This window comes from Aphelocoma coerulescens, chromosome 10, assembly GCF_041296385.1.
Source record: "Aphelocoma coerulescens isolate FSJ_1873_10779 chromosome 10, UR_Acoe_1.0, whole genome shotgun sequence".
NCBI classification, from domain to species: domain Eukaryota; kingdom Metazoa; phylum Chordata; class Aves; order Passeriformes; family Corvidae; genus Aphelocoma; species Aphelocoma coerulescens.
This window is the reverse complement of record NC_091024.1, coordinates 14,034,934-14,100,472: the sequence shown is the minus strand read 5'-3', so window position 1 is coordinate 14,100,472 and position 65,539 is coordinate 14,034,934. Positions and strand designations below refer to the sequence as shown.

At 40.3% G+C, this 65,539-nt stretch overlaps 1 protein-coding gene across 3 annotated transcripts; it reads left to right on the top strand.

The window, feature by feature from the left end:
* The first annotated feature begins 6,250 nt into the window (after nucleotides 1–6,250).
* On the top strand, nucleotides 6,251–62,817 carry ALDH1A2 (aldehyde dehydrogenase 1 family member A2). Of its 3 annotated transcripts, XM_069026219.1 has the most exons (14): nucleotides 6,344–6,411; nucleotides 8,679–8,990; nucleotides 31,714–31,818; nucleotides 32,051–32,191; nucleotides 33,781–33,910; nucleotides 38,928–38,989; nucleotides 41,680–41,808; nucleotides 41,939–42,052; nucleotides 50,963–51,065; nucleotides 53,530–53,714; nucleotides 54,434–54,598; nucleotides 55,018–55,175; nucleotides 55,967–56,041; nucleotides 60,560–62,817. In XM_069026219.1, the coding sequence occupies exons 2-14, from the start codon at nucleotides 8,874–8,876 to the stop codon at nucleotides 60,630–60,632; spliced, it is 1,557 nt and encodes a 518-aa protein (XP_068882320.1). In that variant the 5' UTR covers nucleotides 6,344–6,411; nucleotides 8,679–8,873; the 3' UTR covers nucleotides 60,633–62,817. The 3 variants fall into 3 exon arrangements, with proteins under 3 accessions (XP_068882322.1, XP_068882320.1, XP_068882321.1); XM_069026221.1 differs by lacking the exon at nucleotides 8,679–8,990 and having other exon boundaries at nucleotides 6,251–6,411; XM_069026220.1 differs by lacking the exon at nucleotides 8,679–8,990 and having other exon boundaries at nucleotides 6,370–6,411; nucleotides 31,239–31,818.
* Nucleotides 62,818–65,539: the final 2,722 nt, after the last annotated feature.

Genomic DNA, 65,539 nt, shown 5'->3' with positions numbered 1-65,539 from the left:
TTTTCTACAGCTCCCTCACCTGGGCTCTGCTCCCAGAGTCAGAATGATAAGGATATTGTCAGTGCCATCCATAAATATTGATAACTGTGTCATCTGAGGGAAGAAAATGAAGGCATCTTCCAAAAATTGAAGTTATATAAGTAAGTAAGCAGCACACATATTAAATGTAGAACCACAAGAAAGTTCAGCAAAAAAGATTTTAAGGTTTTGCAAAGAATGTGAAAGTTATAGTATAAATGTTTTCAGATTCCATTATCAGAGGAGTCCTCCAAGAGAGTAAGTGAAGCTATGGAGGATGGAAGCACAGAATAAGCATTCAAGGTGGCTGTCCACAGCTAAAAGAATTATTTGCCTTGCTGAAGACCCAGATATCTTGGTGGGCTGAGTGTGAGCAACTGTTCTAAAATAAATTGTCATCAGGAAACACTTCAGGAGAAATTGATAAATTAACCAGTAACTAATTGCTGGAGCTGTGCAGTATTTCCACCAAGGGATTAAAATGCTCAGCTTCTCAAGTGTCAGTGGGATGGTTTTTTGCTGATCCTGTTCCTAATGTCAGCAAAACAGAACATAGGAAATGTACCAGTGATCTGCTGGTGCTTCAAGAGAGTCCTTCAAAGGTGATCACGGGAACTACAAAACTGTCCATGTGACTTCTGTGCCAGGAAAATTAGATGAACTGCTGTAAAAAGTAAAATCAATAGACACAGAGATAAAGCTGATGCTCTGGAGAAGCATCAAATGGATTCTGTTAAGGGAGGTTATGCCTCACAAATCTATTGGCATCCTTTAAAGACATCAAAAATCCCATTCATACTACTTTCGTGCCTGAATGTGGGGTCAGTGTAACCTTAGATTGCAAGACTAAGACTCTTGGGACCCTCACTCCAAGGTAGTCTGGACTGAAGTATTTCTTCTCTTCACCTGGATTCAAGCAGAGCAGGAATTCACATGATGTATATAACCTAACCATTTTTATAGTAATCTTCACTCCTATAGAAATAGCAAAGTCGAGAATAATGCACATAGCTCCCAGAGTTTAAATCCCATGGGTAACAGTATATAGTGTACTGAATTTTTAATAGCACATTATTCAGAGTATCACATAAATTGTTATTACTGATGTAATAAAACCTAAACCAACACAGCTGGAGAGACCAAGCCTGTAAATACACCATATATTTTTTGTATTGTAATAATATGGGCCAAATTATTTTAAAGTCTGCTGATTTTAGTTGAATTAGACAAACTCTGAATGTGTACCTCTACTCTAATTCAGGTCCCCAGTCAAATGCCTTTCCCTAATTTATATCTCAATTTTCATACAGAAACTGCTGCATGGTACATAAAGAGCATTCTCTGTTTTACAGATTGGTTCTCCTGCTGGGGAAGTCAAAGAAAAAATTCAGGTGAGGAAGGACTGAACACACTGTAATTCAGCATTTAAAGTTTTTAGTACATAAACCCTCTATTTCTCTAGTTCTTGTATTTTCTGATCACCCCTCTCTCTCTGCTGTAGTCCCTGGTGAAAAAGTGTTCAGGTGAGAAATATTTGCAGTGTGAAGCTCTGGTTTAGCTAAGCCCACCTTGGAGGAGGGGCAGGGCACACAAGGCACCCCTTGCGAATTTGTTCTTTCTTCTCTGTGATCTCAGTGTCCAGGCAAAACATTTCTGTCTGTATCATGCATATGACATCAAACCCACATCATATATGTGTACCTCAAGCTTTTTGCTCATAATCCTTAAGGCCTGACATATATTATGTCTGCTGTTGCTGACACTGATTTCAGGGACAACTAAACTGGACTTTCTCTAAAGCAGGACCCAGGATTTTGCTTTGTTCTTGACTGGCTGGGCACACCATTAGGCTTCAGTGCATAACTGATGTTGCTACACAAACACATTATATATAGTTGTTTGATAGTAAATTTTAAAGCTTGTTGTATGTGTAACCCAGGCCCTGCCTGAGAGTTTCTGAGCCAGTTGAATCTCTCGACAGCCGTGCTGGCACAGAGGGGCACAGATAACATTCCAGTGCAGAGGGCCCCGTGACAGGGCTGGCAGTGCTGGCAGCACGTGGAAGTGTCAGGGCAATGCTGGACAGATGGTTGCCTGCACCACAGTTATCAGCTGCACTGGGCTGTGCTGCCCTCTCAGTGTGCTGGGAGTGGCCCTAGAGGAGCTTATCGGGTAGGTCATGGTATGGGCAAGTCTCACTTTCTGAATGCATCCAGCAAAAGACTGTTTTGGTATAAGAATTTTGCTTTTAAGGCACAGATCAATTTAGTACAGACAAGTGCTTTGTTTTAGCCAATTCCCTGCTCTTTCTTTCTGCATATTCCCGTTTCTCAAATAGCTTTGCTATTAAAAACAAAGGACATCTTGGTAAATATATTAATGCAGCATGAAGAAGACTCGAAGTATATCCAGGGGACTTTGCAGCGATCTAAACCCTGTGTTTTCTTAACCCAAACTGGATACATTATCAAAACCTTTCATCGTTCTACAGGGCACAGGTTCCCTGTAGCAACCCGGAGACTTATTAAGGCTACTTGTAGGGTTGTGAAGAGGAAGACATCTGAGCCTACCTAACTGATAAAAGGAATGTAACATGAAAGCCAAAGATAATGACAGATTTGACTCTACTGACACACAAAAGCAAAGTTATGTGTTTGGCAAATAGATGGAGCTAACTAGGACAGTTGATTCATGGTTCTAAAACCTAATTTCCATTGGGGAAGTGAGCGTTTCCTGTATCTGACTCACCAACCCACCTACTTTCACCTGTCTCCCACTCTACTTGGCCCTCCAGAGGTGCCATGCAGCCACAATCTGATCCTCTGTTGGAAAAGAATATTCTGTAAGAGCTGCTGTTCCTGGTGCTTTGTCCCCTCTCTCCCACAGCAGGTGCATTTGGTTGCTTCAACACCATGTTCCACTCATCCCTCAGCCTTTAGTAGGTGAGTTGTCAGTCTGCCTGGTTTTCATTCTTTTAATTCCCTTTCACTCAGAATTATTCACATTTGATTGTTCTAATCCTCTGTCTTTCCAGAAACAAGTTTTGTTTCTGGGATTCCTTTACGTGTTAAATATTTAGAACATACATGATAAATTTGTCTCAGGCTCCTGTATAAGAATATTAGATTGCTAGGCCAAATTTCTTTGAAACTCCACAATCAAGACTTTTTAAGAAAAAAAAAAAAGTGTTCTAATGTACACTGCTGACCCTTTATAAGGGTGTATTTGGGAGCAGACCCAGCAGCAATCTTTTGTTACTTCTGCACAGTATCTATGTTCATTAAGGTAATGAAGCTATTAATTGAATATGTAAGTTCAGGTAATTAAATACAAGACTTATTTCTTTAGTTTAAAGGGTAATAATAAAAAATTTAAACTTGCAAACTAGATCACACATTTAGTGATGATGAATGTGAGCTGGAAAGTGCAATATTCCAATATGAATTAGTTAATTGCATCCATTCATTAGGTGATATACATCAGCAGAAGGTCAATCCATTTGAGGCTTGATGTGTTTTACAAATAATAAATTCCAACAGGTAAACTGAAGAGAAATTCAAAACAGAAAGTTTTTTTATATATTTAAATTCAGAATAAAATCCCTACACCCAAGAGCACATTCCCAGAGTTACCAGCACACGCATTCCCGAGGTCATTCCATCCAGTGAGGGACAGGTGACATTTCAGCTGCTGGCTTAAACTAGAATGCTAATTTTTGAAACTGACCCAGTCATTAAGTGAGTGAAACAGGGAGCTTTTTCAAGCATTTTCTGCTTTATCACTCTCAGTGAATTATTTGAAGCCTGCTTAAATCCTTTCAATTTGCATTTCTGTTTTGGAATAAATTTAATAAATTTACCAACAACTGGTAAATTTACCAACTGTATCCAGATCCCTGTTGCTTGAACAAATTATTCTGCCCTTCAGGCCTCTTCCTTTTGCAAATTTTGTAAATTTAACAACTGTTAATTTGCCAGCAATAAACAGTTCTACTGGATATAAAATAGCCAATATCTCAGGTAAGAAAGCTGATCTGTTTGCTTATTTTGCTAAAAATTATCCATTTGACTGATTTTTAGTAAAAAAACCTGTTAAATTAAGTTTTCTCCATTAGGCATTTGTGAATATTCAGTAATAAAATGTTTGTTCGTGATATCAGCACTTTTTTTGATGTTAAAGGTAATGTAGAAATAAGGAAAGTAAAAGTAGATTTTATTCTGTTCATTTAGAACTTAAGATATATCCAGACTCAAACAATTATTAATAAGATTTATAATTTTAAAACAATTGAGTCACTGAGATATATGAAAAAATTCTGAAATAATATCTTAGAGGATCCTCACAGTATCATGGGTGTTGCTTCACAGATCGTATTGCTTAGGTGTATAATAACACCTTTTTACTTTATATGTATAAAATAGCTTTGTCTGAAGCAAGGACTGCTACCATCCTGCACACAGCTCAAGGGTCATAATTCTTAAAGAGATTTCAAACAGTGAGCCTCTTTCAATGGTCAGGCATAGAGACATTTAGAGAATTGATTCAATTAACCTAGAGGAAAAAAGTGCTATAATGTGTGATTTATGTTTGCAGATAAATTAAAATACAAGTATCTCCTGAAGAGCATTTGCTGCCCTCATGGTCAATAATGAAAATAGCAGGCAATTAAAATAGAACACCTGAGGTTGAAGCTTTAATGTATGTATCAGAAAATGAAGTTCAGATTTCCTAAGTGGAAGTCTGAGTTGAAAAATAACTTAGGGGAAGTTTTTATTCAATCTCTATTTTTCTTCCAGAAGTAATTTATAAAGCACACAAGAAATAGGAAGAGACATTTACTGAAGCAGGAGGCAAAGGGTACAGAGGAGTGGGATCTCTCAATCAATACTGAATTTGTATGAGGAACCAGGAATATCCTTGCTAAATGGTAATGGAACAGCTGAGAGAAAATGTTATATATAAAAGAGCTTATGGGTCACATTGAAATAATTTTGGGGTAGATTTTGCAGTTGATCTTGAAAGGAATCATTGGAAGTGTCTGATAGAGTGACTCAGTTCCTTCCTGTGTGTGATAGTGCTTTCTGGAGCTCACTCAGGAGCATAAGAAATATTCGTGGATCAGAAGTAGTGAGAATGAAGAGCTCTTGCTTGGAGTGTTGTTGGAGTTGCTGCATCCACTGCCCATTTCAGTGGTGTATCCATATGTGCTTTGGCACAGCTAATCTGCCCAAAAGAGCCTTTGAGATACAAAGAGTTTCACCTCATCCTCTAGTTTTATGACTTCCTTTAGACAAAAGGTGCACAGTAGTGTAGAGCAGAAAAATATTAGTAATTCGACTGAGAAATCCAGGAATGCCTTAATTACATCTGTATTGCCTTCAACATTGCAACTTTGTCTTTTGCTCCCTGTCTGGCTACCACCCTGTTCCCATCAGATGGTGTTTGTACAAGCCAGGTCTATATCCTTATCTAGAAATAATACCAGCTGCTGGGGGTGGGTGGAGAAATTGAGGCATCTAAATGTAACAAAGGTAGATCTTCAAATTATACATTCAGATTGCTCTAAATATAAAAGGAAAACCCTCCAGGAATGATTTTGATGTTGGCTGTATACTAGCCTAAATTCTAAAACTGAAGCAAGAAACAGAGTCACTTGATTGTTCTTCATTTTATTGACAACCATTTAATCACAAAGTGTGAAGACTTTGTCATTGCAATCTGAAACAACATATTTGCTGTCTAAGTACAAGTTTAATTAAAACCCATTCATGTGAGAGAAAATAAGCCAGTCTGACTTAACTGACAGTTGAAAACTGTCAGCAACAAAACTCCAAACAAACCAGAAGCTAAAGCACTGCAATAAGTGGTTTTTCTGCTGCATGGAGGTGTTTAGGGACCATTGGACTGAACCCCAAGTATTGTCTCTGTTCTTTATTTTCTTTCTTCAACTCACTTTTTCTTTCACAAATTAATTAGTTTCCTTCTGTATTCATTGTTTTTACCGAGTTATTGTCCTAATGTCCAAGGCAATCCCTTCCACAGTAAATTACATATTAAACATTCACTTGCAAGATTTGAAGCCATGACTCAATTTGCTGTCATAAAGTAGCCAGTGTGGTGCTGAACCCTGCATCAGCTCCCCAGGCTGGGTCCATCAGTGTCCCCAAAATCTCTAAGACTTCGTTCCCCCCTCTTGCTTGGCAGAGCTGCTCTTGTCCTTGGTGAGAGCCCCCTTTGGCCTGGGCACCAAGGGCTGAAGCATCGGTGTCTCCCCAGCTGGTGGAAGGGGAACTCCAGCTGGTCCCTCACTGTCCGGAAGAGCAACAGGACGTGTGTGCCAAGTCTTCTGAGCAGCTCTCCAAGGGTGGCTGCACACCAGGAGCCTGCAGACTGGTAAGTGCAGTGCCATTCTCCATCTGGGAATGCCAACAAGCCATTGGTCTAAAGGTCTCCAAGGGCTTTTGCAAACTGAATTGCTTTTAGATGTAAGAGGAACGTGGTTTGTACAAGTAGTTGATGAAGGTCACTTAAGCAGGTCCAGATTATGTGGGTTGGAGCTGCATCTCCACATGCACTGGAATCCCTTCTTGCCAAAATCTCTTGAATTTTATTGATTTAATAATGAAACTGTCATACAATTTCCTCATTCCTGAAACTTGTTTAAATGCATTTTTTTTTCCAAAGGAGCACATCCCCACTCTGATTTATTTTAAAATGGCTTTTAGAAGGTGTCATCCTTGTGATGAAGTGTTAGTTCTGTGTTGCCAGTGTGCCATTAAAAATTGAATTTCTGACGTTTAAATGTCTCACTCATCCCAAGTGTCACAGTTTGACAGCTCTGCATGTCACATTACAGCAGAGTATTATGAATCCATTTCCTCTGTCAGGTCAAAAAAAAAAAAAAAAAGACTAAAAATGAGAGAAAGCAAAATCTGCAGTCTCCTTCATTAGTTAGATGGAAATTTACAGAAATATGCATATTAACCCTGAAATGACTTAACTGACACTTTGTACCTTGTCTTGTCTGTCTGTGCAGAAGCAGCCGTTGTCCCATGCTCCTGTACAAACACTAAGAGAACGCTGGGACAATCTTTTCAATTGTCTGCAAACTTGACAAACATGGAGTGAGGAATACAAAGGGAATCAACAAACAAATACTGTAACGAAATCAAAACATGGCCAGATCCCATTGTTTATTCTTGACTATGTCAATGAAAAGGTCATGTGGTATATTTCTTGTTGCTTTGTTTTGCCAACTTTAGACAGCTGTAGCTTTGGTGTCCTTTCTTTGTTCATCTATCTGGTATGTGATAACTTCAAAACATGACATCTGATCGGGTTCAAAACATTGGGAGTGTTTGCATCTGTAAGCAGAACTTCGCTATTTTGCCTAAATAATGAAAACGGCCTAGGCTTTCTATGTTTTCTGCCTAGAAGAAAACATAGGTTTTGACCAGGGAGAGTGTAGGGCTTTGACAATAAATTTCTGACGCCTGCCAGCTCGTGGATCTGGCTCCATTTGGCCACTGCCTTCCCAGTGACCGGCATTGCCCAGCCTCTTCCATTGCATGACGCGGCCTCCCGGGAAGAGAGCCCCCAAAAAATAATAGCTGGCATCAGGTGGCTGTTGCTTGAAAAATTTATTCTGCCCTGTAAGTCTCTTCCGTTTGCAGAGAACTTTCAGGAAAAGCGCGAGCGGGGCCCGCCCCGGCCGCGGCGCTGCTCCCCGGGCCCTCGGCGGGGCAGAGCGCGCGCAGGGCGGCGGGCGCGGCCGGCAGGGGGCAGCAGGCGGCCGGCGATGGCGCTGTGGCGGCGGCAGGTGGGGCCCGCGCGGGGCCGCTCGGCACCGGGGCACCGCGGGTCGGCAGCGCCGGGGGTCGGGGCGCGGCCGCTCCGGCGGCACCGCCGCCAAAGGAAAAGCGGGGCGGCCCGGGCAGCAGCGGCCGCGCTGCGGCCGCGGCTGGCGGGGACGCTCGGGGAGCGCCCGGGGGCGGGAGCGGGGCACGTCGAGCGCGCGGCCGCCGGGTGAGCAGCCCGGGACAGCAGCGGGCGGCGGTGGCCGGCCGGGAAGCGGGCACGGATACGGACACGCTGCCGCTCAGGCTGCTCCCTGTCCGTGTCCTCTCCGCGCCTCGACCCGGGACCCGCGAGGGGCCGCCCGCCCTGCCCCGTCGGCCCCGCGCCCGGGCGCAGCCGCCCGCCCGGGGCCGCGCTGCCAGGCAGCGCCGCTGGCGGAGCACCGTGACCCGGTCACCGCGGCCCGACACGGCTTCCCCAGGGCAGCCCGGTCTCTCCCCTTACGCCGCTACCCCCGCCGCGGCCGGGGCTCCCCAGCCTGTGTCGAGCTGGGGCTGCTTGTGCTCCCCGCGGGATGCCCCGGGCGGGGCCGGAGCCGGGACTGGCCTCTCCCGGCCGCGGCGCCTCCCCGCCGGCCCCCGCCTGGCACCGGGGAGCCGAGGGGGAACACGACGGTCCCGGTGACCTCGCTCCCCGCGGCCGTTCTCCGGTGCCGCTCCTCGGGCGGCAGGCAGCGACCCGCGCCCGGGAGCTCCGTGCTCCCGCGGGGTGCCGGGAATCCCCGGGACGGGATGGGGCGCGGGGCCGGGGGGACCTGAGGAGGCTGCGCCGCAGTGAGCGGGGCTGCGCCGCTCTCGCCCTAGGTAGGATGGACCTGCCCCCCTGCCTCTGCCCCCATGTCCAATAAGAAGAGACCCGGCTTGACACCTGCCTATATACAGAGGAGGAGAGCAACATCTTCAGCGCTGGGCTTTGGAGGGGGGGGACCAACCCAAAACACAACACAGCATCAGGGCAGAGTGGGGGGCTCGGTGGTATTATAAAACCCCCCCAAGACTATGACTTCCAGTAAAATTGAGATGCCAGGGGAGGTGAAGGCAGATCCTGCAGCTCTGATGGCATCTCTGCATCTGCTGCCTTCTCCCACTCTCAACCTTGAAATCAAATACACCAAGGTAAGTTGTGTTCATTTGTTCTGGCAGAGAAATTCATGGTTTTCTCTCCAAAGGAGAGATTTTGCTTAAAATCAGTTTCATTTTGCCCTACCCATCCTGAGTGTACAGATAAAGAAAAAAAAAGCAAAACTGCTAAAAGACTGCCTTGAATCTGTAATAAAAGAAACCGATTTTTAGCCCTGTAATCATCTGAAAAAACACGGGATAATAGAAAAGCAAATTCGATCTGCTGGGACTGGCTTTGCCACTTCTCTTTAAATGTACTGTTTTCTATTGAGCTGTTGGGGTTTATTTTCAGTGCAAAATCAGTAGTTCTCGAATATGTTTTAGTTGCTTTTTATGTACTTCAGAGAACATTACTGTACATACCTGTGTATCTCAATCAGAAAATAAAAATGTTTTCTTTCTTGAATTACCCTGTATGCCCAAGGGACTCTTTTACAATTCCTGGAGGACTCTTAATACTATCAGGTTGTTACAGCACTGGAACAGGTCTTTACTAACTTCCATGATTCTTGAATATACCCTTGAACAATATTGCGTGAGGACATATTTTCCCTACTGATCTTTAAGACTAATTTTCATAAAGAGAGGGTTAAGAACAAACCCACTGGGTCAATGTAGAAAAAGCTGCTGGTTTTCTGGGGTGTCTTATGAGACTATATTGCTTTTGTCGATTAAAATGGGCATTAAGAACAATCATTTGTTTGTAAATGCATTTTGCATTTTTAAATTCGTTTATATATTTTTAATCTTTGTATCTTCAGTATCTTTAAAGAATGTTTTAATTTCTGTTGGAGAGGTTTCAAATCTGTTGCATAAACAGATTACAGTGTGTCAGACTTTGTTTCTAATTACTAAGTAACTTAATAGGAAAATAAGCACATCAGCACTGGAAAAAGGTGATAACATTTTTATCTACTGGAAATACAACTTCAGGAGCTTTAATGCTGATAGGAGATTCATTTTGGCTGATGTATTGGAATTTTTTCTCCATATCATCACTTTAAAAGCTTTTCATCTTTTCTATTTTTTTTTAGTGGGTGCCAAAACTAATTTGTCTTCTAATTTGTTACAGCAATTCCTTGTTCTAGAAGAATGTTTCAGAGGAAAGTCAACTATTTTAAATTTCATTACATTTTAATGCAAACTGCAATATGCAAATTTTAAAATGCATATGATTTCTTGCTCATAATTTCTTTTTAAGTAGTTGAAATAAGTAAGGAATGCAGTTATTGGATGCTGTGTACACCTCAGGAGCAATCATAGTGTGCAAATTGTATTTGGCATGAATTTTGTTCATTGCTGGTTTCAGTGTGAACTGTGCTTCAGGAGTGTTTGGTGGGAAATACTTTAGAGTAGTACCACAGCCAATTTGCATCATAAATGTACTTGCATTTGTCTGTTCTAAAACTGGAGAATTGGTTCTAAAAATCTTTGAGAAATACAGCAGTCATCAGCAATCATAGCTTTTTTTCTATGAGAATGTATAGTCACCTTTAATAAATCAATACATAGTGCCATCATCTCAGATCTAAGTTACACATTTTATACTAATGGAACAATTAAAAGAAAGTTATTTCACTTAAATATTAAGCCAAAAACAACGGCAATATGTTTCTTCTAAGCTTGAGTTTGAGATATCAGGTAACTCCTGGTTGCTTTTGAGAAAATTTTGGTTTAGGACAGGTACCAAATGTTTCACTTGGCATATTCCCTGTCTCTGTTTGTCTGTCTGTCTCGCTCTTTCCTCCTTTTTCTCTTTCTCTGCAGGAAATTCAAGTGATTTATAGATAATGGGAGTCTTCAGCTTGGAGTTTTGTCTTGGGCAGGACTTTTATCCAGGATCCACTTTCCCACCTATTACAAAGAAAAACAATCAAAAATGAAATAATGGATTGTAACTTGATTCTTTCTTTTGGGGGAGTGGTCACTTCATGTCTTAAATGACAAACAACTTCCATAAACAATAAATAACATTAGACTCAAGCACTTTGGCAAGGAAAAAAAAGAAAACAACAACCCCAGACCCTGTAAAATCAGACATCTGTAAGCATTCCTAGCAGTCTCCCTCCTGCTTGTTAGCTGGGAATTTTAAATACACAACCAGGACACAGAATTCTTGAACTCTTTATTACAGCTGTCTATGAATGTAAAAACTTAAACATTTGGGAGTTAATTCTTTATGAAAATAGAGATATCTATGAACACTTAAACTTTGTGAAAAAATTTTAAATATATTTTGCCGATTAAATTCTATTTCTGTAATTCTAAAGTTGGTAAATAGACAGGCTCTTTAGAACATCTTAAAATTCCAGGATTCTCTAAGTGACTTTTGTTAAAGATTTGAAACATGTACCGGAAAAAAGAAAATTAATCATTTAATAACTGCATTACCCTTGGGGTTGATGTGAAAGCTCCTTCCACCTACATAGGTAAAACAAATATCACCTGTGTAATTCTCATTTATTTGACTATTTAGCAGAATTATTGAAACTTGTGAAATATTACTCTGGTAAGTTTATTGAAATGAGCAGAAAACTGTATGTGAAGTCCTTCTGATCTGTCCACCTGACAGAAAGCCCAGAGGCAATGTAGGTTTGGATAGGTCAGAAAAAATATGATTTAGTGATGGAAATTACTCGATGCCACAGTTTTATGTAAGATGTGCAGCAGTAGCTATTGGGACTTCAGTATTGGAAATCAGCCTATGCTGCTTTAAAAAAACAGTCATTAGAAATATTTTTCCCACTTTTTAATACCTTGGCACGGTCTGTGAAAAAGAAAGCATTGTAGATGTGTGTAAGAAGAACTGGTGAGCAGGATGTGAACCAGACATGCAGGTGAGTGTTCAAGCACACATGGTTAAGTTTTTTTGTGTGGCTGGCAAGTTCTAGAACTGCTACATTCAGGGTTATCTCTCTTTTCACTGTGATGTCTCCTTAACCCTTTACTTTTTAACATTAACATTTGGGGAAGGATTGCATCTGCAGAATAGGACATCTTGGAATATTGCACGGAATTAGGTTGCTCCACAGCCCTGTGGCACAGCAAGCCCTCTTCAGGCTTGTCAGGAGCGTGCTGGCAGCTCTGCTCCATATGTAAGGGGGCACGTAGGTAGGAAGGGGATCCAGCCCTCCCCCTGGGAAGAAGTCACGCTTCTACAAAAGTCAACTTTGTGCCAGAAACTCTCCCAGAATGGGCTGTTCCAGAAATATCAGATGTGTGAGAGAAGCAGTAGCATGATGTCTGCTAAGGACATGTCATTAGCATGTTTAGTATAGAGAGCACAGCCCAGAGAACCTGACATCTTTTGAGGGTGGTCAGAGGGTTCGCACTGTTACACTGATGCCTCTGTTTTTAGGTTTTACGAAATTCCGTTTTCCCTTCTGAGACTGTTTCCCAAGTATCTGACAGTAGATACGGAATCAGCCCAGTGGATTAAGCCCTTTGCAGCATTTCCCTCCTGCTGTCTCCATTTGAGGGGCTAAAGGTGTTTCTGCAGGATGTGGCTGTCCTTCCTTTGTTATGGCATAATCACATCTGCTTTACAAAGTATTTTCTTTGTGGTTTTAGTAAGTCATGTTGACTTTTTAAAGGACAGCTTGATACAGAACGAGGACCCCAGGACTCTGTCCTGTCACAGCTCTGTCACTATGTCAGGTAGCTGAGTGAATAAACATTCTCAGTTTGCATCATGTTGGGCACACTAGTCCAGATGGATGTTTTAGGTTTTGTTTGTTGCTTGCCAACTGGTTTAAGTCTGAGCAAGAGCTGAACAACTTTAGCATAAGGAAAAGCTGAAGAATTGTGGTTTTGAGAGCTTTTTATAAAGAGGTGCCCTAAAGGGATGAAGTTACAGCGCAGTGGCAGTGGGGAGGTACATGAAACATTTCTGTATTAACAGCCTATGATTTAGCTGACAACCATATCTTCTTTGTGCTGTGTAAAAGGGTTTGCCTCTACCCTTACACCACAGGCTAAAATCTGTCCAGTTTCTATACACAGGCCAGGTAAACTACCCAGCACTGCAACAGAAAGTTATATAGAGGAGTTTGTGTGAAGTGTAGGCAAACTGCTTCTGGGTAGAAGCTAACAAATACATCTCAGATTGTCATATGATAAGCATCTGGGTTTGAAGTACTTTATTGGTAGGTTTCAGTATTTTCATTCCCATTGCACTTCCTTGGCATTACCTTTTTCATTAAAATTTCCAGCACGTGTTTTCCAGATAAAATTCTTGACTGACATTACGATAGGAGGCAGGAAATCTATTTTATTTAGATGAATATGCAGAATCTTTGTTATTTTTTGAACAGAAGACAAGCATTGGCAAAACTCAGGTAAGAGATGAATACATGTACTTTCCCATCTGTCTTTCCCTGAATTAGCTACTTTAGTGCCTTTTGAATTCATATCCACTGAGTGATGCTTGAAAAAACCAGCTTGGCTTTTGGGTCACGTAGGTGAGCACAGTCCTCTTGCAAAAGATGGGGCACAGAAAATTAGAGATGTTTGCATGAAGAGTAGACAAATAGAACAGTACTTTACTTCTACTTTGTGGAACACTTCAGCATCTGATGCTGACACTAGGGATTCCACTCTGTATCATCACATTTGATGTTTTAGTGTACATATTGTATGCAGATTTACTGTTGTTTAAATCTGCAGTTTGAATTCTCTTCTAGTGTATTCATTGTGTTTAGTATTACAATCCATCAATTCAGATGGTGATTGCAAAATATTTATGCACTCCTTTCCAATTAGCAGCCTGAATATGGGATTATTCTTTCCTCCCAAACTTTTATGGTCTTCTGTACAAACCCAATTTACCCAAGTTTTGCATGAGGGAACAAGAAACAAGCATAGCCGTATGTGTATCCAGCCCCTGCCTTTCCTTATTCCAGTACAGCCACTACAGCCATGAGCCTTAAAAACCCAGAAAGCACTGGGCTGAACTAGCCCCAGCTAGAAAACTACAGCAGACTACTGTGTTACTGAGGGGTAACTATGGTAGCAGTGACCTCTCACTGTGCTGAATCTGCAGGGAGAGGCTGGATCTTTAGGGGAAAATGCACCCTGGTTTAATACATCAAGCTTTATAATAATATATTGCAGGCTCTGTCCAGTTGGTAGGGTAAGATGATGCACTGAAAGACTTTCTCATTGCTTTTCTCATTGCAAAAAATGTTTAACATTTAAAGTCTTCAAATGCAAAAGATCCATGTATTTATTTGCATACCAAAACCAGAAGGCTTGTAATTATCAGAGCACTTGCCTGAGTTGAAAGGCAGACAAATTCATACCCCTGCTCTGAAGCCAACAGAGCAGAAACTTTAATATGGATCCCTAATTTCTGATGGGGAATATGTCCAAATTTTGCCAACTTTGGCTGTCTTTGGAAAGAATTTCATGTTATCTGCTGTTGGATAATTCACTTCTAAGTATTTATGAGGTCTCAGAGACATCAGCTTGATAGCCCAGTAGGCTGGACAGTTATGAAGGAAAAGTAGGATTCAGGTCTTTGCTCCAAAAATAATCATGCTGTTGGACAGAGCAGAGAATAACACATGCTCTCACACTCTCACTCTTTCATTCTGACAAAAAAAAAGACAACCCCTCATTAATTCTCCGTTTTATTTTGCCCTTCAGCAACATTTCCCACAGAAGTTCACCAATTCCAGTGCATTTCCATATTACATTTCTATCTTGTGCATTTTCTGATAAATCCCACAGTCCAAAAATTCTTGATGCAGTTTGTCTATCTCCCTGTCCATGCAAAATTGTTCTTGGCAGATCTTAATGGGCTCTGCCAGTTTGAAGTTATTCACTACCATAAACTGCCTGGGAGGACCACCCCATGGAACCACTGGATCCAGTTGTCCTCCTTTCTTTACAGTGCACATGAGCAGTTCCTTTCAGTGAGCTGTTCATGGACATTGCAAATCAGTGGGAACAGATCAGCATCCAGAAGTTGTCTGAACCCTTCCTTCCAAGAGGCTTGGCTTTGTATTTCCTGCCTTTGGCAAATTTCGTCTCCTTTGAGTTGCCCAAATGTCATTTCACTTCAGCCCCCATCATATTTTCTACAATACTCTGATTAGCCTGAACATTTTTATCTACAAACTCTGTACCTTACTATTAATGATCTGCAAAGACAGGTGAGCCAAGATGTCGATTGCCAGTCACAGTAATGAAGGGGCACCTTGCTATTAACCTCTTTCCAGGGAGAATTATCCGTTTATTTCCAGTCTTTTTATCTTATCTCTTAACCACTTTTTAATCCATGGCAGGACTTTATCTTTCACCATATGGTTACTAACTTTCCTTAATAGCCTCTTGCTAAGGACTTTATCATCAAAAGCCTTTTTAAAGTCTAAATAAATTATATCCACTGATTCATCTCGGCTCCTCATTTGACTAACTATCTTCCAAGAAATCTCACACATTTACAGAGATAAATGACAAAAGATGAGTTCAGTGGTCCGTATCATAAATTCTTTGTCAGGTCTTGCATATAGTCATATTTCTTCTTTTACAGTTTTGTAGCTATCTTTTGTAAGGCTGGACTGTAACATTCATTATTTTTTGAAAATTCTTTAATTCTCCCCAATTCTAAAAAACCCCACAGCTTTTTATCTGTTTGGGGTTTTTTAGGAGTAGAACTCATTCCCTGAAACAAGTAACCAATACATGAAATCTAGTTCAGCTGAAAAAAATGACAGACAAAAAACAAATTTAAACAAAGACAAGATCATTAGGAAGCTATGTGTAAATGTAATATAAGAATAGATGTGTAGAGGTTTAAAAAATCTTCAGAAAGTTGCAGTTCTATGCAGTTCTCTAGTGAGGAATCCTCAGACAAGGGCTGGCATCCCTACTTAAAGCACAGTAAGTGCATGAATAACTGTGTGAAGATTTACTACTAAGTATTATGCAGAGAACGATAAAGTCTAAAAATTTATTTCCATCCAAGGGCTCAATCATTCATTACTGTTGTGTTTACTCAAATGAATTCCTGTTCAAACTGCGTATTCCTATCTGGTTTTCTCCAAAACACAAGTTCCCTATTTCAGAATTTTTCCAAAAACATATTTCTATTCATCAGTCTTTTCTGTAAATAGTCATCTACCTTTGTGACATGAATGCAACACATCAATGCTAAGTCACATGGTGAACTAAGTTTTAGGAGCACTTCATTACTAAAAGTGTGATATGTGAAGCCACATCAAAGTGTTGCTGCAATAGCATTGCTGCAATAGTCTTCCAAATGACAGAAGAAAAAAAGGACCTAATCCTTGATTACTTGGAGTCAGTGCCTTTCACAGAGAGCCTAGTGAACTATAGTTTTATCTATGACTTGAAACATAATGCATTCCAGCTTTGTTGGACTGAAGTGGGAAAATACTGCAGAGAACCATCCACATCACATTCTGTGACCCAAGTGAAAATGTTTAAGGTCAGCTCAATCTCAATTTGCCTCAGCTGGAGGCTAAAACACAAGGACCACACTGACTACTAGGGTATATAGACCTTAATCTGTGAGGGATTCATAGGTAATGAAGACTTTGAATTGAACTCAAAATCTAGGGGGATGCTATGGGACAGCTGTGAGGGGCCTACAGCAGGCGGTGTGGTTACAGAAAGGGTATGTTTGCTAATTTCCATGTGGATTTATACTATGCCCTAATTTAAAATAAGTGAGTTACAAAAAAATCCATTTGGAAAGTCATGAAGATACCAGAAGTGTTGCATGGTAAAACAGGCTGCAGCCCCTTTGCTGAACTTGGAAAGAGGATGCCAGGGGGTCACTGTCCTCTTACCATGCTCTGGTCCTGTGGCAGTGATTACATTAAATCTCTCAGGTTTTACTCAGAAACTATCAGAAAGTGCCTTTCCATATAGAAATTCCAAACACGTGTATTTATACAGGTAAGGTCTTGCCTCTAAAGTGAGACTGATTTATTTCCAAAGCAGAGCTCTTTATAGTTTTGGGTAAATATAGGTATTTTTAGACTGTCTTATAAAGGCTGATTTTATAGTCTTGTGAATAGGTCAGCATGCTTTAAATTTGGCCCCAAGTGATTAGAGCTGGTTAGAACCTCGAGTGTACATTTCATCTGAAATAGATCTCTCCAACTGGAAGATTCTTCCAGGTCTGTGCTATGGCATTGTTTTCTCATGTTTCAGTGGGAAAAACCACCACTTAATACATCATCATCATCCTCCTCATCACCCCACCATCACCCTGGTACACTCTTAGTGGCTTTTAAGCAATTCCTGATGCCTTAGCTTTTGAAAACTGGAAGAACCGAGATGCATTAGCATTCAGGATTTCTCTTTATTTCAGGAACTTTATTTCAACTCCTTGTAGCACAACTGGGAATGAAGCACTGGGCCTATCCTGGGCACAGCCCTTAAATGATTTTTGGTATACTACTGCTGTAAGATTTTTAGTAAACATGATTCCCCAGAACAATTATTTTATCTGTCCTTTTCTAGTGTTCCAACTAGTGGCTCTGCTTTTCTAATTTTTGACCAGAAATATAATCTACTTTGGGATAGCCAAATAAGGATCTCCCCAAAATGAGTAGCCACCTCTGGAACTATTTTCAGTGTCCCTTCCATAGCCAGGTTGTTTTCAGAATCCAGTGACTCTCCCACAGCCCATATCTGCTTATTTACTTAATTTAAGCTTCTCTTGGCTGTTTTATTTGTGTTACCTTTTTGGTAATTGTCTTCAAAATATTTAGTATATTTAGTATAAATTTTTATTTTTTGTGTTTTCCAGCCTTCTTTTCCTCTCATATCTTCTTTCTTTGCCACCCCATTTATTTTCTCGCTTGTGCTTCCCGTTTTTAGCCTTGGGAATGCAAATCATCTTTGACTCTTTCACATTCTTAAGCCTCCATGCTGATTCTATGGATTTTAATTTCCGAGCTTCAAGCAGGGAGTTTCTAAGTTACTTCCTCTTTAAAAAAAATCTGCTTCTTGAAGTTTAGTATCCCAGAGAGTAGGGCTTCTTCATGTGTTTCTCTCCTGCAATGAAGCTGGAACTATTTACATGGTAACCATTTCTCAGGGGTTCAGACACAATTTTTAGTCCTTGACAGGACTATGTCAAATGCTGTTTACATTAGGATACAGAAAAGTCTGTTCTCTACACACTATTTCAGTGCAGCTCTCACTGAACTAATACGGAATTATTTTGGCACCAGCCTTACTGCCTTCATACTCTTTTTCCTCTCTGATACCACTTCAGTGTCACTTCAGTTGCTCTTATTTAGAAGTTGGTACCTCACTCCTGGTATTATCCTTCATGATCTACACTGCTTCTGTATCTGTGGGTCTGCATTTTGTGTTATTCTTCTCCTCCAAGCAGTGCCCACGCAACACGTTGCACACAGAGCTGCTCCCCACTCTGCAGCCCGACTTGTCCTCCCTACACAGCTTACACATAAAAAGTGTGGTATGCCTCTGATAATTCTCATCCCCTTATGCTCAAAAAATGCTCGTTTTTTTCCTCTCCATGATACAGTCCAGATCACCCATTTTCACACTCAGCTTTCTTAGGCTAGTTTATAGGCACTTGTGCTTTTCTTTCCCAACTATAAGATGACCTAGATGAAAATTGTGATCTAGTTAGTTGAAAAACCCTGTAGTCTTTTCAGCTCAATTGCAAAAGCACTTCCCATGACACTGCACCTCACTTTTATTTACCACTCTGCTAGTGTAAAATGTCCTTAAAATAAAATTTAATTTTAAACTGGGTTTAATACTTCTTTATATTGTCAAATTGATTTTAGAATTTATGTAACTGACAGGTGGATACATAGATTTCTTTTTATTTTAAGGAACACTTCATTTTGTTGTCTGAAACATATTTGGAGTATATTTTAAACATTCTTTGCACCCAGACATAAAAGCAGTGTCCCGATTCCACTGGATATTTTCAAAGCTTACCATAACATATGCATGTTACATTTGCTTATGTTTCTTTTCAGCTGTAACAGAAATAGTTTAAGTTTATTCTTGAGTTGTTCAAAACTAGTAAGAAATTACCACCTTCCTTCCAAATCAAAGGACTTACTTTATTTTTTCCAGTTGCTTCAGTTGTGACATGCTGTTGCAGCAGTCCTGTGTGGAATGGCCTGCATGGACCTTGAGAAACAAGCACAGTTGTTTTTCAGGACATATTGCTAAGCCTTTACCCCCTTTTCCATCAGTGCTTGATGTTTTGTTGGTCTTCCTCTTTTTGTCCTTATCACACTTTCTTTACCACAGCTACTTAACGGCCTCTTCCCTTTTGTGATGTTTACTGGATGCTGTTTTCCTGAAAGGTGTGAATCAAGCTCTGCTTTTTCACAATCCATTTGAAATTGTGATATAAGAGTAACACTAAATGTGCTATAGCTATGCTGATGAGGGCCTAGGAGTCTTGGTGGTCCAACCCTTTGTAGTGATTTTTAAATCCATTTGTTACATTACTAAAGATGTTTTTAGCTGGCATCACTCAACTGCAAGTGTTAATATTCTGCTCCATCACATCTTTCAGAAGGCATTAATTGATTCAGCCTCACTGTAAAACTGTGACAAGGTTCCTTCACAGATGGGGGAGTGTAACCATGACTAACTCAGACAGTAGGTCAGTGTCAGAGGCAGGATCTCTTGCTAAACCAGCCAGACTACAAGGAGATCAAGCCTCTATTTTTGTACATGGTATTCTGGGAAATGGCAATACAGATGAATTTCAGAGCCGATGTTTACCTGTGGATGCATGTCTGCATTTCTGTATGTTATTAATTGTATGCTTCTCTGTGTGCTCACCTATACATGCACACGTGGTACAGATGAAAAGACCCCTTTCTTTGTGCTCTTTGCTCTCTTTCTGTGTCACTTTATCAGAAGTTCTCTCTGTTGTTGTTCCTCTGAGCATTGTAAGGGAAGCAGTGCCCTCCTTACTGCAAGATCTGCATAATGAGTTCAGACGAAGCTGGAGCTGGTGATGTTGCTCCCTTCTGTACTTCTCTTTAGGAGGAGGAATATTCCATAAGTGCAAAGCGGTGACAGTACTAGAACTCCAGTTCTGGGATTGCTTCTATTCACATCTCAAAGGTTTTGTTTTAGTAAGGCACTCCAGCATGGAGGGAGAAGGAAGGCCCTTCTATTTAGATGCCAAGCAGAAGCCCAGTGCAGAACATGCTCACTGACTGGTGCAGCACAGCTCTTCCTCCCTGCAGCCAAGACAATTGCTTTTAATGTTTGGATTCTGCATGAAACGCAAATGTGTTCATGCTCTTGCTCTCTGTCTCAGTTCATTTCTTTCCTTGAGGAAGCAACAGGACAAATCCTTTGATAACTTATTTCCTGGTTAGAAGCCTTTACCTGCTTTCCCGGAGTGGTTCCTATGACTGGGAACCTTTGTAGTCAGCTCCTCCAGCTGTTTGCCTAAATGGTCTTTGGGGAGACTAAAAGCAGTGAACCAGCAATAGCAACATTTGACTTCAGCCAGGTCCCATGGGAATTTAGTTATTACTCACTGGATTGGATTGGCAACATACCTTATACCAGGTACCTGCCAAAGGTTGCATTGCCATGAACCTTCACAAACAGCTGTCACTGGTGTGCTCCTTGCAGGAAGGGGGTGACACGTTTGCTGTAATTAATACTGGCCTCCATACCTTTACATACCAATAGTACTTGCAATGTCTGGGTGAAAAATTTCTCAGATTAAAGTCTTGATAGTGATTTTAGCCATTTAGCGATCATGTGTCATTGTGTTCACTACAGGCATAAATCCTGTCATGTAAACAGCAGGGAAACATATTCTGGCATCATTACAAGGCACTCCAGCAGAGAAAAATGGAGTTTGGTTAGAAAGGGGAAAAGAAACATGAATTTTAAAGGAAATGAGGAGAGGGGGATCTTGGGACTGTATGTATGAATATTCAAGTTTTTTAAGGAAGGCTCTTTATTGACAAGACTTACAGCACACTTTGCTCATTTAAGGAAAGCTCAGTATAGCCAGGTTTTGGGTTTGCCCTAGTCCATGTTTTTAATACTGCGTGTTTGGCAAAAGTTTAGGGTCATGTTTTTCATTTACATACTCAAAGTTACTAGTCTGTTTCTATTTGAAGGTAAATAGAAGAGCTCATTTTTCATGCAGGCCTTCATCTCTATACAGAATAGCTTGCCGGTCATATATATAAAAATGTTAAATTCTATCAATCATTGGCATAATTTTGGTATATCCTCAAGTGTTCTATTTGACTGAGACTGTAATCAGCTCTTGCAAGAACACTCCACATCCAATTTTAGCCTTAGCATCACAGTGTACTTTGAGGTGTAAATCTGTCAGGTATGCAAGCACAGCAGGATACTTTGACAGTTTAAACCCAGTTCTCCCATATCAACCTTATGAATAATAAAAAGCAGAATGGCCTATTCCAGTTTTGTATATGTAAAGGCAATGACTTAATCAACAGAAAGAACGGGAGGATAAATCAGAGCTGAACTCAGAGGAAAGGGAGTCTCACAGTTTCTTCTCTCCAGAAGAATATTCTAAACTAAATAAATCAGTATTTTTCCAAGACTTTTTATTGAAAATAATTTCCAGCCTGAGAGATTTCATTGCAGCATTGAATGAGAGATGTTGGGTTCCTTTGCATGTTCTTGAAGAGCAAAAAAGAATTTATAAATCAGACTTCTGGGAATTGTTATCTCACAGCTTCTTCTAACAAACACAACAATTTGTTTTAAAGGCTTTCACCAAAGATGTCATAAGTGGTAATCCCTATGTTGTAAGTGGGTACTTAATGTGATTTAACTTAATGCTGATGATGCAAAGCTATTCTCCCCCAAAGCCCATTAAGAACATCCAATTTTCTGGTAGACTAACACTCCTGCTTACTATCGTAGAGATAAGTGACTGTTTAACCAGGACAATAAGGAATACTTTCAAACCAAGGCTGCAAAACTGAGTGGCCACAAAACTTTCTTTGTGAAAGTTCAGATTTTGAATGTAAATGTTTATGAAATCGTTAGCCGTGGTCTAGTAAGAAAAAGGCCAGTGCAAGCCATTTGTGTAAATTAAGTAAAGAAACTGATAAATAATGAGTTTTATTTCATGTCTCTCTAAAGTGCAGATAATTCTAACAGTTTATCCAAGACAAAGCTTCTCACACCACATGCTTTTTGTGGATTCTGTACATGCAGAATGGCACAAAAGGAAATGTCTCTGGAATCATTAACAAACCATGCTAACAGTAATATTTGAAAAGCTTCAGGATGCAAAGTAGAAGTGAAGGCAAACTTTTCAGAAGCTTAAGGCTGCTCACTTGGGTCTAATATAGACTTAGCACTTTGCAGGTCAGTGGCTCTGCTATTTGTCTCTGACCTAACAGATCTGGAGTTCTTCACATCAAAACCAAGTCTTGCTGAGCTGAGATCAAACGTGTTAAGGTAAGGATCTTGCCAGTGATTTATCGTGCCAGGGAGGGTGATCAGGCCATAAGGGGCCACTGCAAATGAAGCTGACATTCCAGCAATTTCTCATGTGTAGTTATAAGGTAATTTTCTCAGGCAGAGCTTTTAAGTCAAAATAAATTTGCTCATTGTATTTTTCTATGTTGACTATAATGTCTGAAATCCTAGGAGGAATATTTATTTATGCAGCACAGCTAATTTCTAAGTAAGAACTTGCTCTTGGTGACGAACATTTAAAATGGCAGTTACCTACAAGGGAGATTAAGTCCTTCCAAGTGGCAGAGCATGTTTCCCATGTACAGATAAAAAGCTCACACTGTTTTCTGTCACACATAAGGAGCACACAGGACTTGCAATGCACAAACAATGCAAAAAACAGCAGAACTACACAGAGTAATATGAGTCTTGTTTGTACAAACCCCTCCTCATTCCCACCATTTCAAATGAGTGCTTGTGGAAGGGTTTCCAGGATCAAGTTCTTAATAGCCACAACTTCATTAAAGCCCAGTGACAGCCCAATAATTGATTCTGTAAACAAATACTCCCTCCTCTCCACTCTTGATGTAGTGGATTTTTAAAAATATTTAATTATTTCATTTTTTAAGGTGCAATAAGTGACATCAAGGATCATACTCCATAAAAACCACTGCCATCCTTGCCCAACTCATCCACTGATGGCTTGTCTTTGTTACTAGTGAAAATGGAGAGAATACTTAATTTTTTAGTCATCCTGGTTTCACAAGCAATGTTTTCTGATGCAGTTAAAGAAAGAGAATGAATGTTCTTCTCCAGCAATTAAACAGTCCCGCTGATGAAAGGATAAGTAAAGCTTTGGAGCTTAGTTTCTTAGGAATACATGAAATATTACCTGAGCTATGTATTACCTGCTCCTGTATTGTTCTACTAACAGCAGATAAATTCTTCATTAACTGAAAAAAGTAAAAATTACTTTGAGGAAAGCCTTTATGTGCTGCAAGCAAAGTTTCTTCCCACATGTTTAATAAGGCAGCCAAAAGGAGTAAAATGTTTGTGGTGGGCATAGTTCAACAGACAATACAATCTGAAGTTTCTTCTCCTTAGATTAATTTTCTTGAACAACCAGGCGCAAAATAATCCCTTTAATGAGAGTGAATTGAAATAACGGATGCTGTATCAGCATGTGGCACAGTGAGAAACTAAAATAGGAAAGGGTATCATCACAGTTTGGCAGCCAGGGTTTTGTGCAGGAAATACTTGGGGGGAGGAGGAAAGTAAGCACGCTACTGCATGTTGTTAAGACTTATTTAATCTTCTTAACTAATTACTCACACTTCCTAATTCAAAATCATACAAACAAAAATGTTTAGATAAGCTGGGAGTTTTTTCAAATGTGTGCCCCCTACAGCTTAGAAAACAAACATGACAGGTTTCCCCTGTCTGATGTGCTGCCATTTGCAGAAGAACAGTCCCAACTCCCAGAAAGACAGAAGACTAATTAAGACAGGAAGACAGGCAGGTCAAACATTTGGTGTGAGGGATGTGGGACATAGGGGAGAAAAAATCATGTTACATTCCACTTTCACAGCAGACTGACGGGAGGCTTCAAGCCCTTCCTCCGATTCCATTTGCTGCTCAGAGACCCTGGATTCCTCTGGTTTCTCCTCCCATCACACCCCTTTCCTAGCATACCATTCCCTAAACCTATTCTATCTGTGAGCTGGCTCAGTGGGGGACTTGCCCTAGCTGCCTTTAAGTACCTGAACAAAACATCAGGTGAGCAGAACAGGGCAGCAGCCCCTGCAGACAGGTCCTGCTTTGCCCTCTTCTCCCACCTCTCTGGGACTGAAAAGGGGCCGAGCTCCTGCCACCATTAGGGCTCAATCATGGGAATCCTCCTCCAGGTCATGTCGGCCACACTGAAGCCTGACTTCATTTACACAGGCTGACATGTCGCTGAACCTTGATGTATTCACCTCTTTTAAATACCTGGCTTCTGATCCAAAGTCCACTTGTACGAAGGACTGGCTTTGATTTTGGTAGAGTTGACTCAGGCCTTGCTATTTGGGATTTACACCCAGAGAAGGTAAACACCCTGGTCTGCTCATCAGACACCTGCCTTTGGCACAGGACTGGGCTTGCACAAGCATAATTGTACCAGAGCTGGCCACACTGCTGCACTGACAGCAAAACCAGAGCAGCCCCACTCACTTCTTGGGCATTTTATTTCTGATCCCACTTTTTTGATCCTCTGTATGTTGTAGTATGTTTGTAAAGGTTTAAAATTCTCCAACCCTCTCAGTACACTCACAAGTTTGGGCTCTTGAGTGAAATTTCAAGTTTGAATTTATGAAGGAAAGCCCCATTTATGGTACACCACATCCAAAAGCCATGACATTATCTTTCAGGCTCTGAGGTCCAAATGAGATTTTAAAAAAGAACAAGCACCCCACAACAGACAGAGCTTTAAAACAGAGCTCTTTTTCCTTTCCAATTTTTTTTTTTTTAATGGTGTGGGGGGTGTGAGTAAGGAGAGAGAAGGACAACCCAGCAGCCAAAGAGGAAAAAGAAAAATCAACATATTCTGGTTTTGTTTGGCTTTTCAGATCTTACAGGCTCTAGAGCATGTGTCAAGTTTCCAGTGAAACAGCTTTGTTTCCCGGTACAAACATCCCTCTGGAGGCTGTTGCCACTGATTCCTTTTCCTCAGCTGGGGCCTGATTCAGCTCCCACTGAAACCAGCTGGATTTCTCCTTTTGTTGTACTCTGGACCTCTTGTAGCTGAAAACCAGCTATGCCCACAGGAGCTTGCTTGCCAGAATTAAATTTGGTGCAAAGTTGTTCCTGTACAGTTCACTGTTACTCGCATACAATTACAGTTCCTCCACAGCTGAAAGGCATCTCAGTAAAGAACCAAAATCTGGGCAATTTCTGAGGATGATTCTGCTCTGGGGTCATTAACGACATGAGAACCACCTGTGCTTGGGTGCTGGTCCAGCCAGGCTGCCTTGGCTCGTGCAGGGGTATCCACTGAAAGCACTGCAACCACTGGCACTGCCCATTCATGGCTCAGAAGCAGGATTCTGCACTGATAGTGCTTGGGGAGGTTGGCCTTGAAGCCCATTACTCACCTTTTGTGAACTGCCAGCAAGAAGCAGTGACTCTTGCTGGTCACCTGAACAATCCTCTTAAAAATAAAATAAAATGGCACCGCTGATCTATCACCAGTCATTCAGCCATCAGACTGCTGGCATTGGCTTTTGCTTTCCCTAGTGCCTTCTTCTAAACCAGGTTTTCACTGATTCCATAGCCAGCTGTTGCCTTCCAGTCACTCCCAGGAGTGCCTCACAACACACTCTAGAATGTGAGAGATCTGCTGTATCAAGACAGCCATAAAAGTAAAGGAAAACAAGGCTTGTGAAAATAAACAAGCTGCACCTCTGATTGGCAATCCCACCTAGTTCATTCCCTTACAATCGTACTAATCATTAGGACTCTTGAAATGTTTCCCAAGGAGAGGAAATGAAGTTTCTGAGATGGGAAAGGATATGAAATTTCCTGACCAGACTGAGGCACAGGTGCCCGGTATCTGGGATGTTATGCAGTATTTACCAAGGGAAACGCTGCTGCTGGATTTTTTGCATGCCTCTAAAATTGTTGTCCATCCCCCCTTGAAAAAGAAGTGCCATTATGCATTTCATAGTGCCTCCAGCTCTGAGAAGATGCTGAGGGCCAAGCAGCTGTGATTCTCTTATAAAGTACTTTGGCATCTGATGCCCCCTCCCCCATCCCTGCAGATTTAGTGTCAAAAGCTCTCTAAGGAAAAAGCCACATATGAAAAAAACATCTTTGATGGAATGAACTATAACCAGCTACTAAATCAATTGAGTTAGGAAATTCCCATTCCTTCCTCCATTCATCCAGAACCAAATCTCCTGTGGGAAGCCATTATTATTTGGATGTTAAAATCCTCTTCCTGTACCAAAAAACATTTCTGGGGCTGCAACAGCACAAAAACCTTGTTTATTAAATCCATGGGAAAATAATTCCACCTCCAAAGAGCTGAATGCTAGGCCACTGTCTGTCCACTGCCTGAAGTTCTTAGTGAAACAGCTGGGGAGCCTGAAGGAAATGTCTGATGACATCATCACTAAGCAATATCAAATTAAGAATGTAGATCATCATTTCACTCACACATCATTTGAGAACATTTTCAAGAAAGGAAATGAAAAGTTACATTGTTGCCACCTGTGTTGATTACTCTTATGAATTAAGAGAGCCCAAATTACTTTTTTTTCCCTATATGTTTTAAAGAAAGACAATATAAAAAAAGAGGCAGTGAGCATGCAGGAATCCCCAGTGAATGTAAAAATCAGTTCCATTTCCCAAATCCAGGGCTAGCCCCTGGCTTAACAGCAGAGGGAATTGTGCCATGAAACCAAAATTCCTTCAACTAAGAGCTGCAAAAGAGGTATTAGTTCTGTGCTGTATTTTAATTAATTTTATTTATACACACACTCATAAAGACAGTTGTTTAGTACTTCCTTGGTGGTACATAGTAACAAAACCACAAAACACATTTTCTCCCTGGTCTAAATTTTGCTACTACTGCACTGAAGATAAGAATGTCCAGCCTGGCTTTGTACACATCCCTTCTTCTTTGAATACTTATCACTCCAATTACCTGCATGGTTTGAAATGAACATTAAGTTGCTAATTATTACTAAGCCAGCTGGGACAGATGGCTATTGAAACAAGAGATTGTAGTTGTTTATTTGCAAAGCTAAATTTGCTTTGTGTTATGCTAAAAACATTTACTCTTGGCTTGATTTCAAAACTGATGAGCATCCAAAATGCTCAGTGTGTAATGCTTGTGAAATGCAGGTTTTGTGCAAAATGCAGTGTATGATTTTCTTCCAACTACATGTCAGCAGTCTCAAAGTAACTTGGAATTTTTACATTGTAACTTTGGTTTAATTTTCTTTTGTATACTTGTTGGTGTGATGTGGTATCTTCAAGGCTCTGAACAGTCACTTGACCTGTAGGATGAGTCAGATTGCTTTCTTGATCACCGCTGTGGAACTCTGTCAACAGAGGCCATATATAATTAACCACAGGCAGGATTTGAACCTAGTGAAGACATGGTGGGACCATTATCTTGCAAAGTTCTAGCAAAAGATCTATGAGATCACGTGTATGTGAACAAGAGGTTATTGTCAGTACCAGAAAGGCTGTTCTTTTTAGGAAAATCCATGCCCTTTCCATCTTTCCTTTGGAAAGGAAAAGAAATTGGCCAGAGACCTATGTGATGAGATCTCATGAGAATGATGCCACTCCCAGGGGCATCATGTTCACAGGGGCAACTAGGAGCTTCCCCCAGGCCTGTCACATTGCACTGTTTGGAACGGCCCCTCCCATCCCCCCCAGCTTCACATACCCCAGCACCTGCACTTCCAGCTCCCCAGCACCCCCAGCTCTCCTTCTGCCCTGCTCTGCTGGCCCCTTTGGCGTCACTGGGGAACAAACTTACTTGGTTTCCTCCTTAGCCCACTGCACACCAACTGCAGCCAGACTCTTCACCTACAGCAGGCGTTGTGTGCTTTGCCTTTGGGTTTGTTCTTGGCTAAACAGCTGATCTGACAGGGACACCTCAGTACAGCAGCAAAGTTTGCCTTTTATCTTCTTGCTCTGACGTGACTGCCATTACTGGCTCTGCTGAGAGTAAATGGCAAACAAAATGTTTGTGTATTCCACGATTTTTCAAGTGCTCCCTTCTTCCCTTTGCCTTTTGGCACAATGCTATTGATAGCACCCAACAGGCCAGATTATTTAACTACCACAATACCACATAGCAAATGCATGACACACTATAGACTTTTTCTTCTCCCTGCTGCATATCACAAAGGTAACACTAGGACTCAAACAAAAATAAATTACCTCAGTAACTCCTGGAAAACTCAAGTGGTTAATCAGTTACCTTTTATTTACATATATATGCTTAATGCTGAATTAAGTTGTAAAAACCAAAGGCTGATTTATAGCCCCAGTCAGCCTTAATTAACATTGATTCCAGGGGAATAGTAAATGTGAATAGCCTTCACAATTGAGGTTGAACAATGAACTCACTGGGTGTTGTCCAATTTGTAGCATGATTTACATGGAAGCAAGCCCTTCTTTTTCTAGGGTTACCCCTTTTTTATCTGGTGTTTAGGATGGGTTATATATAATCCATAGATAGGAACATTTGCTGTCAAATATGCTCCCTGATTTAGAGTTAGCCTTTACCATGGTCACTATAAATAAGGGAGAAAAAAACCCAATTTGAGGCTTTGCAGGGATTCCTTGTTCTTGCAATGTGTCATCGCTTCTCCATTTCATGGCATTTTTACGAAGTGGCCATAATGAAAGTCAGATTAAATGTACAGGATATATACGTTTAATCAACAGCCATTGGAGTCAGTAGTGCTGGAAGAGTTATAAAAGCCCCTGTGAATGCAAATTTATTGCAAAAGAATCTGCGTCTCGGTGGTAGGAATATCTGCTGAATGGTACTACCTGACACAGAACACCTAAAACTTTCAAAAGTGAATTATTTAAGTGTAAGGCTTTGCTAGTAAAGCCGCCAGCTGCTGGATTTCAAGACTTGAAACTGTTCCAAAACATGGGACTAGGTACTTTATTTGTGCACTAGAGTAAATACTCTGATTTTACTGCCAATTTAAATGTGCTCAGTTTACAGTAATGAGCTTGTATAGGCAATACCTTGTTTATAGAAAGTGGAACAGGAAGAAACTAACATTAACCATTAACAGTAGCAATTTCTCTTGCTTTCAGCTCTAACTTTATGCCAAATAGATCCTTTCCATGTCCTATCTGAAATATTTACTATTACTGTTCTTTTTCTAAATCTGTGGGATAAATGGAGCATTCAATAAAATCATACAGCTTTTCCTTCCAGTCAGCTTGAATTGCAGCACTCTTTTGTAATTCCAAGGCTCTATTTCTCATTCCCATGGTGAAATTCATTTCAAGAACAAATATATGTCCTATGTACTAGCAAACCTGATGATAGGTGTTAATCCCAGCAGAATGGAGTTAACATTTTTTAATCTATTTAAAAAAGAACAGACCACTTCTCCAAGGGAAGTGTACTGAATTGTGGCTGCCACGATTTCTCAGGTTCTTGTACTCAACCAAACTGCTTTATTCTTTCAATGCAGCTCACACAAGAAGCCCATGTGTTTATGTACATCCTGTCACCTTAAACAAACATGCTTACATCTTCTCTGGCCATCTGCTCCTGAAGCTGGAAGTTTTTCTCCCTTCCCCTCCCTCCTCAGCACCCTCGACACACACACGCTGGGTGCAGAGTTAACTCTGAGAAAACTCAGTGGAAAGCACCAGATAAATTCCTTCTTCCACATAGGCCACAGACCTCAGTGTTTCTTTGCTTCACTTACAGTCTAAAAGTGACAATGATACACCAGAGGATTTTGGCTTACGGTATTAGTCACTAGAGATCATACTGGTGATTCTTTCACTCTCTCATTTTGGGTTAGCTTCAGAGTATCCTAACTGGGACCAGTACTTGGGTTTGCCAAACAGTGTAATCACTGATCAGGAAGGCACCAGCACGGTCTGAGGAGCTCACAGTCCAAGGACACAAACAGGTTCAGGATAAATTAGAGCATGCAAAGAAAGCAATGGTAGTGGTGTGGTAGGTCCTGGGTTCAGCAACCTCTGAAAACCTAAACAAAAGGGGCAAGGGGGAGTTAAATAAAGGACAGAATCTGGAATGGATGGAGGGGCACACAGCAAAGAGGCTGAAGTTTGAGGCATAGGGAAGATGAGGAAACACAACAGAAATGCATCCATCATAGCAAAAGCACATGTAATTGTTGGTTTCCATGTACGGTTATTCTACCGCCAGGGCATTTTCCAGGCAGGCACAGGTTCCTCCCACACACAGCTGCAGTGAGCTGGACACGAGTGAGCTCTGAAGCAGGAGCTGTGTCACTGCAGTTACAGTGGCACCGAGCCTGAGCTAATAAGCCCTGCTGAGAGGAACACAGCTACAGGACTTCCATTTGGCTTGGAGAATAGGTTGAGCAAGCTCATGTCTGGTAACTGAAAACTCTACAGATGTATTTTTGCCTTCATGTGTATAAAGATGGGCCAGTTTCTCTCACCTGTGTATCTCTGACTGGAACTGAGACTCCTCAAGCTTTCAAAGGGTCCCTGTCTCTATAAACACAGCCCTGTAATCAAAAAAAACCCCAGGTGGTGAACATTCCTTCTCTCTATGCATGAACTCCTGCCTTCAGTGAAGTCAGGGGTAAAATTCCTTTGTATTTCAATGAGGCCAGGACATCCTCTTACACATTTAAAGTTGTATTTCATGGAATCCAATGAAAGTACATTGATATCTGGACTCCAAGGAACCCAAATGGTGCCTGGAATTTTTGAAAACTTTCATTCTTAGAAAGATTTAAAAGACAGGAAGAGTCTGAGTACCTGGAAAACTTTTCGCTCAAGTCATTTTCATGTAGTGACTTCTTTAATATTTGCTAATAAATAATTACATCCTGTTCTTGAAAGTCATTCAGCAGAAAATAACTGACACGTATGCAGCTACCAGTAAAAATCTACTTTAAATAAACTCATTTGTCATTACCTTTCTCAAGACAGCTCTTGTCAGCACCATTACCATTTAAATTTGTTTTGCCCCTGACAATTAAAATGATATCAACACTGAGAGAATTTAACAATTTCCATTGTTCCTAGCAGATAAGCAAGTTAGTTTTGTGCTGCAAGTCATCACTGTAGCCATAATTAACTGTGTATTGAAGAACTGTGATGTTTGAGATTATTCAGCCTTGACTGGGATGTATCAGTGACTACATGTTTACTTACTGAACTGAATGATTACTCCAAATCCTTGTCTTGTCTCCAGCAGTTTCAAGGCTTTTTCTCTGATACAGGTATTTCTTATTTTAGTTTATTTGTTACAGTTTTTGAACCAAATCTGAACATCAACCAATGTTTAGACTTTGATGTTGCTTCTATAATGACACTACTATAGAACACAGAAAGACATCTCGAGCTGACCTCAGCCTGAACTCCTGAAAACTGTGATTTTCACATGAAAAAATAAGTTTCAGTTCTTTTGTATTAGAATCTGCAGCTTTTCTCAGGAGTTTGTTGTTACATACATTACTGTTTGTTCATGCAGGAGACCTGATGACTTTTCTTCCTTTTCTAGATTTTCATCAATAATGAGTGGCAGAATTCTGAAAGTGGAAGGATATTCCCAGTATATAATCCAGCAACAGGAGAACAGATCTGTGAGATTCAAGAAGCTGACAAGGTAACGTATCCTATGAATGGCTATATGTTTAATGTATAAATTAAATGTATAACAGGTAATAGAAATGTATAAATAGATCAAAGCAACTAGTCCAGAACAGCACTGTTGGACAGTTCTTTCATTAATCATCGTTTCAAAACCCATCACGTGACTAAGTTTGTATAACAGCCCATTCCATAAACCTGGTTGTGTTATTTACCCGTGTCTTCAATTTGTTTCTTCCTTTTCACAGGTTGATACGGACAAAGCAGTGAGGGCAGCTCGGCTGGCTTTTTCCCTTGGTTCCGTTTGGAGGAGAATGGATGCATCGGAAAGAGGCCATCTTTTGGATAAGTTAGCAGACTTGGTCGAAAGGGACAGGGCAATTCTTGCTGTAAGTGGCACATAAAAATCAATAGTTAAATCAGTTGTCAGTTTTTACATTCTGAGAGCTCATGAATGGGTTGATACGAATTGTATGTGAAATGGCTTCCTGGCTGAAATGGGTCTGTCCACTTACAACGTGATGCAAAACCCATAAAAATCAACAAGAGCCTTCCAATGGGCTCAGATCAGCTTTCAATTGGACATCACACAAAAGCAGATGTGTGCACTCGTGTGTGCCTGGCATGCACACCTGCAACTCTTCTAGAATAAGAAATGGCAGGTTGGAATGATTTGTGCAGATGGGAAGGGAAGGGCAGGTGAGATGCTTAGGGACACTCAGCTGGTGACACAAATTCCGAGTGTGGCACCGTTTCACTCTCGGATGAAGCCATCGCAATGGTGGCATTGTTAATGTTGTTTTCCGCATGTCAAGTGCTTTGAACTAAGCCTGTGAACATCTTAATTCCAGCTTTGTCAACACTTAAATCATCTTATCACCGGCGGATACTGTAAAATCGCCATGGGGAGAAGGAAGTGCACAGCAAATCAAGTTTACTCTGCCTGTCATTTAATTTTTATTTCTAGAGCTGAGTTCTTTACTGAGTTGCACTGCAGGCAGTGACATTAATTGCTCTTGGGGATATAAGTCAGTGCAGAATTAGGCCTCAATTCTTTTCTATAGAAACTCATTTGATGGTTGGTGTGTTACACACAAGCATCCTTTGCCCATTCTTAATGATTTCTATTAGACAGCTATTGAGAATGAGTTAAGCTACTCAACATCTTAGGATATTTTATTGGATTTTTTTGCTAAATGATCTTAGGAACCCCTAAGAGGATAGCTTATAAGACAATTTTAAAAATAGGAATATTAACTAAAAAGTAAAGACATTAGCTTGTTAATTTATGAGCTTCCCTAGAGGAAAGTTTGTTTATTTAATGGCAATAAATAAACTGGCTGTACAGTATAGATATCTCAGACCTCAGCAGGAGTCTTGGCAACCATATAGAGAAATTTTTATATTCACATCAATTATATAAAGAGGGATGTGTCCATTCTTCTCTTTATGGATTCAGATCATTAATACAAGGTTACAAGGAGCCCCTTCTCAGCTGTTATCATTAACATAACAGAACCCAGTTTGACAGGCATTTTTATCTTGGCTCCTGATTAAAGCAATTCAGCATTTATAGATCTGGACCAAACACAGTGGCTATTAGGTTCAAAGTACACAAAGGCACATGTACATGCATGTGGATACACACACAAACCCACAAGACAGACAGACAGACAAACACACACAAACACACACATATGTTCTTAAAATCACAGCCATTCCAGAATACTCCAGAAGAAACCAGTTCATTTTTTTTTAAGGAAAATACTTTTTGTTCACATTTGCAAAAAGGAAATAATAAAGGGGATCAGATAATTGTTCTGAACCTTCTGGGTTAAAACTACACCCAGGTGCAACTGATTGGTCTTCGTTAAAATCTTTGACATGATTCAAGAGCTGTTAAAATGGTGAATACTTAAGTATGATAGTTCAAAAATGTTACTATACTTACATCTCTCAACTTTTTCTTGTCCTGCAGACTATGGAATCACTGAACAGTGGCAAACCATTCCTCCAAGCTTTCTATGTAGATCTCCAGGGAGTCATAAAAACCCTGAGGTATTATGCCGGTTGGGCAGACAAAATCCACGGAATGACCATTCCTGTAGGTAAGGGGAATTAAAGCACAGCTATGCACCTAAACCTTCTCATGGCCAGACTAAGGCTTAGTAGCTTACAGCTTCGTGGAAGGCAGAGGAGAAGCCTGGCTTGCTCTTACAGTGTGTATTGTGTTGCTGAAGCAGATGTTTGAAATTCAGCACTGGGGGCCCTGCTCTTGTTCTGCCCCATATGCACATGTGAGGAGGGCTTGGTTTCATGTGTCCATCTGAGAAGGAGATAACTCAATACCTACACTTAAATACTGATACATGTATAAAAATGCACAACATATAAGCCTGAAAAACACGTTGAAACTCATGAAAATAGTGTTGGGTGCCTGTTTAAGAAACAGTACCATTATGTATAGATCTTGTTTGTATATATCTTCTCATTGCTTATGCAAATAATTTTACTTGTGACTGACACTGGATCTAACTTAATTTATACTTTGAGAGTGCTCTTAATGTTACTGTAGAGAACTACATACATATGAGATATATTTTGCTATAGATGCTTCTTCAAATTATTCAGTGGGATGAATTTTATATTGTATATATGAGATAAACCTTCATACATGCTAGGAAGTTATTATGTTCTTACTCTTTTGCTAAAGAAATACAAAAAAATCCTTACCATTATTTTTATTTAAGAAGTCTCTTCCTCCTTCCCCTCCCTCCCAGCTGTTTAACAAATATAGGCTGCATTTTCTGATGAGAATATATTCATTTACAGTCTGGACTAGATGTACCAAATGCTATGATTACACAACATGGCAAAATAGCAGAAAATGACTTTATGTAGGTGCAGTCATTAAGATAAATGTACAGATCTTTCACCTGCATAAAATAAATCTCTGGAAAAGCTTTAAGGAAAACGAACATTCATTATGTGGATTCCTTTTGGCTTCATGGTGCACATGTCCCTTGCACATGCATGTTTATTCCACTTTACCCAGTAAGGCCAGAAGGGCACACTCAGGGGTAAATGCCCTTTGCTGTAGCCCAGTTATATCCCTGGTGTTTCGCTGTGTGGCACAGTATCTGCAGTGCACTCACTTGCCTCTCTACAGCAAAGCACGAAACTATCCAAGTGAGGCAAGCAGATAAATTGAAAATGTGCCTCCAAAATTTTCAGAAGGGAAACATCTTATTACAGTGTTACTCATCTTGGTGTTTCATCTTACTAAAATTGCAGGGTGCACTGACTGGTGTTTATCTTGCACCAAAGAAATGACAATAATAATATTTCAGGTGTAGACATTCCTGCAAGGACTCAAAGTTTTCCACAGTCATTTAGGTTGAGATTGATAAATCCCAGTTTTGCTGCTTGTACTTCACGTTTAATCATACAAAAGTGCAGACCACACCATAAATTCATGTATTCAGCAAATTTCCTGTTCCCTAATCTCTTTCTCTCTGGTCAGTGAATGCCTCCTTCTCACTCTTTAGCCCCACAGGTACACAGAAATTAGGTCAGCCACCAAAAGGCATTACCAGATTAAGGAGAATAAATATTCTCTGTTTATTCTTGGTTTCAAGTACCTTATGGGATAAAACCTGATTTTTTTTCAGTGAGGTGGGCTATGCTGGGCAAAAGGAAGGCACATTTTCAGTATGCCTTCCTCAATGCAAACTTTGTGCTAACACAGTTTTCAGTAGTGTAGAATCCTAAATCCATTCACATATCTTCAGGGTATCAACTAGTTCTTCATTTAACACTTGTCTTTATTCCTCTACTTTCACACCATAAATTTGTCATTCTCATGAGGCTATTTTAGGGCAAAGCCGGTGTTAAACAAGGGTGCTCTTTACATTCACTTACCATCAGCTCACCAAAGGTAAACAAACAACACAACAAAACCAAAAAACCCCCACTATTAAATCTTCTCTTTCTATTCAGTATGCTAATAAATCTGAAAACTCCCAATCTTTTGTTGTTGTTGTTGTTTTTGAAGTTTTCTTTTATAACTAAAATAAAAATAGGCAATTGATAGACAAGTAGAACAGTGCATTTTACAGTCACATTCCTTTTTGTCCCAGAGCTACAAAACCTTCAGACTGCCCTTTGGTTGCTCCCATGCGTAAAGCCTTGATGATTTAAATTAAAACAGAATGAGGCTAGACCAGAAACTGTTAAACTAATAAACTGAATGCAAGCAGAGATGTATCTTTAAAGCAATATATGGTATGATATATTTTAAAGAACCAACTCAGCTCTCCTCACCCCCTTGTTTGCTGTGTCCTGCTATATGAGGCATAGAACTCTATTATGGTTGTTATGCAAATAAAATATCCAGGATGGAGACTCCTGATGGAAATCTGAGCAAACACATCTGTGGAAGATATTGCTGTCCCAAAGTGAGATCCCTGGATAAATGGGACTTGCTTTCTGATTAAAAAATGAAAGTCTTTGGGCCAGGTGCTAAGCAGCTGCAAATTGATCTTGCTCTATATTAATATCAGTGAGGACTCAGAATGACAGTTTACTTCAGCTGAGTATATTAAAAATATCCCTTTAAGACAAAATTTTAGATTGGCTGTGAGATCAGTGTCAGATCCCTCTCAGGCAATGTTCTTCTGGCAGCCAGCTAGTAAAGGATAAGAGTAACAATCATCAGCCACAGCATCTTAGAATAAGTGTCATTAGCATTGCTTAAAACTCTCAAACATTTTAAAAGTGTCCTGTATAATTTCTAAGCACAAGGGAGCTTTCTATGCTCACTGTTTAGAATAACGGAATTAAGCTCACTTAATTGTTGAGCTATTTTGCCATGGTAACAGCTTGTTCTACATTATGGACAAGGTGGCTCTTAGATCCATCTTTGGCCCGTCCAGAGACATCCAAGGCTTCTGAATAACTTCAAGTCACATATGTTCCCAAAGATATTGTTAGAAAGCAACCTCAAAAATCCCATCTTGACAGAAAGTCTGTGGATGATGAACTTTGGAAGTAGGTGTCAAAAGGGGCAGCTGTCTTAGAGTCTAGTGGGAGACAGCAGGGAGAGCAGCTCTGCATGGGAGGCACCGCTCTGCGGAAAGAACGTTCTGCCTACACTGGGCAGAATTAACCACCATTTGTCTGCCTTGGCAAGAGGTGCAGGTTATCTATAACTGTGTGATGAAGCACGCAGACATGTGGCAGTGATTATGCAGTGACGATCTAAAGTCAGACAGTGCTAATGTAACTGTGTTACTGTTATGTTGCCACCATCCTTCTGGCTGAGAACACACCTCTCACAGTACTACCAAGTACAAGCTGGTATTTTTAGCCGACTCCTCTGTGTTCCTCTTGAGCACTTAGTTTTGCTTGTATGTACTTCTCTGTATTTTGACTTCTACTTCGCTTCTGTCTGATCTGATGAATCTTCCTATAGTCTGTGAACCACTGCTATAATCTGTGAAAGATAACCTGGAAAACCAAACCGATCATCTCAGTCTGTGACACAAATATTCTCATCTCCATTGCGGAGTTGTTAAACATCTGGAGATCAAAACGTTACAACGATGTTTTGTCAATGCAGTGCAAACAAACTGATAAACTATTTTCTTCTGACTTTTCCTGATGTGAATCTTTTTTCTCTTTCCCTTCCTCCTTTATTTTCTCTGCTCTGTCCCTTGGCTTGGTTGCAGACTATTGTTACCTTTCTCATAATTATTCTGTATCTGGCCCCCAGCTGACATATTATCTACTCTAGCTCGGGTTTCTACTAAGCAAATCCTGTAAAGTAGATGGATAGAAACAAGCAGACCTGAAAATAAGTTATTTCTAATCAAATTCAAGTTGAAGTCTTTTCTTAAACCCAAGAAATTTTAAGGATTAACCTGTTTATTGTTACCAGATATATCTTAGAGGACATTGCAGCAGGTTCCCAAAACACACTCTCTATTGTGAAGTTAGGCCCTTCCCCAATATTGCACAAGGGTAGCTGCAGCTCTGGACTGAACGGGGGAGAGGCCAGGGCTGCCACTTCCCAGCCCAGCCTGGGAGGGAAAGCACATACCCTGTGTCAGACAGAACAATGGGAGCAAAAGCCCTGTAATCTCTCCTCCTCCTCTTACTCCCTTCCGCTGTCTGACCTTTTCTTATCCTGGTAAATCATCTCCTGCCATTAAGCCTAGGTAACCTTCTCATCATTCTCACATACTTAGCTGAAATTATTTTCCCAAGTTAAGAGATTTGAGTTTTTCTAGATGACCAAGCACTACAGGCCAAGGGGCACATTCAGCTCATGCCTTTAGCATAGCCTTTCCCTCAGCTGCAGCCTCACTGAAAACCATCTGAGCTAAATTCATTGAGGTACAAAGGGGCAGTAAATCTATTTTGCACAGATGCAGGCCAAACACGCTAACAAAGCTACTGGTTAGACAGTACCTTAACAGATCCTTTAACTGGTCCCCACACACCAGGTCCCTTTCTGGCTCTTTGTAAACTGGGAAGAAACCTGCATGTGTAACCTCAGCATGTGCACCCAGACCACAGAAGTAAATGATGCTCAGTGACACAAGTCACAAACTTTCCCTCTTCATTCCACATCTACAGGTTGTGGTACATCATTCCGTCACTTCACACTGCCTGTGTCCTCAATGGCAGATGAGTCAGCTGAATATTACTCTATAACCCCACAGCGGGTTGTAGATACACCTTTATATTGCTGTGTTCCACTCACGCATTTCAGGAAATTGCCTTTGTGACTTTTTCTTCACTTCTCTCACCCTTAAATCAGCTGAGGCTTCCATGCTACTGCAATTTTTTGTGCAGTACAGCTCTTTCCCAAGGAACAAAGCAGGTTACTTTCTGACGGGAAGTCTGCTTCCTTTGTTCTACAGAAAGAACAATTAGGTTGCTCCTGAACCTAGGTTTCCCATGCTGGCTCACAAAAAAACACTTCCATGACTTCTTTATTTCTTTTACTGCCATCAAAGGCTGATCCTTAGAGGTTTTTTCTCCCCTTTATTTCAATTTTTTTTTTTTTTTGTTCTGCCAAGTCAAACTGCACTTGAGAGTAACCATGCTCATCTGTTTCAGATGGAGATTATTTTACGTTTACAAGACATGAACCCATTGGAGTGTGTGGACAGATCATCCCTGTGAGTATCTCTACTAGTGCTTTCTATTTATTTTCATTTGAACCAGCTCTCTTTAAAGACACATAAAACATGGTCTTCAGCTATGTGTGTTTTCCATTACGAAAAAAGCTGAGCTCATATTGTTGACATATCTTTAACAGCCTCCCTGCAAATGCTTATTTGAACATGCTAATAGGGTTTAGGCTCTGTTATTAGGAGTTAAATTCTCAAGTCATAGAATTCACATGATTAAAACAAGCAAAGCAAAACACAGTGTTAATATGCTGTCAGTGGTTATGGATGTTCACACAACTTATGGAAAATTGATGCTTTGCTGTGGTAGTCTCTTTATTTATTTAGTTTTTACTGTGATTTAACAGGCTCCTCAGTTCCTGGGAGATTGTGATGTATTTTAATTCCATTCTTTCCTGCTATTTCTTTTACAAGGCTGGAGGAGTAAAGGAAACTCCAGGAGACATATCATTGCAATTAACATTGTGTAGCTAATAGAAGACATGAAATATTTGTTTTATTTGTTGTGAGAGAGAAACACATCACTTCATCAAATCCAATACTCCCCCCTACACCCCAACAGACACCCTCATAATATAATCTTGCTGAACATTGCATGGGAATTGCACTGAGAGGGTAACTTTTTCAGAAGAGCCAGTTAACCAGCTTTGGCAGAAATTTCAGTGGGAGGCTTACATATAGCTATTAAAATATTGCATGGAAGCTTTTTTGTTTGACAAAACACTGGGGGACTGATCAGGCCATTCTCAGAAATTTTTGTTGATGTTGATTTTTTATTTTGTTCATGTTACCACAAAGCCACTAAACAGAAACACGGAGCAATTCCATTACAAGAGGAGCAGCCAGAAAAGATTACTTTAACAATGTTAAGCCCTTTTTCCCTATTTAGATTTGTTGTTACTTCATGTCTTTGTTAAGGGGTGGCTTTTGTGTTTGGCACTCGGCAGAAACCCACAGAAACATGCAATGACTCAGAGAGTCTGTGGCTACAGCCGTCCTGCAAACACCTACACACTCTCCTAACTTGGTCCTTATGAATGAAAGATTCCACAGCTCTGTCCCCATTTCTCAGCCAGGCACATGGATAAGCATTTACTAAATAACAACCCCAACACCTAACTCCAGTGTTGCTGGACATCTCTTATGCTTGTTTCATTGAGCTTAACTGACAGATCTGCTGAAGAAACTTGGCCACAGGCCAAAAGCAGGATTTATTTAGTTTAGATGTGTAAAACTTTGTTCAGGGTACCCAGCCATCTACGATATATGTTCGTTCTTCCCTCACTTTTGTCCTCCAAAGCCTGAAGATGGCTGTCATATCCATCTATTCTAACACCACTGCTGATCTGTTCTGTATTTCCTCCATGCTACCAGTCCCAGCGGACAGCCCAGGCCACTGCATGTGCTTGGCCATTGCATGAGCAAATATGTTACTCAAAAATAAAATTAAACAGCAAGTCTAACACTGAACTCCTCATCCTCTTTCACATCCCAGCTTCCATCAAAACGTGCTCTTTGGCAGTGCTGTAGCATAAACAGGGCTATATAGTGCCCTATAAAAGTGCTGTGAGCTCTCCTTGCAGTGCCATTAGAAGTGCAGGCTGTTAGCACACTGCTGGCCCTACAGCTCCCCTCCCAGGTTTATGTACTGGAGATGGAATTAAAACATCACTTTGTCTCCGGAGTTTATAAACAACAGAGGGAGTAAAAAATTGGGTGTTCAGTGAAGGAAAGACAGTTGTGTATTTTTTCAAGCTAGCCAGGGGCTAAAGAGATGTCTGTGAGAGTGGCAGCTGATATGCATCAGGCAGCAACACGTTCTGGCCAGTGGCTGACTCTGTGACTGATACTTTCTATTCTCCTTCTAAAAGAGACTGTTGTATGCATTTGTGAGAATGATTGTGCAAACACAGTTATTTTATTGCTGTGACATTTTCACTAAAATCAGCAGGACTATCCACTTAACCTGCTAGGACCAGGCCTTTGTGCAAAAGGCTCATTACTTTTATCTTTATCCACAGCATGTTTGTGCATCAAACTAATATAATTCACTACAGCATCTGCTGCAGTTAAAGTTGTAATGAATAACGATACAAAATTTTGTATCAGCAAAGAATTTCTCAACTTGTTTTTTACTGTTCTTTTAATATCTTCCATATAAATTTCTCAGTAGGAACTCTTTGAAAAAATGAAATGCTTTGACCATTGACATTTATGGACTTTTTATTGTAATTCCTTCAATTAAGGATTGTATCATTTTGAGTATAAATTTTATATCTTAAGATGTATTCAGGAATATGAAATTTACATCCAAAAACAAACAAACATCCAAATGTATCAGAAGCAAGAACTATTTTCATGGGGGAATTAAAAGTGACAATAGCAAAACAGTAAATTAAATTTTAAAATTGTGACTTAAAAAATCAACAGATAACATAATATTTTCTTAATGGAGATTGCAGGTGGAGGTTGTATTTCTTTGAACAAGAGAGAAAGAACTAAAAAGTCACTGTTGCTGCTTTCTTAATGGCAGTAATTTTAAAAAATCCATGCTTTGTGCTGGGAAAGATTTATGCTGAGGATCAGCCTGAGAAATAAGTGAGGTATCAGCTTGACATCTTGAAAACAAAACACCACGGCAATATTTTTCCATCTATCAACTTTTTTTTTCCCTACAGTGGAACTTCCCCCTGCTGATGTTTGCATGGAAGATTGCTCCAGCTCTGTGCTGTGGCAATACAGTAGTTATTAAACCAGCAGAACAAACACCACTCAGTGCTCTCTATATGGGCGCCCTCATCAAGGAGGTAAGAATAATTGAGGGCAGTGATGTCTGTCTATCCTTGGAGGGAAGGAAGTACCAGCACATGCCTGGTTTAACATGCTCTATCGGTTTTCATAAGTCATGTTTACCTTTATTCATTCCTATTTTGACAGGCTGGCTTTCCACCAGGAGTTGTCAATATTTTGCCAGGATTTGGTCCAATTGTTGGTGCAGCCATAGCCTCTCATGTTGGCATTGATAAAATTGCTTTCACTGGATCCACTGAGGTAAGAGGATTAACACATTACTGTAAAATGTGCATAAATGCTTCAGCCCTTATGCTACATTTCTTACTGTCACTGAGTAAAAGAGCTCCATCTAAATAACAGTGGTCTGTCCTTCCCAGCTAAACTTATGTACCACAGGACTTCCCAAGCACAAATGGCTCCTTTCCTCCAGCCCCTGCTGTGCTCGGCACCTCAGCACAGGAGATATGCCTGGAAAAATATTGCTGGGATTTCCTGTGGGCTTATGAGGATGTGAATCACATGCAAGTAGGCAGAACATCCCGTGTATATCATAGCACACATAAGTGCTGCTTTAACATCCATAATTTGTGTATCCTGCTGTACTTGGGGAAAAGGGAGAGGAAGGGAGCAAATTGTGCAAATATAACTTCAACTTTGATGCTGCATTCAAGTATATTGAGGATGAGGAGGAGGCCTAAAAAGGAAAGAAAGCAGGGAGAAAAGGAGATTGTCCAAGGTGTCTGTTCCCAAAACGATGGAAAGAAGCTGGCCAGAGGATGAAAGGAGTCAGTTGTCTCCTGGATGCCAAAATGTCTTGCTATGAGACTATGCTGCAGATGTTAGACAGGAGGCTCACTCTGAAGATGAAGGCTGCAGTCTACAGCAAGACTAACCCCCAAAACTCTCATCACATCTTGCTCTCAAATATGTGCCAAGCTGGCTGTTATCAGGGTTGGGGTGGGGATGACAGAGGTACTCCAGACTGAAGTCACAGGAGAAGGGGCCTTATCTCATCGTCTGAAGGCAGACAGAAAGGAATCTCTGTGGGAGTTTCAGGGCTGGTTATATTTAGAGAGTGCTAAACCCAGCCCTTTTCAATTCAAAATCTGACAAACTATTGTATGGAGGGAGCTAAACCCCAGGGATCCAGTCTCTCTTTGATATGTTTGACTCCCACTCGTGGCAGTGGAAGGCTTTATGCAGGGATACTGCTCTTCACAGTGAGGCAATTTGCTTTTTAACTTGTGTTGATAAATTCACTGACCATGCAGCCCTGCTAGATACATGTGGGTATCTCCCTGGTGGGCTCAAGGATTGCGAGACCAGCTCAATATTTCAAATGAATCATTCCGGTGGAATTATTCTGTAATTGAGTTTGCAAGTCACACACAAGCCTAAATTACCAGTAAAATGTAGCTGCAGTCGTATGCCTAATTTGCACACACAGTTGTTTTGCAATTACTATCTGCCTGTACATGATTTTTTAATGACAACTTCAGATTCTAATATACACAGGTTACATTCTAAGTCAATGGCTACATCAGATTTCAGATTATTCTATGGAATTACTCTAGTCATTACATCTCCTGTATCCAATTAAGATTAGCATCCTGGAATATTGAAAATTTTAATATGAGCTGATTACCCCCCATAAATTAAGTTGAAACAATTGTTTTCATAAAGATATGTGGTCTCTGTTTAAGATAAATATTCTATTATACAGGATGTTGCACTGTTTGGAAGAGGAAAAATACAGATGGGTTAGGTTTCAAAGTTGTCTCTTGTAGCCAAAATAAATTTTTATTGTAGTTCCAGACAGCTTTAGTTTTAATAGGCGTTTAAACTCAAAAGCTGTGGGTTTTATACTAACTCAGTGCCTACCTTTAAAAGCCTTACTAATAGGAAGTGAAAAGCATTACAGAGATGAAAAAGCAATTCTCTAAGAACCTAAAGCAAGAACAGATGGATCGTTTTAATGCAGAGTTAGTGTAAACTATTCCATATTGTTTCTGATTTCCTGTAACACTGAATTTTTGTAACAGCAAGTCAACATTGTAACATTTTAAACACTACGTTCTGATATGGGCCGGACTATAGTCTCTGATTTCTCCAAAACAGATTTCAATTTCTAGTGGAATAATAATGGAAATATTTTGTCTCTCTGGTACTTGTCTGAAGCATGTCAACTGTACACTCCAGTGATGAGGATTTCTGATAGCCATTAGGTGTATAAACATCATGTATTAACTCCATTCCTCCATTCCATCCATGTGCTAGTTAAGGCAGTTCATGATGGGCAAGTTAATGATAAAACCTGTCAGTACAAATGCAAAGAGCTTCAAACTGAGATTCTGAAGCACAGGTTTTTCTCAAGTTTTCACCATGAGGTTCTTTTATATAAGTTCTTTACCTTTGAAGTATACTTATAGCTACTGAAAACTCCCCATTTGCCTGTAAAAATCACAAAACTGGGCTATTATTATCTTTTTCCTGCAGGATTCTTGAAAGGCAGAAAACAGGCTGCTCCTCCTACCAAAAAAAAAAAAAAAATTGAATGCTAATGTTTTCCAAAATTTGTAGAACCCAATCCATAGAAATATGAGCCAAAAGGCCATGTTCATGACCTCACCTCAAAAAAGCCTGACACAGCCACACCACAGAGCCCTCCAGCCTCGCACCTTATCTTGCAACACGACCAGTAACAGATGCTCACCGAAGAAGAGAGCATGTGTAGAGTGATCCTTTCCTTGCTGCAGCCTCACAGCTTCTGACAATCAACTCACAGACTTCTTGAGCCCAGAGGTGCATGTGGACACTTGTATTCCATGTGCCAATGGCCTTGTCACCCGTGCATTAGTCCAGTACCTCTTGACACTTATGACTGGGACACATCAAGCCTGTGCCCATGCAGTGACAACACAGAAATTATTTCCATCTTCTGCTTCTGATTTCTAGTTTAGAGCTATCCAGTGTGCACTCTCTTCTCTGGTTTTTAGATTCTCAGGTGCTCTGAATTTTTTTTAAATACTGATCTTTACTTTTCACACACTGCCCCACAAAATAATATGTTAAAAATCCTGAAGAGCTCTTTTTCTGTAGTACCATTACTGTTTGATTTCACTTCTCTCCCTCTTTCCTGCTGCCCCTCCTTTTATGGGTTAGCTACACACATTAAAAAAAATAGTCTGCCAACTCTTTCATCCCTCAACCTACCTGCTTCTTATGAAACACTCTCATGTGGATCATCTCCCTCTCCCAATCCCCAAGGACACAGATCTCAAAACTCTTCCCTCCATAGCTCACTAGGAAGGGGAAGGGTTCTGCAAACACCTGGCAGGCTATGGATTTCACTCTGACAACTGTCACACTGAAAGAAATAAAATCATACTGAGTGTGAAAGCCCACCTAAAAACACCGTGTCTCCTTTGATTCCAGTAGCTTTCCTGGCTTCTCTGCTTGCTTCGGTTCACTCTTCAGCAGCCTGTTTGGTATAGGCATTTGAACCAAAATGTTTATTTTTACTGTGTTGGTTTTAGTGAACCAGGGCTAATCCATGATCCTCCTTAATTACAGCAATCTCCTCTCAGGCTTCACTGACACATTTTTTCCTCATCTTCCACAATCAGAGGAAATTTAAACTGCCATAACCAAACTTTTTTCCAGCCAATATGACCATGTTAACAGTTGCTCCTATCCTTTTCCTACCTTCCCTTGAAAGCCCATAATCGATTTACATATCTCATTACATCTTACTGAATTTCTTCTTGATCCAAGCTTCAGGGTGAAACTCACTGGGACCATGGGAGAGGTACTGTAAAGCTCAGCTGTGTCCCACTATCCCTGTTGTTTACTGTACATGCCTTTTCCTTTTGCACTGCCCCTCTCTGCCTCAGCTTCTTCACTGAGTTCCTTTAAAAAAATTACTAGCAACAATTTAATTAAAATTAGTATTTTCCAATTTCTGAGTTTAAGAACAGATCCAAACTCAGGATGTCTGGCATTCCCATGTGTCTGCTGTTAGGCTGCAAAGCTCAGAAGTACAGGAGACGTTCTACAAGTCTCCTCCCCAGTGAAATAACACTGGGCTTTATGTAATTCCAAGACAAATGCTGATGAGGGGACAATTTTTGCACATATCAGAAATGCAGAGAGTTTCTTCATATTACCTTCTTATTTGCTAAAAGAACTTTTGCTATGCAAAAAAGGTGACAGGCCTTCAAATATCAGAGAAAAGTAGCCATCAGAAGCAGGTTTACTCTTCATTTGCCTTTATTTCCATTCAAATCTGTGAGCTCAGTTAAGGCTTTGCAAATACAGCCATTCTACCACTGTGAGCTGTCTGCCCAAGCCAATACCCGTGTGCTCCATCTGAACTGGAACTGTGTGTGAGGATGGTGTATCTCTAAGTTCCTGGTGCACAGGGAACAGCTGAGGGCAGTATGCTCTGGGTTTAAAATTAGAGATGATTATGGAGAGTAAGAAGTTATAAATTTTTTAAAATGCAGATTTAAAGCCCTGCCTGGGATAAAAATTGTATTTTAATTGTTGCAAAAGTTTAATGAGTTCTAATAACTTCTGTTTAAAACCAATTGTGTAACCTCCAAATCAGAGCGGTTTACAGCTCCCTACAGTTAAATGCTCTCAAGATGGGAATTATAGATAGCACACAAAACATCTGAAGTTCTGGCCAACAAGAAATATATCCTAAGTGGCTGGTTTCCACTTTGTTCAAACTATGAGCCATTAAAATGCAGACAGATTTAAGATAGGATTCAGGTCTGTGTTCAGGCAGTTTAGTAGAGTAACCCAAATAAATATCCAACAAATTGTTTTGGATGCCTGTGTAAACAAAATGTCTATAAACAACTGCAATAAACCCCAGCAAAAGAGTCTGCATTTTGCTTGGCAGAATGTTTTCTTTATGCACTTAGATTAACAAACCATGATCTCATCATTAGTCAACAAGATACTAGAGAGACCATCAAAGCAAACTACAGGAGAGTTGAGATTGATTCATGCCAAACAAATGTTTGTAGCTAACAGCTGTATTACCACTGATTCTAATTTACTCAGCAGGATTCTCCTTTCATTTCCGAAGTGAGATGACTGTCCCAATGCATGATGTAGACAGAATGTCTTCCTACTGCACAGGCACTGAGCTGTGTGAGCTCTCCTGGATCACACAATCACTTGCTGGTTTTAGGCTTCACGAAGAATTGCAATCTGGCATTTTCTACTTTAGCAATAAGAATCCTAAAGGTGATTTTACCTGTTCTGAGAAGTCTGTGAGCTAATGGTGCTACACACATGCCCTCTCTTAAGGATTTAGGGAGGCTACATTAGCATTCATTCCTGCTCTGTGGAATCTTTTGGATCGTATCTTGGACGGCTTCTGCCTCCTGAATGAGAAAAAGTTGTTTCTCTTTTCCTTCTTTTGTGTTTTTGGTAGCATTTAGAAAGCTGTCCTTGGGCAACTGTTCTGCCTCTTTGCTTATGGAAGATGCATGTCTAAAGGAATCACCTTCTTAAACCCAATACAAATAGGATGGTGTATCAGTCCTATCAACGTTAACAAGAGTTTAGCCACAGACTTCCATGGGGCCAGGATCTAACAAATGACCCATTTATAGCTTAGGATTCTCTCCAGGAATTTGTGTTGGGATTGCCTTTTCACTTGTGCTGCACTATTCAGTATGCTCTTTGCAGGGCTGCTCCTCACACAGGGCATTGCACAGTCGAATACAGCTGCTCTTCTTTGTGCCAGTATTTAAAATTCACTTGTCCTTGCAAGAGACACACTCTGAACACACCATGAGATTCTAAAATGCTTCTCAGAAAGATTTTGCATATAATCTGGAATTCTTAAAAAATAAGGCAGACTGAGCAAACAGCAGCATGGGTTTGAGGGTTTTGCCAAAACACTGACATCCAGTACCACAATAGCTGGAGAGAGAAAACTGTACTTCCAGAAAACACTGAACATTTCTGTTTGGCCACACCATCTCCCCAAAACTTAATCAATCTCTTGTAACTTTAACCACTTACTCTTCTTCAGATATTGTCTCAATATCCCAAGAAAGGTATACAGGGTATTATTTTAAATGCCTAACTAACTGATGATGCGTTATTTCTCCTCTGTCAAATTTTGCACTGTTCATGGAATCTCTTAATCTATACATCTCCCTGTGCAGTTCTTCCCTTCACTGTCTTGTCTGTGGCAGTGTCAAGAAAATCACCTGCTGTTCAGCTAGACTGCAGTTCCCCTGCATTCAGGTGTTCTCTGATGACTTACTGTTTATCTGTGAACAAAGGAAGGTTCAGAGCAAAGGAGAACCCAGACATTCCGAATGACAGAGCTGAAGAGCAAGTACCACAAACCTTGGAGGTTTGCTTTTGACTCATGAGACTTTCAGTGCTTTAACAGTAACAGGCAAACCCACCTGTATGCTTTAGAAATACAGGTTTCTGTCTGAAAACAGAAAATTAAGAGAACATGAAAGGCAACAAACTTTTTAAAATTTCTGCGTGAGGTATTTAAAATGTGACTGCTTAAGCCTCTTCTTGAAAGAAACATTAAACTTCCATACAGAGAATGCATAAATAAACAAAAATTAAATGTTTTAGATCATGATACATTCTCACTGCCCAATGCCACACCATTCACAGTCCAGAAACAGACTCTTCCAGGACTATCCTTCAAATAGCTTTGTTATACAGGGGTGCCTCAAAATCCTTTTTTAATCTTTGTTGTTATTGGTCTGCATAACAAATTGTTTTCTTTGAGATGGACCAAATTACATCTGCCTCACCCTCCATGCAGCTTACAAGGTTATGGTGCTTCACAAGCTATCCAGGGATACTCCTGATATCAATCTTGAAGCCTATTCAAAACAAGGATGGGGAGTCAGGGGTTTCTCTGCCAACATTCTTGCTGAATAATCACACAGCTCCATTATCTGTGGGGGAGTCCTCTTTTCCAGCGTTCCCTCTCCAGGCTGTGCTGCCTATTGGGAGCTCAGGGATAGAGCTGAGAGACACCGCGGGAAGCGTGTCCTGAAAGCCCATGCAGATTGCAACACTATCACTTATCCTTTTCATGCTGTCTTTCTCCATAAAGAGAGGGTCAGTCACAAAAGGCCGCCTTTGTCACTAAATAACCGCGGTGCTGGTACCTTCCCTAAGACTTTTCTCAACTTGTAAGCGCACAGGGCACAATGGGAGCACAGGGAACAAAAATGCTGAGCAGCATGAGCCCCACCATCCTGATGTCTACACTGATCTCTTAACAGGAAAGACACAGTGAAGCTTTCTATTAAGTTTTTACTTGGACACTTGACAACAACGTTCCTGTATTAAAAATACTTCAGACTATGCTTTTCCAAATTAACAGCACTGTCTCAAAGCCCTTTGTACTTTAATATTTGCCAGATATACTATACTTGGACTTGCATACTTGTCAATCACTTGTTTGCATGGAATCCTTTCAAAATCTTTACTTACACATACAAAAGTGTTTTGACATTAAAGTACAATGGAAGGAAGAGAGATGAGCTCTGGCCTCCTTGATCTGTCCTGCTCTTTGTGAATTTTTGAGGGGAAATAGCTGGTTGTTGTTCTTTGAAAGAGGGAGGTTCAAGGCAGTGAGGGTGTGAATGGCATTGGCTGGCACTGCCTATAAACACAGCACTCTGGTTTCCAGTGTATATTTTCAGCACAGTTTGAGAGGCTGGAATTTCCAGATGACGTGCTCGATGTATGTGGTGGGGGTGGAAGGCAGAAAGGATCTTTTTTTTTCAGGTTCACTTCTGGCTGTCAGTCAAACATAGCAATAAAATCAGCTCCAATTAAGGGGATATGCAAGGAATTTCATGATAATGTCAACACTCCATTCCATCAATACAGGGGTAAAGAAAAAAAGCTTTTTCTTTTTTTTTTAAAGAAAAAACCTCAGTCACACTCAACTGTGGTATCACCAGATAAACAGTTAATCACAAAGGTACATGAAGTGGTTCACAATTCCTTCATTATCCTGTGGGGGTTTTCCTTTGTTTTTTTTTCTTTGGGGGCCCTGGTTTCTGTTTCATTTGCTTTCTGATTACTCCAGTGCTGACTTAACTTTCTCTAGCAGACTGCCTTCAATTCTCTAAGAGGTTCAGCTTCTCATCCATTAACCCCTTGCTGCAGGGAATCTCACTCACATAACCTTAGAAATAGAAAACAGACAGAGAGACCAGAGTACTACATGGAGAAAAAAGCTCAGCTCTGGACTCACTCCCATCTCACTTCACCTCTAACTTTCTGTGTGACATTAAAACATGTCCCAGTTAAAATAAAGCACTTACCGAGGTTCTTAGGCTTCTCAATATTCAATTGGTACTTTTAATCCTGTGTTTTAACATGTAGGAGCCTAACTCTACCTGTGATTACTTCCTTAGCTGCAAAATGGACACAGTTACACTGCAACTGTATAAAATTTGATCTATTTTGGATTTGTTGATCCAGGGAGAGGAGAATTTCCAGGGAGCACAGCTGCCCCTCCAACTGTACTGATGTGGAAGCACGTCAAATCTGTAGCTGTCAGACTGCTACTCCATTTAATCTACTCTCATGTTCATTGGTGAGATCTGCAATTTGTGGCTGCTCCAGACGACCCCACAATCTACAAAGACATTTTGGAGGTGATTTTGACCTCCTCAACCCATATTAAGATTATCTGTAGTGCAGCTGCGGGTCAGGTGTGGGATGGTGCTTTTGTAACTTCTTGCTATTCTGCTCTGTTCTGTTAATCCTGCAGAGGAGGAGGATGATTTCATCAGAATTTGACATATTAAGCCTTGTGAACATGACAGTGGTTTGGATGGAAGTAATTCTAGTTACATCCCTTTCAAATTTCTAATTCAGCCCTCCTAAAATGCCCTAAAAGAAAGCCCCAAGCCATTTTAGCATAGCTACATATGGGTGAATGGTACACAAACTTTGTGCTGTGCCTTATCCCCTCTCAATTTCTAGGGGAAAAAAAATGGAAAGCTGTTCACTACTGATGAGAATATGTTTGGAACGAAGAACCTGCTGGATTATTTAAAGCTCTGCTCTACTGATAGCCAACGCTGCCTGTTAAAATGAACTGTATGACTACATTCCCTGTAAAATGTCTCCATTTCCTTTCAGGTTGGGAAGCTGATCCAAGAAGCAGCTGGAAGGAGTAATTTGAAGAGAGTCACACTGGAGCTGGGTGGGAAAAGCCCAAACATTATTTTCGCAGATGCTGATTGTAAGTCAGCACTTCCATATTTTTCTTAAAAACACGTTTGCATGATGTCTTTTTCCTTTTTTTTTTTTTTTTAACTAATTTTAGGGCACATCTTTCATACAAAGAGAAGTGAAGCAATACAGCTGTATCTAATGGCACTTTTCAATCTTACAATCCTAAGGTGTGATATCTTTTATAAAAATACAACATTTGAACCCACAGATTCATAGTCAACAAGGAAGCAGAAAAAAGGTTATAACCAAGCATACAGACATGGCATTTTTCACAGTCATAGTCCCACACACATTTGCCATCCTATGCTCTGCAGCAAGGTGATTTAGTGCTTTAAATCTGGAAATTCTGTGATTTTTTTGTTTCACAGCAATTATAAAAAGGGAGGGCTTTTATGTACACTTGACTTGCTAATCTAATCAGTGCAGTATTCCTTTGTTAAATAGCTATAAAGGGAGATTATTCAATTTTTAAAATTTTCACAGCTGAAGAATTGTGTATTGAAATATGCTCACTGCCACTGTTAGCAGGGAGTTGAAAATTTTGGCAGATGTATGATGTTGTGCAGCTGAGATTTTTGGCACCTGAGAAGGTACAGGACAGCTGTTTAGGATAGGATATAAACACAAACTGGAAGTTTCTGCTTAAATGATCAGCAATGAAACAGTTAAAATATTGATATCTAAATTGTCAGCAGGAGGTTTTGAAGTTAACAGCCCGTTAAGATGAATGAGATGGTTCACACCTTGCTCTGAGCTCTTGTTTCAGGCTGTATGCAGGCACATTGTACTCAATGCCTTTTCTGAGAACTTTGCAACCCCAATAAATAGACACATAAGGATTTGGTCTTCTAATTTAAAAGGGGGAAGTGAATAGAATGGTTTTGAATAGCATGAATTACAGGAGATGGTTACAATCCTGTATCCATTTTCAAAACTTATCAATATCTGAAAAACTAGGGAAAGCTTGACAACTTCCAGTAGCTTTTCTACGTAGAAATGCTTTACCAAGTCGAGGATTGAAATTTCAGTCACAGTCACCCGGGTAAGCTAAAAAAGCTCTTGTCAGCTGGAGCCAGACACAGATATTACAGTCTTCTACCTCAGTTACTCATCTCCACCTCCCACTAGATATCACCACACCTCAAATGTCCCTCACCTACTAACTCAGACTTGATCACCTAAACATTTCTAGCAGAGTGACACGTGCCAGGGGCAGGTCTGTATTACGACCTTCCACGGGGGAAGGACAACTGCTCTCTGGTCTTCCCACAATTACAACCTCCAGCACTTGGCCTAAGATTAAGACTTCAAAGCTCTGATTATTTAAAAACAGCAATTGGCTCACCATTCCAAAGGAGCTGTTTGTTCTGCTTGAGGAACACTGTGTGCCAAAAGTTAGCAGAAAGCATGATAAAGCTGTTGAAGGTTTAGTGCACCAAAAAACCAGAGAAGAATGGTTAGAGCCCCTCATGGTGAAAAACTCTTAACAATAGAGGAAGAAACATTAGTTAATCACAGCTATCCACTAGTGCTTTCAATCTCCATGGAGCTGCCAGGGAAAATTTGAATGTGGTCCAGGGAACACCCGATATAATTTTTCTAAAGACCACACTGAGGGCAGAAAAGGACATTTCTGTTAGACACAGTTGTCTAGAATGTGCTGAAAGTAAAGCACTGTTGCTTTGTTTAGTCCATGAAAGATTATACTTTAAGCAATGTTCCAAAGTGCTACAGCTGGTAACAGAGGTATTACAGTGCTGTAGGGCATCACTGTTTAGGGATGAATTCATTATTCTTGTCTAGTCAGTTATTACACTCAATGTAAGAATGTGGCCTTGAATGTCTAAATATTACTGGATCCTCTCTCCTGCTTGGACAGAATGTGTTAGTTGTACATCCAAGGAAGTTAGAGTAGAAATCAAGGGTTTATAACATAGGTCTATAACAGACCTATAATTTTAAAGACTTACCCAGTCATCTGCATGGACCAACAGGAAGCTTCTGTGTTGCAGGAAAAGAATCTGGCTTTTGGGGAAGGACAGGTCTTTCCACTATCAAAGTAAAATTCTCCCAAGTATTTGGTTTGCTGCAATTCTCACACGAACTATTAAACACAGTGCCAACTTGGGATCACAGACAAATTTTCCCCTCCTATAAAGACCCAGTCAGATGTCTTTATGTGGGGCACATCCTGCTTCCCTTAAGAGTTTTACTTGGTGAATGACATGTTGCTGGATGTAAGACACTGGTGAAGTTCTTGCATACCCTACACCTATTGACTGCTAAAGCACTGTCTTAAGGGACATCATCCTCATTTATGACCTGACACAACTATAGAATGTTTTGATTTAGTTTTATTTAACAAAATCCTGCTTCTGAAGATTCATGAATGTGTAATACACACAACACCAGTGCAAAGGCAGATTTGCCTATGGTGTTCCAGTGCAACAGGTGCTGTCTTGGTTTTTCAGTGGACTATGCTGTGGAACAAGCTCACCAAGGGGTCTTCTTCAATCAAGGTCAATGCTGTACTGCAGGCTCACGGATTTATGTGGAAGAATCAATCTATGAAGAGTTTGTTAGAAGAAGTGTAGAACGTGCAAAGAGGAGAGTTGTGGGAAGTCCTTTTGACCCAACTACAGAACAAGGTCCACAGGTAAAGGAGTAAGACTTTGGCTCTACAGCCCAGGAGGTGCCTGGAGGTGTTTGAACTCCACTAAGGCAGAGGTCAGTCAGTGCACACTCGCTCAGGGTCCAGGGTAGCTGACACAATACATGTTTTCAAGATTAAAATTCTAAAGGAGTAAATAATCTGTGCAGCTCTGACATGTTTCTTGTTAAATAAAAAAATCTCAATGTTTGCCTCCCAGTTTTAAGAGCAAGACTTGGATCTTCAGCCCCCAAAATACAGCTGTAAGCTGTGAGAAGCTCTCAAAAGTTGCTGTGAGCACTTACTTTCAAGAACTGTCTACAACCATGACTATGCCTGGAGATCCAGGAATTCTAGGCAAAAGATGGGCATAATCAGAAATAAGTCTTTATAAAATGTTCCTGCCACTAATAACCAGCTGGGCTTATAACATTTTCAGGAAGTTAACCAGGGACGAAAATTAATGATCTCCTTTGTTTGTGCTTATAAACTAGATTGTTCAGCAAGTGTGTTAAGCCACAAACATAAGGTGACACATCCTTAAGAAGCCTGAGCCTAAGGTTACAACCAGCACCTGCCTGTAGATCTTTGGCATCTGCAGCTCAAAGAGCAGTGAATGGAAGCAGGAAACAACTCACTGGAACATGACTTGCCTAAAAACACCCATTTGGACTATATGGTCAAGTACATGGTCTGCACATCAAACAGCTTCTTCTCTCTTTCAGATTGATAAAAAACAATACAACAAGATCTTGGAACTGATTCAAAGTGGCATTACTGAAGGAGCAAAACTTGAATGTGGGGGAAAAGGGCTGGGAAGAAAGGGATTCTTCATTGAACCCACGGTGTTTTCCAATGTAACAGATGACATGCGGATTGCCAAGGAGGAGGTATTCACACATGTGGGCAAGATCCTTTTAGAATGTCCTAAATTTTACCTTTTTCTTTTGTTAAATTCCTAAGACAAAAGCTTCAGAGTGAAAATTACCACTATATTAAAAAAACTAAATCTTTTCAGAACTCCTTATGCACACAGCAAGTAACATCAGTTGGGTAATGAAGCTCATTGACTGTAAGGTCTCAGACAACAAAGAGGAGATAGAGGTAGAATGGACGAGTTCCACTGAGAACTGCTTTGGGAATCATGCAGTTTTACAGACAGATATTATCACTATTTATCACTAAATTTTTCTGGGGAAAATTTTAAAGAGTATAATTAGGAGAGAGAAGATAATTTAAAAAGCAGAATAAAACATTAATAAAATGCCTCTGAGGGGGCTGGTTTATTAATTATTAATCTTTGTTGCAGATTTTTGGGCCTGTTCAAGAAATACTGAGATTTAAAACCATGGATGAAGTTATAGAGAGAGCCAATAATTCTGATTTTGGCCTGGTAGCTGCTGTATTTACAAACGACATAAACAAGGCCCTGACAGTCTCTTCAGCAATGCAGGCTGGGACAGTGTGGTAAGCAGAAGTTATCCCACTCCCACTCTTGAAGATAAAGAGTTTGACTCACTATCGTCATTTCACTTCAGTTTTGCACCCTTTGTTAAGACTATTTATGCAGCCCATCCTCATGGTGGATCGCTAGCCAAGCCACGGAACAGCAGTGGGGAGGTGCTGTGGCTGCTCACTGCTGGGGAATGCTGGTGGAGCTGGAAAGCACCTTGCTTCCCAGGAGCACGGCAGCCCTGCTGAGTGGCTTTGCTGAAAACAAACAGGATAAACGATCCTTTCTGGTGAGCACAGGAATCCTGGGAGGAGTCTGCTAAAGGCACAAAGAATTGTGCACTTTCTACAGCATTAAGGAACTGAGGGGACACCTCCTCTCCAGTCTTTAGGAATAGGTAATGCCAACTCTAGAGTTTAGTAGCTTGCCATTTAGTATGTTAAACCTAAGTAAACTAAGGATCTGCAAGAAATTAGGGAGAAAAAGGGAAAATTCAAATCTAACAACTGTTTGTTAAAAACTGGCACTGAGGTTTGGCAGCAGATTAAGAGTTCATTACTGAAGCTGTGTCCAAGGGTATGGTGCTCCCTTTGGCCCTCACAGGTCAAATCCAATTCTCCTTAGGAGTAAGAAGCAGAATGTTGTTTTTGTAGCATAAATCCTTCATTTCTTTTCATCGTGAAACAAGTGTGTTATTACTAAGAGGTATAGAGTGTCTGTAGCTCCACAAGTTTCAGCCTCTCTCTGAGTTATCCAAAGGTCTCTCTGGCAGTGCAGCTGGACTTAATGCCTCTTCCTGTTACAGGATAAATTGCTACAATGCCTTAAATGCCCAAAGTCCTTTTGGAGGATTCAAAATGTCTGGCAATGGGAGAGAGATGTAAGTATTACACTTCTGTTTTCTAAATGGTTTTCAGCTCTACAACTTAATCAACAATAGTGAATCCTTCCATGCAAATTAAGTTCCAGAAATATTCCAGCCTGAGACTCAGGGTATAATATAAGGTGACCTTTAATCATTGTCAGTTCTAAATGCAATTGATTTGCATGGTAAGACCACTTATTTTTTTCTTTTCTTCTTCTTTTTTTTTTTAAACATTGCAAACTAACTTACTGGAATTCTCTTCTTATCCTGAAAGGAACTGAAAATTTCTGAGTATTTTTCTGAACTTGTAACCTGTGTTTTCTGGCAGGTTTTTTTAGCCATATTAACCATCACTTTTCAGAAAGACTCTCTCTTTGGTGCTGCTGAGTGCTTGTTGACTGGTTTGGTGTAATTGTTTCAGAGTTGTTTTGCCAAAAACCCTCTTGCTAGTTTTTCCTTTCCTTTCTTCAGTTTTCACTATATTTATAAATATAGGTGCATTTGAATTTTATAAAAAAGTTACCAGCTTGCAGATTTTTAAATAATATTACATGCAATCAGGCCTAGAGAAGGAAACAAATGTGTTTACATCCCTTTGAAAACAAATCACTTGCCACTATAAAGCTTTCTGTCTTTCTTATTCCATTTAGCACTAAGTGCCAAATATTTTGAAATGGATCTCCACGCTCAAATACTGTCCCATGTACCTAATTTAAAGTCTGACCAGTTTCTCATTCTCATTACAATCACAAAGACGTTTAGCAATTGCATCAGCCCCAGATTGGTTACATACCAAGGATTCAATTAATTTCTGTGCAGGAGGCATGTGTACCAGATATGTCTCACCTAAGCTTTCAAAATAGCTTATGGCTAATGGCAAACTCAGCAGTAAAACTAAAGTAAGGTCAAACTCTTTAAAACTTTAAATATGTTGAAGTATACAACTTGATCTATAAAATAAGCTCTATGTAGTCTGAAGTATTTTCCCTCGTTAAGGAGTGCTTTGAATAACACATTCATACTATTCACATTCATGAGTTATGAGGTGATCTCACACTGGCATAAATGTGTCAGGTCATCTAACTCTTATCATTGTGAAAATATTCTGAAACTACTAAGCTCATAGAGCACATGAGTAACTTGACACCCAGGGGTGACCCCACTGACTCCAGAGAGGTTAAACTGTGCAAGCAAAATATTCACATATCGATGTTGTAGAGTTCTTGAAAGTGGGGGGAAACCCAGGCAGCACCCCAGCTCTCGTGGAAAACTCTGTGGTAATTGCACACTTGATTCCCACTACAGCTTTGAAAGTATTCGTCATAAACAATAAAAGTTTGGAATGGCAATAATCTCCATCTCACAAAGATGCCTGAAAATCTACCTATGAGTAATTATTCTACTCCTTTCAGAACTTCTTTGATCAGATATCACCTTCTAATTTACCTCCTCCACCTTGCATTAATACCACCATACTTTTTATTAAAATGCCAGTTTCCTTGATTCTTGTTTTTAAGGGATACATTTTACAGCATAAATAATGTTGAGTTGGGCAGTTAAAGAAAAAAAAGTGTCTATACAAAAGTGTGTCATTACTAAGGTGACACTGTGTTGCAGCCAGATCATAACTGGGCCACTGTGCTGCCTGTGCCAGCACTGCATTATCTGGGACTTGTTTTGGTCCTGCATTTAAATTCACATGTTTTCATCACACATGGGCAGAAAATCAACACCAAGTTGAGATCTGTTATTTTACACTCCCACAAAATGTAGCAGAGTATGTGCATCCTGGTAGAGAACCAAAACTCATGTACACAATACAGGTGTTTTATGTTTGCATTAAGACTACTTAAAATATTCTTGTATTATTGAAGGGGTCTAAAAGACATGGGTTTGGATTTCTTTCATTCATGTTTCTTTAAAGCTTTTTATCACTACCTGGGAGATGTAAAATTTAATTCCTGTAACTAAAAATTGCGTGATTCACCTCAGATAGCCACGTGTGGCCATTTTGCATTAGAGTTCCCCAAAATTCTCTCCTCTGTCCAAATGTCTTCAAGTGAAGGAAGTTCTACTTCAGAACTCTCCTTTAATGTCACAGGAATTATTATTGTCTGGATAGTTCTGAGATACAGCAGTGCACACCTGCTTTCAAAAAAACAAGTGCAAGCAGGAGAATGGCTTGGAGTTGCAATTCTTTTCATCTTTTTTTCTCTTGGACTGAGGGAGGGAAGAGAGTATGTACTACTTCTTTTTAAAAAGAAATTTGTTCCACTTCCCTCACACCTACATAACCAAGGGACAGCACCATGCAGATTTGACACGTGGGCTCCTTCCTTTTCACAGACACAACCTTTGTTCTCACTCTGATACCAAACTGCAATCCAAGAAGACCCAGAGTTGCCATAGAATAGGATGGCTTTACTCTCTGTATTAGGCTGTGGGTACAGTCAAGCCCTTTGATTGAACATACACTGACTCTTCTGCTCTGAATATCTGGCATAACCCATCTTCCTATTCAGCAAGTGCAGCTTTTTAACTTATGAAAAATACTTGCCTTAGAATTCATCACAGTTGTCCCTTTCCAAACTATTGACCAGAACGTGTAAAGCCATGAAGCCATGAGCTGAAGAAACGGACAATAAATGTCTCTAATTTTGTTTGGCTGACCAAGATGAGAAACCAAGTGGCATTTGGAACATACATAAAGTCACTAGCTGCTGTCAGCTGGGCTATCTATTGACTTGCAAAAATGTGTCCAATGGGTGTCTGGAGCTACACAGCAGCCCTGCTGAATCCAGAAACTTCCACACAGACACTTCTTAGCATTAGTTTCTGGGCTCCAGGCAGCTCCTGGTGACAGCTTCCACTGAGCCCCCTAAGGGAATGCTTCTGATAAATAGCTGAAGTTTTTGGTCATCCTTTGGAGACAAATCCACCACTTTCTACTGAAAGCTGAGGGTGGCATGGTACAGATCAACAGGAATCTTTTACATGTAAAAAAGTCTTCACTAATATTTGCTTGCAGGTACTTAGACTCTGGTAAATCTTAAAAATGCCTACTGAATCACCAGTCTGATGTATCCCTTAAATACTAACCAGCATATCACATACAAGGCTTACTAAGCCAACAGGCACATCAGCTTTCAAAACTGCAGATGAAGTAACGTGGGCTGGTACTTCTGCTCAAATGAATTAACTTTCCAAGGAAGGTTACAGCAGTTTCACCCCAGTGTTACATTTTGTGTAAAATTCGCAGTGTAGAAGTAAATACAAAATCAGTTATGCAACACCGGAGGCCTCCAGAGGGGTTTAATTGCCTTGAACAGTGGCCTCTCACTCCATTGTGAAACACGTATTAGAAGGAGGCTCTGAGGAATTCCTCTGAAATATTCTTTATGGTTCACTTGGCATTAAGTCCTGCACAGGAGAATCCAGAGGGGAGGCAGTATCAAATAGTAAACATGTTAACATCTTATCCATGGCAGCATGTTCTAAATTTTAATATAAGTAATAAAGCAATACTGTGTGTGTTTTAGAGGTGGGGATAAAAATTCAACCAAGAAACAAATGTCTGGAAGAGTTCCTGCAAAAAAATCCTCATTGAGTTAATATGGAAAAGATACTCTACTTCCAGACTTGGACTGCACCTGTTCTGAGGTGGGGACAGTGTTTGCTTTACATACACAGCATCTAGAAGACATATTATAACTTAACTAATGACATAAAGAGACTTCTCCATTACTCAAAATAGGCACGGGAAAATGGAAATACCTGTACTTCAGAGAAGACAAGCATTAAGTCCCAAGAAGCCATGCAACATCCACTCTAAACCTCAGCAGAGTGGCCAAAGAGATGAGCCAGGCTACAGATGACTAAAACAAACAAAACCACCCACTTTTTAAGCATAATCTATCCAAAGCAGAACATGTACCCCTCACAGCCATGTGTCAGATGACTGGGACCTAGTAAGTGCCTGGTTTCTAGCAGTATGGAGGATCTTATATAAGGTCCTGTGCCAGGACAAAATTAGGAATTCTATAGGGAGTCATTGAAGGGAATCTGAGCAAGCTGAACCCTCTTCCACATTATTTGCAAATGGTGATTTCTACTGCTGGATATTTTGTTAGGGAGAAAAGATCAGCAGGTTAGGAGTCAAGTTCATCTTTACCCACAGTTGTGAGTGGTTAATTTCTCATTGTACTCAGTGTGGACCTTCCCTTTCTCGATTGCAAATATAAGCAGTAATTTCACTGGGGTAGGTGGGGTAGGTCTTGGTGTTTGGACATTTTCAAGGTCTAGAAAGGACAGAGGACATCAATTCACTCCCAAAAGCTCCATCAGCACATAGTGAGTATTTCTGGGTTTAATGTTCTGTATCTCCTTATCGAATTCTGGAGCCATCCATTGTTCTTTTGACTAAACTGAACTTCAATTTAGGGTTATATCTTAACTTTATCAAGAAATCATGTAGCAGATTTTTGCTTGATAAACAATACCTGGTATAAGCTGATGCTGCAATTTGTTTTTTAGGGGTGAATGTGGATTGAGAGAATATTCTGAAGTTAAAACTGTGACAATAAAGATCCCTCAGAAGAACTCCTAAAATGACAAAGGACCGTGTTGTGCAGAAGAGCACATGATGCCACTTTCTCTATTCCTTATGGAGACCAGCACTCAGGAATAAAAAGTGTTACGCAATATATATTTAAGAAATTAAGTTGCAACAAATATACTGGGCACATAACTGCGTACGTAACGCAAACCAACTCTGCATGTTTTCATAAAACTCTCCTGAGAATCATTACATCTTTATAAAACAAATCATAACGAGATAAAATTGCTACTGGGCATCATTTAATAACGGTTCCAGCTATAAAACTGTTAAATGCAAGTGCATGCACATACACATTTATCTCTTCTTTAAATAAACAAAATAAGTCTTACTGCTTTCAGGTTGCCTTCTCAAACAGATCTGCCTTGTACTGACATTGTCATTTCAATCAGGGCTCTACAAGCCAGATTTTACCCAAAACACTAGTAATGACCAACACAAACAAGTAGCATTGATGTTCTTAAAAAATAAAAGACTCTGAACAGTAATAGCCCCAAACCTGGTATAGTGGCAACTTTCCAATTAGCATGCCCACACAAAGAGGTCAGACCGGGGAGGGAATCAATCTGCTTCATGGACAATGAAAGCCAAATACTTATCAGTGAGATTTGGCTTTCATGGCCCACAGCAATTTGGATTTCAAAGCTCATTTTCATAATTACTTGATGTCTTGCTATAAGCAAAAAGTCCTCCTTCACTTACAGGAACTTGAACGGATTTACCTGCCTGCCAAAAGAGCAAGGCCAGACAGGGTGGGTGGGTGTTAACGAGAACAGGAACAGATTCCAAGGCTTCACAGAATACTTCAGCTTTCACTGCTTGTCTAGTTTTGTTGTTGTTGTTGTTGTTACTGTTGTTGCTTTCGCCTTTTTTCTTTTTTTAAATGAATATATGCACACACAGGCTCCATTTATTTGTCTGCTATTAAACTGCCTGTGATTACACTGATAATCATACAGTAATTGTTACAGCTTTTACTAAATAATGTCTTGCCATCCTCACCTTGCTTGTGCACCTCAGGTGATGTTACTGGCTGGTACTGAGTTTTCAATTATATTTGGGTTTTCTTGGCCCAGGACAAAAATATGAGCAAGTTCTTTCAGAAGTGAGGTGTTTAAAGCCTGACACATTATTACCTGCTGCCTACAGAATCTCTTCCAATATATCACTGACAAACTAAACACTATCTTTTTCTTCTTTCCAGCTGCAGAGCTCATCATTCCCCACAGTTTTTTAAAAAGAGGTTTCATTTTATGCTTAACTTAGAATTAAGAAAATCTATTTTAGAAGTATGGTAAATCATCCACACAGTGTAGCGACATGATCTGGGGTGACAGAATTACAGCCTCAGGTGTAAGTTTTCGTAGCTGCAGAGTCTGTGCTATGAACTGTTGAAAACTCCAGACCTAATCAGCAACTAACTTCTGCATGTTCTTACTTTCCTTTACTCTCTGAGGAACTCCTCTTAGATCTGAAGTTGTATGTGTCCTTCACCATACTGCTGGATCAGGACAAGAGTCTCCAGCACTTTGTAGTGTGGTGGCCCTCAATATTTTGTAACTCATGTCAAATTGTGTATGTGTTTTTAAAGCAATAAGTATACATGTCGTTATTCAGATCTGATAGTACATTCACAGACACGGAGATAAATCAAAGTATTCCTGAGTTGTTAAATTCAAATGCCATATACTTCCACTGTAGTGTATGTCAGAGTGATGAAAAACAAAATACAGCAAGTAAGAGATTAGTTATATTTTAAACTGCAATATAAAATGTGAAAAAGGAGATTTTCCTTCTTTTCTCCTATTTACTTTAAAAAGAAACTTCCTGTGCTTACAGCATTTACACCATGTACTCTTTTGTATTCTTTTCGTGTATTTTGTATGTCTGTGCTTTATTCCCAATACCTTCAGGTAAATAATATAGAGTGGCCATTTTTTCCAACCCTGTCATTGCAGCTCCATTTGATGTACATGGATTTGTGAAATCCTTTTTTAGATGTACCATCTGCATGGATCCAACAAAACATTTTTCCAGTCCCTGCAGCTTTTTGTTACAGTTTTTAATCATGTATATAGTTATATGTTATTAAAAAAGTAAAAGGATATTTTCTATGAAGTTTTTTCCATTAAAAAGGTTTAGAGAAAGACTTTAGACTGTGAGACTCCTTTATTGTTGACAGAGCTATAAAAATATTAAAAAAAATATTTTCTTAGCAAAAGATCTGTTCTCACAGTAGCTTTATTTTCATTTGCAAAAGTGAACGAAGTAAAAGGCCAATTACATTTTCTGGAATATTATTGCAGCTGTATGAAAACACTTGTGAATTGCAGATCTAGGTCATAGTCAAAGTTCATCCTCACCCTTCTAGTCATAAAGTTTAGTTATTGGGGCAGGTCTGAAGTCATCAAAACCAGTGGGGCACCCCTGAAAACTGCTGCATCACAGCTTGATTTTTGGATAATGTTTTAAAAAATCATGATGCCTTTTCTTTCTCCAGTAGATGTTTCACAGAGATTATTAAATTAACACTCAGATCTTTTACGGAGTGATAGCCTACTTATCTTTGGTTTCAAAATGCTGAAATGGGACAGGGACAGACTGAATTCATATGGCCAGGTACTATACAACTGTTCCTCAAGCAATGCCTTTATTCCAGGTTACTTTCATTGCCAGGAACTACATTCCTTTTTGAAATGGTGCCTATTTAGGTAAAGTAACTCCTCAGTTAATACAGCCAAGCTCCTTCATTGTACGGCAAGCAGTGGTCATGCCTCAGCGTCACAGAATAATACTGTTGGTTTAATCAACACTCAGTGGGCAATCACAATAAAGTAACTTGACTAGAATAGATGGGATAAAAGAGAATAAAACTCAGTAATAGGAGGGAAATTGCATTCATAGGAAGGAGTACTGTTCCTGAAAGTCTGGAATATCAGGTATATATTAAGCAGAGTATCATTTCTGTTTAACTAGTGGCATGGACAGCTCTGTCGTGGGACTTAGCACTTTCCATATTCCTCATCTCTCTGACCCACTTGAAACCTGTCTCACCACTCCAAGCAGTCACACAGGCACAAGCACCTTTCCTGAAAGCAAAACAAAGGAAAGGAGGTTGTTCTGGAGCACACTGAAAACAAGGAGTGTTGTCTTCTAGTGAAATGATCAAAGTTTAGTCCATAGTAAATAAATGCTCTGTGGAGCTCCAGCCAGGGACAGTGACTGTATCAATAAAAAGGTGTAGTAAGGGGAGAGTTTGGAACTAATTGTGCATTTCTTCTACAAAAGGATGTGAAGAAAGGCAAAAAAGTTTCAATTTTGTGGCCTTTAGACAAAGCAGTGGATGTTGATACTATTTGCGTAACATTCACAAGTTTACTGGTGCCCTGTTACAGAGAATGCTTCTTCTCCCCACAGAGGCCACGATGAAAAATCTTGCCTTGCCTATGCAGTGGCACTGTGTGTCACAGTACCCTCTTATTTCTCAGTTCTGTCCTGGAAAAAGAGAGCCATAATAACACTGAAATCAGGGCACCAGTTGAGCTAGAGGGACAAGCAATACACTGTACTTTTTACTTAGGACTCTGCATGGTTACACCTAGAGCTCTGGAGAGCTACATTTACCACCTTACATTTGCATCCATACATCTCCATTTACTGCATGCTAAGTCCATCAACACAGGAAGTTATTTTTCTCATAACAACTTCATACCACAATGACTGATATTCACAGTGCTATATCTATCAGGAAGCAGGAAAAGCCTCTGTGGCTATTAGATGCCATCAGCATTCCCAACCCATTCAAACAGATTTCTCTCAGCACATTAGACTACAGCTGCATAAAACCCATCTTCCTCCCTCGTCCTTGTTAAAAACACAGTCTATAATTCTTTCTGTATCTTCACTGTATCTTCTGTGTCCACTGACAGTGCACAGGTATCAGGGAACCATGTGTGGCTCTGCCAGAAAGCTCAGGAACTCCTGAAGCAAGTGGGGAACTCTAGCATGAAGTTGGGCCAGTTATAAGGATATATTAGTCTAAAGTGAGAATAGTGATATAATCTCACGTTACTAAAGTGTGGCTAGAATATGCTACTACTAAGGCTTGAGGTCCCACTTTCCTCTTCCACCCAGCACAGTGTGGAGTGCTGGGATGCTGGTTTCAATAAGCACTTTCCTAATTTTTCTCAGAGGACCGGAACTGACACACTGGAATTCAAGGTTAACACAAGTAACAGATGATTACAGCTGGCTACAGCACAAGTTCAGGCATTTCAGTGGTGCAGAGCAGGTTAAGTTTTCTGTGTAGCAACAGCTGCTACCCTGGGTAGTGCTCAGCACTAAGTGCCTGGTTATCTATACCTTAGGCCTAGAGGCTGCACACACACAGGACTGAGAATCCATCCCAAAGACAGTGAGTAGAGGCACAAGGCTGACTTGCCTCTCGGTACAACTGGGGTAAGTCACCACAGCTGTTGCACAATGTCCCTACCTAAGCCCCTTAGCTTAGAGGGAGAAAAAGCACATCTGCATGCCCCTGGTTCCTAAGAATGGTTGATTCTGAAACAGTTCTGCCATCTGAGTTTACATCCTGAACCCTCACTAAAAGCCAGCCTCATCCTATTCTAGAGCTCAGTTGCACCATAAAGACCACAACTATTTTTTTTCTGGTATCATAAATTTAGATCCACTCAAGGCAGTACTGAAGAGAGACTGCACCTGCAATCCACTGCTTCTTTATCGTGAGCATTTGCACTGTTATTTTTAATGGGTTTATAGGATGAGTTGCATCAAATAACAGAGGCTGTCTTGTATTGTGCACAGCACATGTATTCTTGGCTGTGCCTGCAGTGCACTCCAGGGAACAAATTTTTTACCTGATTTCATGGGAAATTTAT

Coding starts and splice junctions, on each gene's coding strand:
- ALDH1A2 (XM_069026219.1), top strand. CDS start 8,874: ATGACTTCCAGTAAAATTGAGATGCCAGGGGAGGTGAAGGCAGATCCT. Junction 31,819..32,050: donor AGATTCAAGAAGCTGACAAG/GTAACGTATCCT, acceptor TCCTTTTCACAG/GTTGATACGGACAAAGCAGT. Junction 54,599..55,017: donor TGCGGATTGCCAAGGAGGAG/GTATTCACACAT, acceptor TCTTTGTTGCAG/ATTTTTGGGCCTGTTCAAGA.